The following is a 72,089-nucleotide window of genomic DNA, read 5'->3' as shown; positions in this document are numbered from 1 at the left end:
GGTCACTGCTGGTTTTGCGGTCCTCATCCGCTTCATGAGGGCCATGGTTCGTCCGGAGTTGATGGAGAAGGGGACTTCTCCACGTGTCTTTGTCGGACCGGATTACTTGTTGGAGGTATGAACCTTTAGACCAAAGTAACTTCCTTTCTTTATCAAACTACGAAAGATCGTCATTGATTATTCATTTACGAGGCGTGGGTGTACTCCTACTTTTCGGGCCTCGCGCCCAAGAGGACGGAGCCGTTGGAGAGGGCCTATCCCGTGGTGAGGGATTGGGTCATGTGCCGGACGAAGAGCAAGCGTTCTTCTCACAATGTACCGGCGGGACGTGAACGCTCTTCAGCTGAGCAGCGTGAGTATCCCATCTGTATTCATTTATTCTTCTTATACTTTGCTTTTAATTGATCATAGGGATGATCTTTGCCTTATCTTGTCGCAGTGGGTGCCCGGACCTTGGGCGGAGTACGCCGAGCGCCTCCTTTTCGCCGAGGTCCTTCGACCTAGGAGCCCGAGTCGACCGCCGTTGAGGACGTCGATGGGTCCTGTGTGGTACTTGGGCGAGCGCTTGGCTCGTCGGTGCTCTCGGGGCGTGTTGACGGTTCCGTCGATCCTCCCGGGACGATGTTTGGGGAGCCTTCGAGGCCGAGAGGGAGGCGGACTTGGCCGGTGCCGATGGCGACGACCTTCTTCTCGTCACGCGAGGACTACTCGGCGTTCCTTTACGGGAGGTTGGCGTGCGGCCGGTAGTGGTGAGTATCTTTTACTTTTTTCTTGATTTGATTTCGAGAATTGCCACGAAAGATCATCGATTAATGAGAGCTATTTGTATTTGCAAGAGGTTGAGGCGGCGGGCATCGAGCCCCCAGAGTACCCCGAGACCCTCGAGTACACTGACGCGACCGGAAGGACGACGATCTCCGAGTTGCGTGACTTTGACGTAGCCGTGATTGTGACGGATCTTGGCTTAGATGACCGGCGGCAAGATCCCGATTCGAGGGTAAGCCTCAACTTGTATGACTTTTGTGTAAGAACACATTTGATAGAGTTTGCTCAATTTGCTGAGAATTTCTTTTGATAATGCAGGTCGCGCCGTCCCGGTTCGTGGCGCTATGGAGGGTGGCCAACCGGCTGCGAGCTACTGCCATCGAGGCACTCGTCGGTGGTCAAGGTCGTCAGGTATGAACCTTATTTGACTTTTGATTTTGATTTTTTTGATTTCCAATTTTGCTTGAATCGATTGACATGAGCCAATTTATTGCTGTTTACAGGGTGACCGCGAGCTGGAGCGAGAGTTGACCCAGTCTCGAGAGGAGACGGCTCGCTTGCTGAGGGAGCTCGAGGTTCGGGACGCCGAGATCGCCGTTCTGGTGGCGAGAGTTGCAGAGTTGGAGGGCGCCCAGCAGTAGTTTTGTGTAGTTTTGTAGACTTGTACATTTGGACATTTGATTTTGAAACATTTTTGGACTCTGTTTGGGGCGCAAGCCCCTAGTTTGCTTGGACTTTTGGACTTCGTTCGGGGCGCAAGCCCCCAGTTTGCTTGTACATTTGCTTTGTTTGGTGTATATACGATGGCCTGAGTGCCTTTGCTGCTGGGTTGTGTTGCTTGTACCTGCAGGTTAGTTCTTGAACAGGTTTGGTAGACAACGGTTTACGCCGTCATGCTGCCGAAATTTACATAGAAATCACGCAAAACATACATTTTATATACATATGGCCTTTAATCAGCGCAAAATGAGACGCAAAAGATCACAAAAGTGCAAAAATTTTGCCGGAAATGACCGGACGGTAGGGAGGGTTACCCCCTAAAAAAAAGAAAAAATAGAAATCTATAAGTTTAGAAAATGAAATTAAATAAAAGAAATCAATATACACAAGCCAAAATTAAAGTGAAAATTATGTTTAAAATGGAATATATGATATAATGGCAGAAATGTCGATGTTGCCTTGAAATGCGTGCCCGCGAATCTAGGAAGTCTGAAACATGGTAAACTTCTCGTATTTACCAAAATAAAACCCCGAGAATAGAAATCATGCGTTATAGAATTAGGAAAGATCCAACGCGAAATCACGAAGTGAGGTCTGGGGAAGAGGCGCGGCATGAGTCAATCGTCCTTTTAAGAGGCGCGATGAGGCGCCGCGCCTGTTCCCCAAGCCGGTCCGTTACGCGGATTTTTGGAAACAGCAATTAGTATAAATAGAAGCGTCGACGGAGCTTAAATTCACACAAATCTTTCGTCTCTTCTTCGTCTATTCACATAAAACTCCCAAAATAAATCTTCAAAAAGAGAATTGTCATCATGAATACTTTGGAGATCCGTTTGAAGGAATGGACCAATGAATTTTCAAATATGGAGAAGCACGACATGGGTGCTTATAACCTTGGGTCTTTGTTGAGTTTGAAACTCATTAAGGTAGTAAAACCGTTCTTGGATGCTTGCCTTGACTATTGGGACCCGAATTATCATGTTTTCGCATTCCCGGGAGGTGATATTTGCCCGTTTCCTGAAGAGATTGCTGCTATTGGTGGGTGGGATCCCGAACATTTGCCTGCCATCCCTTCTACTTCACAAGGGTATAAGAGCAAATTCAGAGACTTGCTTGGACTGACTAGACTTGAGGTGGACCGCTTAGTTACCCCGAAAGGCGTGAGAATGTTGGACTTTGTAGACCGATTCATCAACAGGGCCGACCCTACTGTTTCTCATGTTGCTAGGAGGAGGGCATTTGGCTTTTGTTTGCTGCACGTGTATGTCTTCCAAGAAAACGTTGATGAAGATTTGAGAGGTGATCCCGTCTTTTGGGTCTTATTGAGCAAATGGAGCTGCGCAGGAGCCCAGCTTGCTTATGCTTAGGGGAGATTATTTTGGGTTTGGATAATAGGAAATCCAACCGCGATTTGCCGTTCTTGGGGAGTCCCGTCATTTTGCAGGTAAAAGACATCATCTGTTTTTTTCTTTTTTTTTTTTTTGTTTTTTTCGTTTCGTTTTTTTTTTTTTTTTTTTTTTTTTTTTTTGATGTCTAATGCCTGCTCTTGGTAGGTTTGGCTTATGGAACGGCTCCGATTGATCGAGCCCCCAGTTCATGCACTTTCCTATCATGCTCGTTCGATTGCGATGAGGACGCGGTTGTACATGGTGGACTTCACCCGGGTCTGCGATTATTGGAAGAACAAGCTGAAGAATGACGATGGTCCGTTGATTAGGTGGGTTGTACCGTGGTGGCACCTCAAGTCTGTCACTGGAGTATCTTCTTTGGATCCCACTAGGTCCGTGCGCATTCCGGGATTGGAGTTTATGGTATGCATCTTTCCGGAAAGATTGATGAGGCAAGTTGGGCTGAAGCAGATGATCCCTAGGCTTGATACCGTCCCGCAGACTGCTATGGCACTTACTACGGAGAGCCGAAGGGAGTGGGCTATTAAATGGGCCCAAAGAAACATGTGGTTCTTGAGCTTCTCCGCCAATGCTTTGTGGGTGTCGGATTCTTATCTGAGGTGGAGAAAGGCTGCAACTCCGGAAGAGCGCGAGAGACTGAGGAAACGCGAGCCTGTTGACTACAAGGTGCGCGAGGGAGAGAAAGAGAAGGAGAAGCATCTGACAGAGGGAGAAGAAGAAGCCAGGTTTCAAGTCATTCATCCTTCAAAGAAATCAAAGACTACTCTCACGCAGAGAGGTGGTGGTTGGCAAGAACGGAAGAGTCAGGCCTCGAGAAAGACCGTTGGTGATTAGGTCTGAAGTGGTGCAAGAGCGCCCAGCTCGAGGTCGTGACGGGAAATATGACAAGAATGACAAGGGCAAGGGGAAAATGGAGGAATAGCCCAAGTCTCTTTATTATTATTTTATTATTATTATTATTGTTATAATAAAAAGGAGGGATTTTTAGAATCCTAGCCTATTCTATTTTTATTATGTAACGTACTACTATTATTTATGAAACGAATGAAATAAAAAAGGTTAAATGGTTATGAAACCGTTGAGATTTTCCACTTATTATTCTTGTCGAATTTCAAATGCAATGCAAATGTCCTTCTATTTACATTTTAGATATAATGGGTTGAATCCCGTGAAGGATTGCCTACGTATTCACTTGAAAAAGCGAAATCAAACCCTTGCGCGTAGTTCGAGTAAATGTAAAAGAATAATTGTTCGAAGCAAGAGCTTGTAATGAACATAGAAAATAAGCATGAGCTTTTACTTACTCTGGAGGTGCGAATTTAGTTTATTTGATGATATGAGGATGACAAACTTGTCAAAATGCAAGAGCACAGTGACATTTGGGCTTATTTCAGCTTGGCCAGGGGCCGTTTATTTAGTGCCACAAGAGCGACACGTGGGTTTACGCGAGGCGCGTGTTTGTCCTATTCTAGGCATAGTACCGTTTCAATTGGTCAAGGTTTGTGGGGTTTGAAAACTCATTCCCATCTAGGTCTGTAATTCTAACCGCACCCCCCGGGAGTATGGATTTGACTAGAAATGGTCCGGCCCAATTAGGTTTGAATTTTCCCCTTGGGTCGACAGGTAAAAGAGCTCTAACCGATTTGAGTACTAAGTCTCCTTCTTTGATGTTTCTTGGCCTAACCCTTTTGTTGAAAGCTCGTTTGATACGTGCTTGATATGTTTGGACATTATGCAAGGCCCGTAGCCTACGTTCATCCAGGAGGATGAGTTCTTCATACCTATCCCTCTTCCAATCGGCCTCCGGGATTTGACTTTCTAGTAGAATACGCAAGGATGGTATCTCTAGCTCGACTGGTTGTACAGCTTCCATTCCGTAGGTCAAATAGAAAGGAGTAGCCCCAGTGGGCGTCCTGACAGATGTACGGTACCCCCATAAGGCGAAAGGTATCTTGCTTGGCCAATCTCTATAGTTGTCAATCATTTTCTTGAGAATTGTGACAACATTCTTGTTTGCTGCCTCTACCGCGCCGTTAGTCTGTGGTCTATAGGGCGAAGAGTGGTGATGCTTAATCTTGTATTTGGCTAGCAATTGCTCGGTTTCAGCTTGGAAGTGTGACCCATTATCCTAATGATCTCATGTGGGCAACCATATCGACAGATGATGTTATTTTGTATGAATTTGGCCACATTTTTGGCCGTAAGACCAGTGTAGGAAGCCGCTTCTACCCATTTGGTGAAATAGTCAATCGCCACTAGAATGAAACAGTGACCTCCTGTTCCGGCTGGGGTTATTTTCCCGATTATGTCAATTCCCCATGCAGAGAATGGCCAAGGAGATGTCATCGTGTAGAGCAACGAAGGAGGGACATGTTGTACATTCCCGAAGATTTGACAATTGTGGCAGTGTCTCACGTATTTGATGCAATCGGATTCCATTGTGGTCCAATAATATCCCAAACGTGTGATTTTCTTTGCCATCATGGGCCCACTCATGTGAAGACCGCATTCTTCGTCGTGGACTTCTTCCATCACCTTTCGTGCCTGTGAATGATCAAGGCATCGTAGGACTACACCAAGAGGTGTTCTTTTGTATAATTCTCCTTGCATCAGAATGTATTGGGAAGCTAGTAGGCGTATAGCGCGTTGTCCCCTCTTGTCCATATCTGGTGGATAAGTACCATTAAGCTTGAAATTCAGGATTGCTTGGAACCAGGGTTCCTGTGCGATTTCTTCTTCATCGGTGATTTGATGGACATAAGCCGGCTCTGACCGTCGTTCGATACACAAAGGCATTTCCATCATGTGATCTGGCATATTTATCAAAGATGCAAGTTTCGCAAGAGCGTCTGCAAATTGATTTTCCTCCCGAGGCTTTCACTTCGGATTTTCCAAGATCCTGTAACTTGGTTGATGATCAGTGATGAATCCCCATGTACTCGGAGGTTTTTAATGCCTAAGCTTACTACTGCTTGTAGTCCAATGAGGCAAGCTTCGTATTCTGCAGCGTTGTTTGTCACCTCGAAGTCGAGTTTGACAACAATCGGTGTATGCTCACCTTCAGGAGAAATGAGCAACACCCCTATTCCGAACCCTCTTAAGTTTGATGCTCCATCAAAGTATAGGTCCCAAGAGTCTACATCCGTTTGAAGTATATCCTCGTCGGGAAATGACCAAGTATCTATGGTTTGTGCGTCGTTGATAGGATTTTCTGCGAAGAATTCGGCGACGGCGCGACCTTTATAACTTTGGCACATATTTGAGGTCGACCGAGAGCATCAAAGTCCATCTTGCCAGACGTCCGTTGAGGACGGGTTTCTCGAAGAGGTATTTGACTGGATCCATTTTGGAGTATATCTTGACGGAGTAGCTAAGCATGTAGTGACGTAGCTTCTTCGTTGCCCACACAAGAGCGAGGCATGTCTTTTCGAGTTGTGAGTATTTGCACTCATATTCCAAGAATTTCTTACTTAGATAGTAAATAGCTCTTTCTTCGCTTCCTACAGTTTGAGCTAGCATGGCACCCATGGCGGTTTCCGTTACTGTGAGATATAAACCAAGAGGTTGATCTCGTTGCGGTGGCATGAGCACTGGTGGTTTAGCCAATATCTCCTTAATTCGGTCAAACGCCTTTTGACAATCATCATCCCACATGGTATGGTCTGTTTTCTTGAGTTTCTTGAAGATAGGCTCACAAATCATCGTAAGCTTCGATATGAATCGACTTATGTACTGTACTTTTCCCAGGAATCCTCTGACTTCTTTTTCTGTTTGAGGTTGTGGCATTTCGATCAGAGCTTTGATTTTTGAAGGATCTATTTCTATACCGCGTTGGCTAACGACGTATCCCAGGAGTTTCCCAGATGTTACCCCAAATGTGCATTTCTGGGGGTTGAGTCTCATGTTGTACTTTCGTAGCCTTGCGAAGAACTTGCGAAGGTTCGCAATATGTCCTTCTCTTTCCTTGGATTTGACGATCATATCATCTACGTATACCTCAACTTCTCTGTGCATCATGTCATGTAAGAGTGTAGTTGTGGTGCGTTGGTATGTAGCTCCGGCGTTGATCAATCTGAACGGCATTACTGTATAACAATATGTTCCTCATTTGGTGACGAACGCGGTCTTATGCATATCTTCCACGGCCATCTTGATTTGGTTATAACCCGCATATCCATCCATGAAGGATAGTAATGCGCGGTCTGCAGTATTATCTACCAATATGTCAATGTGAGGTAGAGGAAAGTCATCTTTTGGACTCGCTTTGTTCAAGTCCCTAAAGTCAACACAAACACGGATTCTCCCATCCTTTTTGGGCACGGGTACTATGTTAGCTACCCAGTCAGAATACTCGGAAACTTTGATGAACCCGACTTTGCATTGCTTGTCCACTTCTTCCTTAATCTTTAGAGCCCATTCTGTTCTCATTCGTCGAAGCTTCTGTTTCACAGGTTTGAAACCTGGCTTAATCGGAATCCTATGCTCGGCCAATATCCCTGTCGATTTCTGGCATGTCTTTGTAAGACCAAGCGAAAACGTCTTTGAATTCATTTAGGAGGTCTATGAAATCGGCCCTTTCGGTTGAGCTCAAGGTAGTCCCTATCCTAAGTTCTTTGGGTTCTAGTTCGGTTCCTACATTGATGGGTTCTGTGTCCTCTATTACAGGTCCCCCTTCCCCTTCCTGTAGTATTTATTTGGCTACGTAGGGAGGTAGTTCGATTAAGTCTGGGTCTTGGTCATCCTCAGTATCATCGTAAACAGAATTGCACTCAAGATAACGCAAAGAGTAAGCAGAACCTGATTTATTCATATTAAGATTTGAGTAAAGTTGAAACAAAGAAGCCAACTGATTCATGGTCAGTGGCGGCAAAGGGACAGTAATTGGGGCATTTCCCGAACTACTGTGACTACTCGAGGCTAAGCTAGGAGAAACGAAGGGAGTGGGGATGACAACAGGAGTAGACTCTCTAATGACTTCTCTAGACTCCGACTCTGACTTTGACTCCGACTCCGACTCAAACTCGTCGTCTTCTGGTTCTCCTTTGAACATCTCTCCTTCTCCAGTGGTGATCTTGAAGAGTCTTCCTTGGTTGTTGGTCCATTTGATAGATTTTCTCCACCCTTTCTGCTGCTTTGTGTCGATTTCTGCAGTCCCAAGCATGGCAATGATCTCATCTATGATTCTTTCGGCGCTTTTGATTAAGGGAAGATCTTGGAGATAGACGTCCTCCTCACTATCCGTCCATATCCCATTAATGACCTCTTCTTTCGGGGAGATAAGATGCGAGCAATCTAAGGTAGATTCGTCACTTGTAATCACTAGAACTCCAAGAGGATTCTGAGTGTTGTTGGGCTTACCTCCTGGTGGAATTGGAAGTCGACCATATTCAATCATATCTTGAAGCACGTGTTTCAACTTGTAGCATTTTTCTATGTCGTGCCCTTTGCCCCTATGGTATTCACAGTATGAATTTTCATCCCAAAACTTGGACTTCCTTTCGGGTTCGGGAGTAGGTCCAATGGGTTGGAGTTTACCTTGCTTCATTAACCTTTTTAGAGCGTTGGAGTACGTATCCCCAAGGTTCGTGAATTTCCTTGGTGGAGTAGTTTTCTTAGATGGCTCGAGAAGGTTAACTTCGTCGGTCTTGCTAGTAGAGCCGTATGAACGACTTGTGGACCCTTGATATCCTCGACCTACCGTTTTGGACAAGAGTCCTTTGCGGATGTCATCTTCAATTCGTGTCCCTAATACGGTTAAGTCCTTGAAAGTCTTGATGTTTTGATATCTCAAATGGTTGGCATATATGGGCTTGAGATTATCCACAAACTTTTCCACAAGAGTAGCCTCATCCGGGCGTTCAACTAGTTGAGTACTAGTCTTCCTCCACCTACTTAGAAAGTCGGTGAATCCTTCTTTGTCATTTTGGGTAAGAACCTCTAGAGTACGCATGTTGACATGGATCTCGGCATTATCCGCATATTGTTTAGAGAACTCGATTGCGGCGTCTTCCCAAGTAGCGACCTTCTTGTGATCTAGAGTGTAGAACCATTGCTTCGGGATGGTGTCAAGAGATGAAGGAAAGATCCTTAAGAACATCTCGGGTTTGATGCCTTTGATAGACATGTAATCCTTGAAGGCGCGGATGTGATTCAAAGGGTTCTCATGCCCCTTGAACTTAGGGATATCCGTCATGCTAAAGTTGGTTGGCAATTTGGAATTGACGGCTTCATACTTGCGATTGTTTTCCCTATAAATGTCATCCCCCTTAAGGTACATCAACTGCTCCTCTAGGTATTGGAGTCTTTTCTCAGCTGCAGTCGTCCCTATGATAGGATTCTCATCCCTAGACTCATCATCGGAATTACGTAGTACTTCACTTTTAAGGGGAGGCAACCTTCCCTCAACATCATAGATACGGCCTTCGATGAGTTCAAGGCGGTCATAGGTTTGTTCTTGAGTAGATTGCATTTGGGCTAGCGCGGCTAGGATTCGATCATTACTATCTTGAATTTGCTGGAGATTCGTTTCATCACTTGATCCGGGCATCTTGGAAACTGGATAAGAGATCGGCGACGATTCAAAACACGATCGACCATTCTATCACACTTGCTAAAAGAGGAAAAGTTTTGACTCGTGAAGTGGGTGTGTGCCACTTGTGTTGAGTGAGTTTTGAAGAAAGACAAGGTCTTTGAAAATGTGTGTCCTAGTCAACTGTAGTGTAGTTGTAGGAGTGGACTCGAAGTGAGGTTTTGAAATGGGCTTGTGGCCCGAATTTTGACACGACAAACGGACAGAGTTTTGACCGGATTTTGCGCTAATTGAAGGCCTTTTTTCGAAATTTTGTTTTGAAATTGGGTTTTGATTTTTGAAAATTCGTCATGATTTTGTTTAGAAATGGTGATCACGTAAGGTTTACACATTTATACAAGCATTATAACGGGATGCTGAGTGCATTTAAAAGGGTTTTGGTTTAAAGGGTGGGTTGCCATACCGAACCATCAAACCCGAAGTCTGTGGAGAGGCTCGTGCCAAACAAGAGTAAGGCCGATTCCTAGTCCATTTCCTCAAGTAGTGAAGACCCTTGATACAAACAAGAGTAAGCATCATGGTATGGATGACGTCAATCGCTATCCATCCTTAGGCCCAAATAAGAATTAGGACCGTTTAGACGGGACGATTGGTCGAATGGGTTGGGTTGGGCCTAGGAAGGCCGATTTAAACGGTCTAGGAAGACCGAGTTATGAAAACCGACAATTGTCTTGTACAAACTTATTCCCTAACCGTGTTCAAGTTTCACCCTTGGCTACACGTAAGTGTATTTTCCCCAGCGGAGTCGCCAAACTGTGGACAGCGGGCCGCCCACAGAGGCGCTTGGTGAAGGTCGAAACAAGCGTTTGCATTTTGTATGGAGTCGCCACCAATTTTTATGGGAAATTGGAACCGTTCGAATACCTCGTGTCATGTCAAGACACAAAGTAGAGACATGAACACTAAGCAATCGTTACCCTTAGCATTCTATGTCTAGAATGACTCTTGTAGATGCCAATGAACACGGGTGCTCACGGAGATCTGGAGTAAGGGGTGAGGGTACGTATTAGGAAGCTCTTTCGATCGAACACCTAATCCCGCCCGCCTCGATAGCGGCCTCTACTAATGATTAGGGAAGTTATTCGTACTTGATATATCGTCGGCTATAATGCATGCAATGCAACATCCAAGTTTTAATCCTAGCATGTGAGAATTAACTAAGTCGGTTGACAATTAGTTAGCATACAATTGGGTCGAAGTAGGAGTTAATGTTCATTACATGTGAAAACATACAAACAATAAAAGAAATACAATAATGATGAATTACAATAATGAAAATTACATTAACTACAAAGGATTAGGCGATTTATGTCGAAAATACCTTCAAAACGGATAATTTGAGAAAAAGAATAAAAGAAGGAATTACGAACAGAACAGAAGTGATAATACGAATAATAGTTAGTTATACGAACTAATTAAACTAGGTCAAGGCAGAAACGGAGTTCAGGGACATAAATCATCCTGGAACAGGCGCAACAGGACTGTGCCCTCTGGAAGAGGCGCAGCAGTTGCTGCGTCTGTTCCAAGGGTGAGTTCTGGCTGTGAAGTTTTAATCGCAAATCGTTAATTTGAATTGATGAATTTAATGATGGATTAAAATATTTACTCGGATGGAAGTGATTAATAGGTTAATTACATGTGAATGATGGTCATAAAAGCGATAAACGTGGATGGGATGAACCGGAAACGGATTATTTACATGAAATTATGATGAAAATATTAATGAGTCCTCTATTGAAATAAGTCGATTAGGCTAAATACGACGGATATACAACGAATATGTGACGAACATGCGAGTAAACAGATTAAACTATATCAATGACGAATTCCAGAAACTCAATATGAACAAATTGAATCTCTAAAATCCGGGTTTGAAATTAATGACGAAAACCCGTAAATATTGGATTATAAGGGATTTAAGTCGGATTTATGACAATTAAAACATGTGAATGAATGATGATTATAATACCTGTGGAATTAATATGTTACTAAGACGAAGAATTAACAGACGAAAAAAGCAAAAGAAAGATTTTGAACACGGAATACAGAGGACAAACGAAGAAGAAAGGAAGCAGGAACTGCGGCAGCCTCACGAAGAGGCGCAGCAGAATCGCGCTCCTTCAAGAGGCGCGGCGATTCTTTGCGTCCTTTCTCGACTTTTACTTACCGGAAATCCGCAAAAACGAGTTTTAATAAAGGGTTTTAGAAATCGATTTTAACGGTATTTTCGACGTAAACCTTACAATTGATGATACGAAAAGTAAAATACAATAAATAAATAAGGATTATACACCCTCAGACTTACATGTTGACGAAACGAGGACTAAGATATCGATTAGTGATGCTCGACGCGAATGCAAAGAAAGTGCCCTCGTAAGAGGAAAACGATTGATTAATTAAGTTGATTGAGTGTAGTTGGTCAAATTGGTCGGTCATGCAACGGAGAGGCTGGTACCCGGAAAGATCCGAGCTTACGTGGTCGAAAGTTCAAGCACGTAGGCGCCAATAAGTAAGAACACAGTCTAGAATGCAAAGGGAGAAGAGAAGGGCGGACACTCGCGTGAGAAATATGAGGAACGAAGGCTCCTATTTATACTAATCACGTGAAGGAATTAGGGTTTCGGAGACTCTTTGGAAGTGAATCTCGGAAAGATATGAAAAAAGATACGTGAAACATGCAGAAAAGGGCCTGGGAAAAGGCGCAGCAGCCACTGCGTCTCTTGGAAGAGGCGCAGCTGTAATACTCCGTATTTATATGTCTTGGGGGTACTCTATCGAGTAGCCCTTACTCTGTCGAGTATGGGCAAGTTGCGGAATAAAATAGTTTCGACTGTTGGGCACTCGATCGAGTAGTGGGGGGGCACTCGATCGAGTAGGGGGCTACTCGATCGAGTACCTTGGGTACTCGATCGAGTGTCCGGTTTTACGGGGAGTTTTCTCGGGTTTTGTTAATTACGCGATTAAGGTATTTAAACATATTCGTCATTGTTCTAAATCACTTTTTACAAAACCTAAAACCCGTTTAAGAGAGAAAGCAACTAGTCTTCTTCCTAATCGCGTTCTTGACAATTCCGGAGTTCGACGGTCGGTTCGTATCGTAGTTCGTGTCGTTGGATTCCTTGCGTCGAGGGTAAGCTTTTAATATAATTTATATAATGTTTTGTTAAGATTGGTGAAACCCTAATTTAGGAATTGGGGGTTTTTATGAGTAGTATTTGAATGGTGACATCCTTATACCTGAGTGGTCCTGGTAAGGCGCTTGGAGTATGGGGGTGTTACAAATGGTATCAGAGCGACGATCCTGAAACCTGTAACCAATGAATCTAATGAATCTAGGGAGTCAATTAAAATGAACCCGGGGTAAAGGTTGTAGGAGCTAATGCAAAGACTTGGGAGACGTCCTAAAGTCGCGAACTCGCCCTACAATTTTGAACCGGTCACCATGGGATATGTGTCGGGATCGTTATGTGCTTATTGTGTGCTGTGTGTATTTATGTAGTAGTATGTTGTATGAATTGATGGATGAAAGATGATAATGACGTGAATTGTATGTTGGTTGATTGTAAAGCATGAAAGTATAATTATTGATACATGTAATTTGACATGTTATAATTACGCAAGGAAAAGTGTTTTGTCTATATATATATATAAAGCGATGTGTAAGTATACATGTTGTTGTTGTCGTGTTGAGTAAAAGTACAGAAGGTTAGGAGTATGAATTGAACATGTCTTTGGTGAATATGTTGAACGTATATGGTGGATAAATATGTGGTATGATGGATGAATTAGTGGAAAAGATGAATCATCGTGGTAGTAACATTTGAATAGGGGACTTGATGTCATGTATTTGTGATTTTGTTTACGAAAAGTGATAGAATAAAAACATGTGGGTAAGTCATAATTGGCAAGTTAGATAAGCTAAGTGCATGATGAATGTTGTTGTTTGGCTTTTGAAAATAGTAACATATGATTATGAATACTGGTTTTATGAGTTTTGGGTTGTTTTCGTTTAACTTGGTTGTTGTTTAAGTTGTTTGGAAGTAAAAATCAAATAATTATGTCGTCGATTCACAGCAAAGTTGTCTTTAAACTGTTATAACTTGAGATGCGTAAATGATTTTAATGTGATTCCAATTGGAGGTGATAGCTTGTTCTTTTACGATTCTAACGATAGGTCACACGTCCAAAACGACCAAGAAATGAGTGAGTTATGACTGTTTCTAAAAACTGGACAAAGGTCTGAGAATTGGGGTACTCGATCGAGTATCCTTGGTACTCGATCGAGTAAGGGGGCACTCGATCGAGTACCTTAGCTACTCGATCGAGTAGCCCTGGTAATTTGTTTTACGTGCTTCTGATCTTCACCTACTCGATCGAGTAAGTCCCTTACTCGATCGAGTGGCCTATTTCGATCTAGTGACCCCTATTTTGGGTCATATGTTTATCTTTTGACTTCGTTGCATATTATGTTTAATTCAAAGGCGTTATTTTGCTTCTTTATGCATTGTTTTACATGTATGTTGGTCTTGACGCGTAAGTTACCCAATTTTGTGGTGTAAAGAGTGGCACCTATGATGAGTATGAGTTCGGTGGGGAGGACATGATTTATATGTGTTGGGATTAGTAAGACTTAATTGAAGCATAGAGCATGTTGTGTGAGACGAGATGAGTGACATGATTGTATGTTGAGTAATGAAAATGTAAGTGAATGTGGGCAAGGCATGATGTAAGTTTAAGGAACGTGAGAATGAAAAGATTGAAAGAAAGGATGTGGATAGTAGCAACCTGAGATGTATAATAAATTATGGAGGGAGATGGCTAGAAATAGTGTTGAGTAAGAACATATGTAATGAAAGGTCGTTTGGAAATAGTGGTATATAGCGAACTTAATGGGACATGTCGCGACGTGGATTTGCGGTGTAGTGAGTTTGGAAATTTGTGTTATCGAGAGACGAAACTATTGTGTGATTTCCTTGGGTAATTAACGGTATTAAATGAATTATGATTTCTAGAGATGTAAAAAAGGAGATGCAATTGTTTGAACATTAAACGTTGATTCTATGGATAGATTAGTGGCAAGTGTGAGTGATAGCATAATAAGAGAAGATCCATGGTAAGAAAGAGTAGGATGATGTCGGTAGAAAATAATGGAATTTGAGTTTTGGAGCAACGAAAGGGTAACTGGATTTCTAAAGAGTTAGCTAGAAGGAATCAGGAGTTGAACTATTAATTGGTATTATTGAGTTTAAAGAGAAAAGAAGGATAAAAGTAAGCTGAGGAAAATATTCACCGGAGTTATGTGATATAAAGGTAAGGAATCATCGAAATGTGTGATATTATCATGAGGATGTTAGTTAATGGTTATATGGGAGCTTCAGGACAACATGTTTAATAATGAGTTTCGAGAAATTAAGGAAAGTAAGAAGTTAGTAGAATATCTGCATGATATGAGATTTTGGTGGAAAAATGGATGATGATTCAATTAAGGAAAATATTGGGAAGAATGTTGAGGTAATTTTGTTCATGGATTCGATGTTCGTTGTTTGGGATGTTAACCAAAGATAGAAAAGAAATCATGATGTTTAGAGATGAGTGAAGAGGTTTGATGTCCTGGACAAAGGGTAGTGTTATGGTCTTTGACTAGTGGTTAAGGTTAAGGGTATATTAGAAAGGTGGCAATTCTAAAGAGGCTGATTTTGTAAAGACTGAATTGATAAAAGTATGGTTGTCAGGAAGTATAAGACATAGTCTTAGGAGGTGGTTTCTCATAATGAGTGTTAGCTGTATGGTTATGTATGGCGTAAGGTCTTTGGTGATGCGAATGGAAGAATGTGATGAGGGGCATGCGAGTTAAGCTCGGACAACCGGTAACCTTTGTTGAGTGGTAACTTACGTGGTCATGATTGACTAGTTGGTTGTGATTACGGGTCTATGATATGTGTAAATGTTTGTGTGAGGTTCCGACCTCACAAGAAGTGGTATGGTGTGATAATTATAAAGTCATTTTAATGAATGTTACGTAATATATATGTTGGACACGGTAGTTTAATTGAATGATATCCAAAAAGGTAATAATTTGATTAATTTGACATGGCTAGTTATAATTTTATGTGTATTAATAACACATGTGTATTCCATGAAATGGTAGAGATGATGTTCATGAGATGCTTATCTGTTTAATTCATATAATATGTTGCGTTGTGATTGAGTAAAGTGGATTTGAGTAAGTTTTCTTGTCCGAAAGGTTATTTCCGAGTCAGTATTTATGGAATTGTATGTAGCTGTGATGTCTATCGATGTGGTTGTGGTGCCTCCGGTGGTGATCCGGGCACGGTATTTAGTATTGTGATGCGGGTATTTTCGCATTGCGGTGTGGCTGTTGGTGGCGGTGTTGTGATGCCGTCACCGGTTGTGGTGGAGTAGGCGGGATGATTATGATACGAGTTTTCGAAAGTGCATACCAGTTATACATAGATTGTTGTTTTGTTTGTTGTTGTTCTTTGTGAGTTTTGGTTGAACATGTAGACAGTTGTCTTGCTTATTGATGTTTTCTTTACCAGGTTAAGTTAAGAAGGAGGTAGAGTATGATATGAAATAGAGTTGAATATGTTTTCGTTGTTGTCATGGTATAGTGATGTTCTATTGATGGGATACGGTTGTGAGAGGTTGTTACAGTAATTTTGATCTTGTTCTAAATAAGGCTTTAGTAGACATGGTAATGGAAAATGATTCGTGGAACATGTGTTGTAATGATCTGAAAGCGGCAGGTAGTTCATAATCTTTTGTTGGGACAGTGAGTGTAGGGTGTTGAGGGAATTAGTGTCATATTAAGTTATGTATGAGTTTTGCGGTAATGAAGGAAAGAACTTGAGGATCTGGAATGAGTGCACGTAACAAGTGTGGAGCGTGAGTATTGCTTTTGATGATGGGAGTTTCATATAGTTTATATAGAGAGGTATGTCATGTTGCGGTAATGTGGAAAAGTTGAAGTTTTGGGTTAAGATAAGGATTTTGAGGTATAGGTTAGGTGGTGTGATGAGTGAATTGAAGTATGAGAACTGTTTAAGCAAGAAAACCTTGGAAATAGGAACGGTTATAGAAATGAGGTTATAGGCGGTTATCTTTGACATGTGGTGGTGATGAGGATGATGAGATGATTTAATTAAGGATTTAGTATTAGTGGGTTACGAGGACGTAACATGTATCTTAAGAGGAGTAGGATGCGATAAAAGAGATTTTGATGGTTGTTCATATGGTAGTATATTTGGAAGTAGAGTGTTGGTGTAGCATAAGATATGGATTTGTATATGTTGTGGTTGATAGTGTTAAAAGGTCACGGACGTGCTTGTAGTAGTTTGATGTTAGGAATGCGAGAATACTTCGATAGTGTTGACAGTTGGATGATGAGATTATGAGTGTGAGTAAACTTCGAGGACGAAGTTCCTTTTAAGGGGTGGTAGAATGTAACATTCCGTTTGATGTCTATGAGTGTCTTGATTTTGGATTTGATAGTGGATGATATTATGGAGCTAGCAGTGTTAGTGGATGGTGGTTGGTTATGTATGAAGTTGGTGTCGTGAGAGATATATATGTGGTGGATACGATATCGTGAGTCATGTTAAGGAAGTAAACATAGTTGGTGGAGTGGGTGTTAAGAGTTCATGTTTTATGTTAGGTCGAGTTTTTGAGTTCTTAGTTATGTTGTTGTGTCTTGGTCGAGTTAGTATGGTTGTTTTTAGAGTATGGGTTGAACTTCGGGGACGAAGTTCTCTTTAAGGAGGGAAGACTGTAATACTCCGTATTTATATGTCTTGGGGGTACTCTATCGAGTAGCCCTTACTCTGTCGAGTATGGGCAAGTTGCGGAATAAAATAGTTTCTGACCTGTTGGGCACTCGATCGAGTAGTCAGCACTCGATCGAGTAGGGGGTACTCGATCGAGTACCTTGGGTACTCGATCGAGTGTCCGATTTTACGGGGGAGTTTTCTCGGGTTTTGTTAATTACGCGATTAAGGTATTTAAACATATTCGTCATTGTTCTAAATCACTTTTTACAAAACCTAAAACCTGTTTAAGAGAGAAAGCAACTAGTCTTCTTCCTAATCGCGTTCTTGACAATTCCCGGAGTTCAGACGGTCAGTTCGTATCGTAGTTCGTGTCGTTGGATTCCTTGCGTCGAGGGTAAGCTTTTAATATAATTTATATAATGTTTTGTTAAGATTGGTGAAACCCTAATTTAGGAATTGGGGGTTTTTATGAGTAGTATTTGAATGGTGACATCCTTATACATGAGTGGTCCTGGTAAGGCGCTTGGAGTATGGGGGTGTTACAGCAGCAGCCACTGCGTCTCTTGGAAGAGGCGCAGCGCCTGCTGCGTCCATTCGCAGGAGGTTTCCTCCTGCTGAAGAAAGATTTCCGCGTTTGAGTTATGGTAGGACGGAAATAATTCGAATATCTTATGAATATTACGGGATATTATTTGCCAAAAGATAAAATTTATGAAATATGGAATAGAAATATCCGGAACATTCCAGAACATTCGACTCGGGATTTAACGGTTATCGAGAAAATGGAGACGGTTTTTGACCCGGACTCCGAATGTACTCTAATTACTGCCAAAACGACCGTATCGGTGCGTAGATGACATCTAAGAGGTAGACATTTAATATTTGAGCAATCACTTGACGATAATCTTACGAACTGTCACAAATCGTTCCGCGTATCAAACATGCGGCCCAATCATCACCGGGTGGTTTGCGGGAGGTGCAGAAACGAGGTATCTACACCACGCTGTTTCTTGTACTGGTATTGTAGGCATTAAACATCGGCATAACCTCGTCCGTGACACTCTTTTCGACATCTGCTATAGATCTGGTATTTCTGTGGGAAAGGAGGTTGATGTTGGTTTGGTTGACGGGCATGGGGGTTCTCTTCGTCCTGCGGATTTGCTGCTTTATTCTTGGGACAGGGGGCGTGATGTGTGCGTTGACTTGACCGGGTCTTCTCCTTTGACTCAGACTGGGATGACGAATTTTGTGCCTGGCCGGGTTGTTGTTGATGCTGCTCAGCGGAAGTGTGCTAAGTATGGGGATTTGTGTGCGGTAACGGGTTATGGTTTCCTTCCATTCTCTTTCTCATCACTTGGGGAGTTGGGTTCGGATGCTGTTGCCTTGCTCAAGCGGATCTATAAATTCTCGGTATCTCAGGATGCGGGGGCTCGGGTGGCTGCTTACATTTTTACTAGACTTAGCTTTGCTTTTGCTAAGGGTGTGGGAGCCCAGCTTGTTTCTCGGCTCCCCACCAATTTCATGTAAACTTTTGTTTTTCATTTAATGAAAGCTGCGCGCATCCTTATAATAATAATAATAATAATAATAATAATAATAATAATAATAATAATAATAATAATAATAATAATAATAATAATAATAATAATAATAATAATAATAATAATAATAATAATAATAATAATAATAATAATAATAATAATAATAATAATAATAATAATAATAATAATAATAATAATAATAATAATAATAAAATATAACTAAAAACACAAATAAAGATTATAAAATACTTTATTTATATAAGTTAATATTTTCGTACACATTACTTAATACATAAAAATAAAAATTAAATCACATTACTTTTTTTTCTTTCTAATCATCTAGTTCCATATTATCATCTTCCTCGTCACTTTCTTCATCTTCATTTGAGCTCACCCCGTCAAATCCATTGCCTCGCCAAATGTTCTTGACTATGTTATTTCGCACCTTGTACATAGCTTTTTTCCGCTTCCTATCAAACATGCCTAAATCTTTTGTCCCTAGAACGTTCTCATGTTGTATAACAGGTATCCCATGAGTGTGCATCCGTATAAAATTATGAAGTGTGAAATTAGAAACAATAATGGACATTTGATACTTAGGTGACATTTGAGGCATAACTTTTAACACCTTCCACCTTTTTTTTCAATTGACCAAATGCCATTTCAACTTTCATTCTCAATGACGAATATCGGTAATTAAAATGCTCTAACATACCTTCGGGGGATAGGTAAGAATTCGGCTTTAAATAAATGTTTTTTTTTTGAAAAAATTATATAGAATAATAATTAATCTCGGATTGTTTATACAACCGATTTGAACGAAAATTGTATTTATTTTTTAAAACTCGTTAATATTATGAAACTTATTATTCTGCTTAACGTTTCTGAATTTAATTTTGCTGAACCTTTTTGAACTTAATTTTGCTGAACTTAACTTAATTTTGCTGAACTTTTCTGAACTTAACTTAATTTTGCTGAACTTAACTTATAGAGAGTGACTTTAAGTCCAAAAGAAGAGGGCATAAGAGAATAAAAATTCTATTAATTTTTCCTCCAAAATGCATATATCTAAATAAAGATATAAGTAAAACTTTCTTTCCATAAATTATTATCTTTTTAATGTATTTATTCTTATAATTAAACTCTAATCTTTTAATTAAATTCCTAATTATGATTTTTTTATTAAAATAATTAATTTTGAATTTTGAATTTTTCATTAAAATAAAATAAAAGCGAAACTAAATTATAAATTATAAGTTGCTATTTTTTTTTGTAATGCAGTAATTATTACTGTGAAAAATACCTTGACACATACTATTAGTTGACCGGAGTTAACAACTTACTAATCTAGCCCTTAATCTAACCGTTGTTGACCATCAGAGTTGACCTGTGTTAACAACTTAACTACATATGTTAAATTACTAATCTAGTTCTTAATTAATCACTTGAACTTAATTCAAGTTTGCCCGTTTCCCAATATCATTAATTGTGTATGAAATTATCACACACAATATATCCGTAGCCTTTTCGGGAATACATTTCCTACTGCACAAAATAACAAGTTATAGATAGTTCTTACAATTTTACTTGTCTTCAAACAACAGGAGGAAATTAGGCAAACAACACTAGGGTTTCATATTCTCGAATCGCCACAAATTCTTGTTTCAGACGGTCTTAAGTTAAGAGTCTTAAGACGTATTCACAATTGATTTAAATAATGTTAAAATGACAAGGGAATTGTGAGAGGTCTTAACTTGAGATCGTCTTAACCAAGACCTACTAGACAAATGCACATGTTTCCGAACTTTAGACCTAATATGACAGCTAAATGCTCTGTATATAGTGTAACTGTCATATACTCCATTGCAGAGTATATGTAATAGATAGAGGAAAATGCATACGACTACCATAATTCTAAACATACAAATGCAAAGGATTGCAAAGGATAAAAACAGCTAAGGTAATATACTATTAATCGTACGAATTTTCTCTAAGCAAATATCAAAATGAAAGAGTAGCAATTGTTGTAACTTAAGCTCATGTTTGCAGAATTCCAGGGACTGTCGGACAAAAACTAATCAGCTACGACAATATGCTAGGAACAATACGTATCCTCACTGAAGCCAAGGGACTGACAAGAAATAGATAAATTACCTACGATGAAATACTAGAAATAATATGTATCCTCACTAATTCAAAAACAAGAGCAATGAGTAGCCAGCGGCATATCTATGGTTGGTTAAGTAACAGCCGGAGGTTCTTCCCAAAACCATTGGTACGACATACAAACAGAGTCATATTCCCGATCTTATTCATGAGATATCCCTCAAATCATAAGATCTGCATCCTTTGAACAACACCAAGCTTTCTGAATACGTATCCAATTTTACATAGGAGCTCATAGATTTTTTGAGCTCCTGGACTCGGCAACTAGCTATATTATAAGTGTGCTTCCCATAAACAAAATAGCCACCATTCCTCTCGCAATAGAAAATCTTTTGTGCTGAATCCTTGAACAATTGATACCCATCCCGACTTGATTGCCCGGAGAACCATAGAGTCCATGCCCCCTTTTTGTTCTCCTGTTCTAGCACCCATATGCTGGAAGTTACCTCAGAAATACTGAAAACCGCTAGTGATCCCCCAAGAAGAAACACAAACCTCAAGGAGCCTTCTTCGTCCAAACTAAAGGGCAGTTCCAAAAAGTTGACATTTTCCGTATCAAAGTTAAAGGAACCAAGATGCGTTAATTCATACCTTTGGTTATTGTGTTGTCCAAAATCATTTTGTCCAAGCCAGTATGCTGTTCCTCGAAAGAAAACTGCAGTCGGTAGAGAATAAAATGCCATAATCGTATTAGTGTTGTACAAATTGGCGACATTGAGGGGATCTTTTCTAACGGTCCATTGTTGATCACGGAGTGTATAAACTGCATAATACATCTTACTTGGCTCTATACCCTCACTTCTCTCAAATGTGATCGAAACCACTTTATAATCCTGACTATTAGGGGCAAACCCAAACAAATACCTACGACCGAAAAAACCATGGGGAACTGGGCTCCAGGGAAGAACCAATGATTTGCGAATACAAGGATTCCACAATCTTAATCGCGAAGAACGGCCTTTTTCCACTAAAAGCAACCCATTACAGCTACCGAAAATAAGGCACGAGTGATAATCATATTTTGTAATAATACAAGTTTTCCGAAGAGTTTCGGCCTTACGAAGTGTCAACAACCACCCGTTATTTCCATTGGATCCCAAACCCTCGAGCGCTACGAATAATTTTTTATCATTAATTATTCCTTGTGTTTGGTTGAAAAGTCGGAAATGCAAGTGAACGAAATTAGGGTGATCGATAATGGAGCGCCAAAATTTACATACGCACCTGATTTTCAATACGGTTTTAGCCGGCAACAATGCCAAAATATGAGTCCATATATCTAGTGGTAAGTACTTGAATTTGGAAGATGATGATGATGATGATTTCGCTTTGTTTCTTTCGTTCTCCTTCTTCGGCATCTTACGTTGGTGGACCACTCCCTAGACTAAATAGGGTTTTCTTTGGCCAATCAAGTATGGAGTAATTGCTATAAGTATCTTCGTTTAGGTTATCGGGTAGGTCTCTCATAAGATGGAGATGGCCGTAAAATTAAAACGGGTCAAATAGATTTCCAGGAGGTCTGTTACACAGATATACTATTAGGCCCATTTTAAGTTTAAGACGAGTATTGTGTTCGGTTATTTGTTTAGTTTATTTTATGGGATACAGCCATGTTGTCAATCGAAATAGTTATACTCTAAATATGCAAAATAAAATAGGTAAATGAGCAATCATCGGGATGAAGAGAGTATATATATTGTTTTTTTTACTTTTTTTTGTATTTAATTATTTAAGAAGTACTATTTCTGGGTTTTAAATTTATCTCGGAAAATAACAAAAGAATTTAGATGATGTGAAGGTTCAATGGGCTCGTTTGCAGCTTAAGACTTCAGCCTATTTTATGGGTTGATGTCAAATTGTCCAATGGGTTAACCCGAAATTGCTAACCTCTACTTCAAAATTGTCCCTTTAATCTCTCGTGATTTAGGGAGACGACCATGTTTCAATTTATGTGAGGAAAATATTTCAAATTTAAGCAAATTACAAATCAGTATTTTCATATCTCAATGAACTCCCAAACTCGGAAAAGTTGTAATTTTATGTTTAAACTCGTTAATTGCAGAAACTTTTTTGTTCGATCAAGATTTACATAACGAAAATATAAAAGCACATGAAATAAAAGTTGTTCAGTACAAGTATTGAGACGATGACCTCAAATTTAGTAATACTACCGAATACCAACGACAAAGTCTTAATGCTAACAAGTTTACAGTTGATACAATTTTACTTGACATGTCGATTTGCTAAAACTGCTTAGTTACACTTATATGTAGGAACTGAAATGCTAGGTAAACGGCTTTCTTCATTTTAAAGAAACGGAAATTTCTAAATAGCTCCAATTTCCATGAAATGTGTGAACTATTCATATCCAATACGGGCAATACCTATGATGCCTCCAGAAGCTGAGTTTGGATATCAGCAGCAACTTGTTTCATACATGCAGCAGGGATTACAGGGTCAACGACCAGCTGGAAGGCGTGGTTCTGGTCCTGTTCAGCAGAATCAACCACCTTTGCCTATGATGCAGCAACAGATGCTTCCAAGAGGGCGTGTTTACTTTGAGACGGTTTTAACTTTTAAGCAAGACCAGTAGCTTAAGATTTTTATGTTTTTTTTTTCTTTTCTTTTTTTGCCAAGTTGTTATTATATGTATACGTGAATCTAAAACAAAATATGGAAAAAAAAAATCATGTAAATATATAGCTTTCTGATGATATAAACAGCTTTTTAAGTTGGCATATTTTCTGCCATTTTTCTATTTTGTTATCAATTTCCTCATTAAAACGGACATATCCATTTTGAGCAATAAAACGGGCCAATTAAATTGATCAGACAAAATGTAGATGAAAGCGGGTTTATAGGCGATAGTTATCCAACAGTTGACTCATGTCTTCCTGTTCCCCAAAAAGCCCAAACAAGTTTCAAAGTTATATCCAGAACTCCCATGTTACCTTTACCTTTACCTGAGAGATGAAGTAGTAGCAATGCTGTGTCAAGCCAAACAGTTTAGGTAACTACGGAGGCTTCAAAAGCAACTCGACTTTCGCATCCTATCGTTGCAGGTCAACCAATCGGATAATGGATCAATGAAACAGAAGGCAAAACCTTCGGCCGAGTTACAGAACGTCTGAGACATACCAGTTTTCGAGATCATGTTATAAGTTCTATCTATATACGTTTTGATTGCCAATTTATACGGAAATGTAGAATTCACCTGATTTGCACAACGAGTAAAGGAATCACAGTAATGGTTTTAACATCGGTAGTTGTTTAATTTTGAAAAGGGGTGAACAATTGTATTAGAAATCAATAATCAGGGAGGGTGTAGAAATAATTGGAGAAAGAAAGATAAAGAGTACCTACGCAAGGTACGGATACCATACTATAAGACAAACAGATCAGAATTCTCTTATTCACGGAAAGGACCTCAAATCACGAGCTATATATCCTTTGAATAACACCAAGCTCTCCAAATACGTTTCCAGTTTTAAATGAGAGCTCATATATCTTTTAAACGGATGCACTTGGCCACTAGCTATATTATAAGCCTTGTTCCCGCAAACTAAATAGCCGCCATCATTCTCAAAATAGAACACCTTTTCAAAATTACTATAGCACAACTTGAATACTTCATAACCATCCTCACTTGATTTCCCTGAAAACCATAGAGTCCATGGCCCCTTTTGGTTGTCCTGCTCTAGCACCCATATGCTTGAACTTACCTCAGAAATACTGAAAACGGCTAGCGAGCCCCTAAGAAGAAAAAGAAACCTTAAGGAGCCTCTTTCTTCGCAAGTAAATGGCAGTTCCAAAAGGGTTAATATTTCCTGATCAAAGTCGAATGAACCAAGATGAGTAAATGCAAGCCTTTGGTTATCATTATTTCCAAGCCAGTGTGTTGCGCCTCGAAAGAAAACAGCAGTTGATACAGAATTAAACATCCAAAACATACTAACGTTATTGTTCAGAGTAGCGACATTGAGGGGATAATCACTACTACAGAAATCATGAAGGACATCGGACTTCCAGACACATGGACATCGGATTATAGGCCGATGTAGAGTTCAGTCCCGTCCATATGGGGTGTAATGGACATGGGACTTTAAACCGATGTCCATTAATATATGCACATCGGATTTTTAAATATATCCGATGTCCATATGAGTAACGGACGTATGAGTAATAAACATCAGATTTTAACATTAATCCGATGTCCATATGTGTAATGTACATCAGATTTTTATAGAAAGCCCATGTCCTTTGAAGCTAGAATTACATCGAACTTTTATAAATCCGCTGTCCTTTATATTGTTTTTTTTTTTTTAAAATTTGAAAAGAGCAGGCCAATTCATATTGCATTACACCAATTTGAATGCCAAAACATTAATACAAAACATGTCAACTGCCATTCAACCAAAATGATCGATTTCAATTAATAAAAACCGATCCCAATCAACATACAACGCAACCGTCTCCGTCATCCGAATTCAACAACTAACGAACAACAACAAAGGGCATAACAAATCCCAGCCAACATAACATATGGTCTTGCAGATCATGTAATCAGTTTTTCAAAATGCAACTACCTAATACATTACTACGCTAGCTAGCTATCTACTGCTAGATATTGAGAAAATAGTTCGCCCACAAGTCCCGAACCTCATCTAATTCTTCTTGTGAATATGGCGTGGTGTCTTGAAAAACCTGTAATGCATATTAATGACAATGGGGCAGTCAGACATGGCCTCACAAGGGCAGCTTCATATAAGCTAATAATTAAGGGAAGAGGGTGCAGTAGCTAGCTCATTGAATTGGCAGCAGGTTCACCCACAATGCGTATAGGCAGCAGGTCAAAGTAGGATAATTACTTGAAAAAATACCGAGTTTTGCTATAATGTCGAAACTGACATGGAGTATTATATATGATTTTGATACCTTTTCCTTCAACACTTCCTGCACCCTGTTTGCAATTATTTTCATTAAATTGTAGCACATGGCATGGAGTATTATATATGATTTTTACTGAGTAGTGATAAACAGAAATGGAGTACTCACCAGCTCTTCAACTATTTTTTCAGTCTCTTTTTCTTGTTCTTTGATCTTCAATTTTGCTTTCAATTTTTCTTCCAATTTCTGCTTGGCTTTTCGATATCCTCCACGAGACATTCTGTGAGGGTACTTGTTCTTACTCTGCCTCTAGCAACCTTACTTATAGCCTGCAAAAATAAAAGAGAACCTTATTAGCAGAATACGAACTTATTTATTACTCCCAGCATGATACTAAAATATAAACGAATCTGAATCTAAGTACTTACTTTAAATTCTTCTGACAGTCGAGACTCTTTAAACTCCTTCCATACTTCAGATTTGATGTAAGGATACTTCTTTACCGGATCAGTCTCAACATGCAACTTTCGACCTTTAGGGGGTTTTCGATAAACATACACTGCAGTCAATTAGTGACACGATATCAGTCAATTAGTGACACTGCAGTCAATTAGTGACACAACAACAGCCATGGAGCATCGAACATAGTCTCTGTACTCATTCATTTGTATGTGTGACTGCACATAGTACCGTACCTACACAAAAATACGGCAATATAAGACACACAACTACTAGGATATCAGTACCAATTAGTGACACACCTTTACGTACTTAAACATAACCATTCCTAAGCAGGCTTGCACTTCAGTAAGCTAAAACTAAAACAAAAAATATGCAACAAGTAAAAATACATAATATAACACCCACCCGCTTATTACTTTTACTAGGACTATTTCCACCTTTGCTGGGAGAAACCTCATCTGTATAAGGGAGACGCTTACTCACACTTCTTGATTTTCTCACTGGAGCCATAGTGGAGCTTTACCTGGCTGCTAAACACTAAAACAAAACACAAGCAGAACTGAGCATTACTCTCAAACCGAAATCCATAATCACACAAACAGGCTTTAAAACAAAATGACCGATTAAATGAATAATAATTTCAAAAAGCAGCTGAATCAACGTGTTTGACACAGAATACGGTTAAAAAGCGACTAGTACACGAAAAAAATCAGAACTTTCATAAAAAGTAGAGCTCAAACCTGCATTTCCACAATGTGTTAATAACAACAATCACCCTATATCCCCGAAATCAACACCTAATAGAATCATAATATCAATGAAAATTAATGAATCAAATACCTAACTGAACATAACATAACAAAACAAAACAATTAGCAATAGTATCAGTGGTAGTATGAAGTGATTTCAAAAAGCAACTAAATCAATGTGTTTCACACATAATACATTTAAAAACCAGCTTTAAATCGGAAAAAATCGGGACTTTCCTAAACATTAGAGCTCAAACCTGCATTTCCACAATGTATTAGTAACAAAAATCAAATGTACTTCAGTTATTCAACCTATAACTCCGAAATCGACACCGAAACTTTGATGATATCAAAACACCCAATTTCTAACCAGCAAAGCAGTAGCAGTGTAACTCAGTTACCGTCTCAGCCTCAATAATCACAAGCAAAGCAATATAAGCAACTAGCTAAACTCTAAAAAGAAAAAGAATAAAAGGAAGGAGAAGGAAGGGACCAGGCAGTAGCGGCGGCCGAGTTTGAGGCGGACGCGGTGGCGGTGATCACCGGAAGGGAAGGAGGGTGTGGTGATGTCGGGTTTTGGGGGTTAGGGTGAAGGAGAAGAAAAAAATTAGTGAAACCGTAATGTCGGGTTACCTAAACCCTAAAAGGAAAAGGAAGAAAATGAAGGAGAAGGAAGGTACCAGGTAGCAGCGGCGGCGGCGACGAAGTCTGAGACGGACGTGGTGGCGGTGGTCGCCGGAAGGGAAGGAGGGTGGTGAAGTCAGGTTTTGGGGGTTAGGGTGAAGAGAAGAAAAAATCGATTTGGGGAAAGAGTGATAGAGAGCGTTGAGTTTTCAGAATATAGAAAAAAAAAATCTGACGGAAATACCGTCATATGTCTTCAAATTTCTCGAGGGAATTGTTTTCATTTTGCGCCCAAATTGAGCATTATATGGACATGGGTTGTAATTTAATCCGATGTCCATTATAATGGACATGGGTTGAAAATAACAACCGATGTCCATATAATATAATTACATCAGACTTTTATAAAAATCCGATGTGCAAACTTATTACATCTGTTTTTTCAAAAATCCGATGTCCATCCACTGATGTCCTTGATGAATTCTGTAGTAGTGAATTACCGACGGTCCATTGCTGATTACTCGGAGTATAAACTGCGGAATAAATTTTTTCATTCTCTATCCCCTGACTATTATCAAATCCAAACGCAACAACTTTATAATCCTTGTTATCACGGGCAAACCCGAACAAATACCAACTATTGTATAGCAAAGGAGAGGGAAGCGGGCAAGGTGGAAGTATCAACGATTTGCAAATACATGGGTTCCACAATCTTAATTCCTTAAGGCAACCCTGAGGAGCAGATCGTTCGACTAAAAGCAAGCCATTACAGCTACCTATAAGACGATACCTGTACGAATGTATTCTAAAAATGTGATCGATTTTACGAAAATTTTCAGCATCACGAACTGTCAACACACACCCTTGACCTCCAGTGTATCCCATACCCTCGAGGGCTACCAATAATCTATTACTCGTATTATTTTCAGAATTGAATTGGGCATGCACGTGACCGAAATCAGGGTTATCAATAATAGAGCACCAAGATGTACATACTTACGGCTTACCTGAATTTTAATAGTGTTTTCGCAGGTAATGTTGACAAAATATGAGTCCAAACTTCGGGTGGTAAGTACTTGGAATCTGAAGTATAGGGCAATTCCGATGAAGTTGTGGAATTCTTGATGCTCTTCATTATATTGTAAGGTTTGATAAGAGTACCAAATGAATTGCATGCAGTTCAATTGATTTCCAGGTGAAACAATACACTTATTTATACTAGTCGTTGCAAGATCCTAGTGATAAGTAGACTAAAAAATTGGGGGATATGGACTCGCCCCAAGTTTTTGAGATTACTTTTTTTTTTATGTGTTTTCCATGATCATTCGGGTCAGCTTGAAGAAGGGAAGATCAACTAATTGTTTATAAGTTATAACCTAATTTTTACGCAACTGACTCCTCACCGCGCGTAGGACTTTCAAATCCCTAAGCAATTAGCTTTACAAAGGTGATAGATGACTCAAGTTTTTTTTTAAAAAAAAAAATTAATTTACTTGTCTTAAGCAAAAACTCGTGTATGATAAGAAATGTGATTGTTGAGCATTACACCAAAGACCACGCCCAAATCAGTTAGTTACGTTCAGTATAGGTATGTCTTAAAGTACGTTTTAGTGTTGTAACGATAAAATCACTTTTATAAAGCAATCACAATTTAGACCGTTGATTTCATGAAGAGTTTGTAAAGCACCAAATGCCAATCAATATACTTTTTTTTTTCTTTCTTATGTGTAGCAGGCTAGTAGCTTGTCCATTTTCTTAGTATAACTCGATTTCTTATGTGATGGCTTGTCCATTCCATAGGTTCTACCTATGAAATCACTTTCATTAAGCAATCACAATATAGACGGTTGATTTCATTAAGATTTTCTAAAGCTCCAAATGCTACTTGATAATTGATATACCTTTTTTTTTTGTCTGTTCGTTTTTATGTGTGGTTGCTTGTCTATTTTTCATATCATTTGGAAAAATTCCTTTCAGAATTGCTAATGACATCTCACAATTGAGACTTTACAAAGGCAAAGGTGTTAAAATTCGAGTGAGATAGTTCACCGCCTTTGTGTCCTACCCAGCTCAAATCTTGACTATAAATTGATTGTTCAAAACGGAATAATACCCGATAAATGAGGACATGCTTCTCCTGTCAGAACCAGCGTATGTTAATAACCAAATTGTATTGGGTGTCAGGTCGGACAAGGTCTGTTTTGGATTGTTAATTTTCCTCGGGTTTCGGGCAAGTCAAGTCGGATCGGGTGAAGTTTGCCAACACTAGGTATCAAGCATGAATAATTCTGGTAATAAGCTTTGTCCCTACCATAACTCTAAACTCTACCCATCAATCTCACTATATACACATACAAGACCGTCTCTGAGAATTTCGAGGGAAATCACTGAAACATAAACTACAGACAGAGCTTCACAAAATGTTTTGCACTGGTCAATTTTTTGGCTGAACAACAATGAACTATGAGGACGAATAATCTGGCAACTTAGAGCTGTTATGTTCATCAAAATTCAATTATTGCGCATCAAAGGTTAGGAAAATCCCTACTCACCGGAAAAGGCCAGAACATCATAGCAAACGCCCCTCGCAAATGAATCACTCATACGCAAGATGTGAAACTTCAAATCATCTTTTGCAGCATATGTATTATGTAGCAGACGCTCAAAGTGGGAATAAGAAATTAAGCGATTAACAATCTTGAAAATTCTAAATTGATAATTCAAGGGATTATTGGGTTAAAAATAAATTAGCTACGACAATATGCTAGTAATTAATAATACGTATCCTTGCAAAAGCCAAGGGACTGCCAGGAAATAAATAAATTACCTACAACCATATGCTAGTAATAAAAAAGTATCCTTACTAATCAAACACATAAGGGATGAGTAGCCATTGACATAACTATGGTTTTGTAGGTAAGACAAACAGAGAGTCATATTAAACACGGGCTTTCCTCAAAGGAAAATGAAAGGGCGTCACCGGATGACACCCAATTTGGGCGCCATCCTCTCACATGGAGTGAGTGGGGACCCCTTCAATTAAAAATGCATGTGAGGGTGTGACACCCAATTTGAGCGTTATCTGGTGACGTCCTATCACTATCATTCCTCAAATTACGGGCTTTAAATTCTTTGGACAACACCAAGCTCTCCGAATACTCTTCCAGTATTAAACATGAGCTCATAGATTTGTTCAACTCCTGCACTTGACAACTAACTATATTATAAACCTTGTTCCCATAAACAAAGTAGCCACCATCCATTTCACAATAGTAAATCTTTTTTAGTAAACCATTCCTGAACAAGTTATAACCATCGCAACTTGATTTCCCGGAGAACCATAGAGTCCATGGCCCCTTTCTGTTGTCCTGTTCCAGCACCCATATACGGGAAATTACCTTAGAAATTCTGAAAACCGCTAGCGATCCCTCAAGAAGAAAAAGAAACTTCATGGAGTCTGTTTCATCCGGACTAGATGGCAGTTCTAAAAACGTAACATTTTCCTTATCCAAGTCAAAGGAACAAAGATGAGTTAAGAATTCTCTGCTTTGTATAACATTTTGTCCAAACCAATATGATTTCCCTCGAAAGTAAAAAGCAGTTGATAAATATTGAAATGCCACAGCCGTATTAGGAAAGTTCAAATTGGTGACATTGACGGGATCATTTCTGACCGTCCATTGTTGATCACGGAGCGTATAAACTGCAAAACATACTTTTACAGGTTTTGTATCCTCAATTTTGCTATATGTGAACACAACCACTTTATAATCCTGACTATCAGGGGCGAACCCAAACAAATGCCATGTTCTGTTCAAGTAGTTGTGAAATGGGCTCATGGGAAGAACCAATGATTTGCAAATACTAGGGTTCCACAATCTATATTGTGCCGGTTTCTGAAAAGAATCGTCATATTGTACCACTAAAAGCAACCCATTACAGCTACCTATAACATGGTATCTGTCCTTATTAGATAACCCAAAAATATGACCGGTTTTTCGAAGAGTAATAGCTTGACGAACGGTCAACAGCCACCCCTCATATCCATTATGTCCCAAATCCTCGAGGGCTACAAATAATTTTTTATTATTATTCTCTGCATTGACTTTACAAAGTTGGAAATGGAAATGAACGAAGTCAGGATGGAGCGCCAAGTTTCACATACACACCTGAATTTCAAAACGGTTTTAGCCGGCAACGATGATAAAATCTGAGTCCAAATTTCGGGTGGTAAGTAGTTGGATTGTGAAGATGATGATTTCGCCTTCTTTATTCGGTTCTTCATTTTCTTCAGCATCTAATAACGGGGGTTGACTCCCTGAACTGAACGAGGGTTATCACCAATTGTATCTTCGTTTAGGTTATCACTTCGTCTATCTCAAGTCTCAACACGAATATATCCATCTTACGAGACAAGTTTTTGGGCTTTTCGTGCGGACTATTGAAAAGTTAAGAACGATTAATACCTAAGAGGGGGAGGGGGTGAATTAGGTGTACTTTTAAAAATTTTATCCTTAACTTAGTTAATTAATTACTTTAAGCTAAGAATATTGAAGTACAAGACTTGAGAAACTTAATTGAATGTAAGTTCACAAGAAGGTACAGCAGTTCTATGTCACAGTATAGGTGACTGTGACACAGAAACTTGATTAAGTACATGCGAGAAATAGCAAAGTGGAAAAATGTAAAAGTAAATGAACAAACAAACGACATTTTAAAAATTGGTTCAGCCTCTACTCCGAGGCCTACGTCCAACCGTTATTTTATTGCTTGTTTAGAAATTTACTCAAACTTACTAAACCCCTTACAATGAAAATAACTCGCCAACCTACTCCGGTTGCACTCAAACTTAAATCTACCCCGCTTCAAGAGTTTATGGGTTCTATCTCAAGGTGTTACAGAATCTTGAATCTCAAGAGTTCACTAAATGAACATGGAGATCACAATGAAGATCTAACACGAGAATCATGGAACAAACTCATTATGTCACAGTACAACGAACTGATACTTGGAGGTTTTACAGTTTTTTTCGAAAACAATTTGAAGACTTTAAAATCAGAAAAACGTTTTGCAAACACTTGAAGAACAAAGCTTTAAATGCACAAATGATTTGTAAGGTTTTTACAATAAATGCTTTGCAAGTCTTAAGAAATAAATGTGACTAAGACACTCTATTTATAGTGGATTTAGTCTTAGATAAGTACAACTTAGAAAGATTAAATCCAATATTAAAATGATAGCTTTGAGTGATGGTAAGTGTTAGATTATAGGCTTGGGGCTTAAGAAATCAGAAAACTTAAGCTACTACACTCAACATGTGACAATTTACCAAAATGGCAAAAAACTTTTCTTACTTTAGAAGTTTGACAAGTCTTCTTTGCCATTTTAGTAAAAGGTATTTGCACAATTATAGAGGTTTAGTCAAGTGGGTTAGTGACTCCAAAATTTCAGATTATTTTCAAGCTTTTGAAAATTCAAATGTTTAAGGTTTAAAGTTTGCAAAGTTTTGACACTTAAAAACATTTGGTCGAAATTCCTCCTCCGTATGATAGTACTGAAACCACAAGATAAACAGATCTTTGTTGCATGGTTTTGCCATTACTTGACTTAAATGAGAATGTTACACTTACTCTTACATTTTTCGACTAAGGTTTGGAAAATATCATTGTCTTGACTTCCTTGATTAGCTTGATCATCTTGAATCATTGTTGAAAGTCCATTTGATTGCTTCAATCACTAATCATTTCAACTAAGAGCAAATAATCAAATAACAAAGGGACTTGACATCATCAACCCAATGTGTTCTAACAACTATGTTATTAGAACAGTCTTAAGTTTTAAAATGAATATTGTGTTTGGTTATGGGGCCTGATAAACATCGTCGACACATTTATTAAATATCGTTGGTTATTTGTTTGGTTTTATTTACTTTTATGGAATAAGGGAGGGAGTGACAAGTAGTGCATGGTCGAAATAGCCAATCTCTAAATATCCGGGGGAAAAAAAGGCAGTAAGCGGCCAAGACGAAGAGAGTAGTTTTTTTACCTTTTTATTTTACTTAAATACGGAGTACTAAGTCGGTTTTTAAATTTATTGCGGAATATATGACAAAAGAATTTAGACGATTTGAAGCTTTACAATCTAAGACTTTTAACGTATTTTATGGGTTGATGTCGAATGGGTAAGCCCGAAATTGTTAACCACTTACATTAAAATTAGAATTGTATTCTTTCCTGAATTGAGGACGACCATCTTTCAAAATAAGTGATGAAAATATTGAAAATTTGAGCAAATACAAAGAGTAGGACAAATAACAATTTAAGATGCATTGAGACAAAATTAGGGTGGTCGATGATGGAGCACCAAGATTTACATACACATCTAAATCTCAATAGGGTTTTCACAGGCAAATTTTGGAGAATTTGAGTCACCACTTCCGGTGGAATATAACTGATTTCAGACATCAGGGGTGAACTTTTGTCTGCTGTTGCGCTGATCGTTTGCAAAGTTTTTGCAATCTAATGGAACAAAGTTTTGTCTTTTTTCTTTTTTTTTTTTTTTATCAATTATTCATATGAATTACGTGCATGGATACAAATTGATCAAAGAAGTAATGGTAGATTAGGTGGATTGGAAGTAGGGTTTTATTCAGATGGAAGATGGGCTTACCCAAAACGATACGAAACTGGGTTGTTTGCGTAAACCGGATTTATATTTTCATAACCAGCAACTCAACTCTTTTGTAAAACGTCTTATTCAAATAAGAGATTATATTAAAATAGGAAAGTAAATAAAAGATTTTATCAACACTAAAACTTGGGAGAGACGGTCTCTCATTAAGTTATTGAGAGACCAATATTTCGTACCCTTTTATTTGTATTTCGTATCCCTTTTGTTGTTGATCGTAATATAGTAACTTCGTACCTATTTACATAATAAATGTACCCATTTTATCATTAATCATGATTTGTACCTATTTTATTACCTTTAGTACCATTTTTTCTTAAAATTGTACAATGGTCTCTCAATAAAGTTTATTAAGAGACCGTCTCTCCGGAGACCTACTCTTTTATCAAAATAGGAAATGTGTTTTAGGCGGTAAACCCTCGTTCTTGCTCACCATTCCATTAGAGACTCTGGTACTTTATTGGGTTGTTTTGAGTGGGATCTTCCCCCTCCGTTTGTTGTAGATCTTTGCACTTTAGACTTTGTTTTGGCTTGCACGCCTCTTTCCCCGACACCTCCCCCCCCTCCCGTGATGTACTCGTAACTTTTATATAATGCTCCTTTCTTCCAAAAAAAAAAAAAAAAAAATGAAAAAAGGCTCAAAAATAAATCTATAGTACGAATTATTACAAAAATCCCCAATATACTAAAAGAATAGGAAAACGTCAAGTTTTACCGCCTAAAACACATTTCCTATTTTGATAAAATCTTTTATTTACTTTCCTATTTTAATATAATCTCTTATTTAAAATTTGTCTCCAAGATTTTCGTAATAAAAATTTCGTTACTTATATGCTAAATCGTAACTAAAAGATATGCTAATGAAAATTTATAAATAATTTCATTAATTTTGTTTAAAAATATATACATCTCATGATAATACTCAATCCCCTATTTACTAAATGAATAGGCATTCTAAAAAAATTTCCTTCCAAAAAGCATCTTTCTAAATAGGGTAGCTAATAACAATTATGTATACATTAACTAAGTAAGGTAACTAATCATTATAATAATTTATTTCATTAACTTATTATCTTTTCATTTAAATTAATCTCTTCATCAAATTATATTTTTTTGACTAAACTCTAATCTATAATCTTTCAATTAAAATATTTTAATAAAAAAATTGTATCAAACTATGATTTACTAAATATTTTCCTGATTTTATTATTTGAGAATGACTTGATTCACACTATGTATAAAAAAAAATTATAAGCCGTTTTCAATCAATTTCGAGACAAAAAAAATGAGAAAATTTATAAATTGGAATCATTAGTTTTGCGGTATAGAAAAATATTATTTACAAAAATACATTTCAACATGTTACCCAATTCTTTTAATTAATTTTCAGTTTCAACTTTTTATTTTTCAAAACAAAATGCAATGATGAGAAAAATGAACAACAAATGAGATACCACTTAGTAGAAATAAAAAAAAAAAAGATTTATAAGCTGTGCATTTAATGTAATGTACATAACCTAATTGTTTTGATTAATTTTATAGGTCAATTTTTTCTAAAAATAAAGACTCTATAAATACCGCGCATTTCATTGGCGGGATCTAAACTAGTTGTTGAATAAGGCGGTCTCTTAGTATAAGATCAGACGGGCTGACCAGCCCATTAAAGATGGGTTGGCCCAAGAAAATACGTTATGTAAATTGCTGGGTATAGTACTTGGTTTTGTTGATTTGTTTTGTATTAACGACCCGTTCATTTTAACTCCGTATCGGTGTAAATTTTCCTAAAACTCGAAAACGTGTCTACTGATTCAATTAGATTTGAATTTTTCATCTTTGATATTTCGAATTAGTTACGTCAATCTTGCTGAGTACTCCAGGGTCTTAAATACCTTCCAAATTAGAGCCGATAAACTATGATACAACTCGAGAAAACATCAGTCACAATAATGGCACAACATTAACGGATCTAGATTGATGTTTAACTATGAATTGATGTAAAATGGTTCGACACGAACACTATATGAGATTTAATTGGGACGAGTTTGGGTCAAGCACTCTAAACACGAAACCGCTAAGAATAATTTTTTTATTAAAATTATTCTTCAATTATTTTAATTTTTCGTCACATAAATATATTTACACTCCCAAACATTAATATGACACGAAAACACGATATGAACCCGAAACAAAATTAACGGGAATGAGATGAGGCTTAAATGACCGAGACCTATTTATGTATGTAACTGAGTTACCACTAACTGACTAACACAATACTGACACAACAAGGCGAGCGGCATAATGCTCGTACTTTGAGACCGAAACACCAATAACACCAAAAACAACCGAAAAAGATGGAAACTTTGTGACGGAAACACCAATAAAACAGAATGTAAACTCTGAGACGAGGGTTGACATCCTGTTATGGTCAATAAATTGCCCGGTAAGTCGTGTAGTCGGTACTGTAGCCGTTAATATCGAGCTGAAAGCGACATAGAAATAATCTCACCCGAATTCTACTCGCACAGAGTACTGGCATAACATGAGCGAAAGCAAACGCCACACCTATCCGTCGTTCCCTCCCCACTCCATTATAAAAACTCAAAACTATGAAAACAAGCTGCTAAGCTCATAAATTCGTAATAGTTCAACCCAAAATACCAAAGTAGTTTGCAGGAAACGAAGCTAACTATATAGCATAGTAACCAAGTTCAAGGTGTCCGACATAGAAATAGTCGGGGAAAACGCGATATAATCTTGTCTAATCATTTGTTTACCTTTGATTATAATACCTCTTATAAAGAAAATGAAGGTAAACAAATGATGAGATGGAAAGTGTACAATATATTGCAGTCAATTCTCAGAGTTATTTCATCAAACACCTCATATGTCTTCTCTTTTGCAGCAACTAATCGAAGTTGAAAGAATCGAAACAGTTACAACTTACAACAATATGCAAGTGGAAAGAATCGAAATTGCCATATTCATTATCCATCGGCAGGACTTCCGTAAATCATTCATACTATTCTTTTATTCATAGGAAGGACACCAGATCCTTGGTTCCGTATCCCTTGTATAACACCAAGCTCTCTAAATACGTTTCCAATTCTATATACCTGCTCTTCGATTTTACTGACTGTCGGACTTGACAAGTAGCAATGTTGTAGGAATTTTTCCCACAAATAAGACGGCCACCATCACTCTCACAGTAGAACACTTTTTCCTTCGAGTACTTAAAGGGGTAGGAGCTGAATAAGTTATAACCATGGTTACTTGAAGATCCTGAAAACTGCAGAGTCCACACACCGTTTTCTAGCACCCTTATGCTGGAACTTACCGAAGAAATACTGAAAATCGCTAGTGACTCCCCTCGAAGAAACAGAACCCTCGATGAGTCTTCTTCGTATGAAGCAAAGGGCAGTTTCGAAATGGTGAATTTTTCCGTATCAAAGTCAAAGGAAACAAGATGAGTTGATTGATTACTCCGCTTGTTAATATCCCCATATAAATTATTTCCGATCCAATATGCCGCTCCTTGAAAGTAAATTGTATTTGATTTTCTATTGATGTTATTGCCGTTAATCAAAGTCTTAAGATATGAACTGTCAATATTCAATTCATCATTTCTAACCGTCCATTGTTGATCACTAAGTGTATAAACTGCGACATTCATCTTCTTATCTTTATCACTACGTCCAAATGTGATCACAACCACTTTATAATCCTTACTGGCAGGAGCAAATCCAAAAATATACATACCCTTACCGATAAAACCAGGGGGAAGTGGGTTCATGTGGAGAATTAATGATTTGCGAATACAAGGGTTAAACAATCTTAATTCTCTCTTGAAACTAGGAGGACCGTATCGTTGAACTAGGAGTAATCCATCACAAGCCCCTAAAATGGAGTAACCAAATACATCTTTTATCCTAAAAATGCGACTTGTTTTTTTAAGGGTGTCGGTTTGAAGAACTGCCAATGAGCACCCTCTATCTCCGAAGTGTCCATACCTCTCAAGGGCGAACAGTAATTTATCCTTGTCCCGACGAACACGGGTGTATTTAAGATGCATGGAAACAAAATTAGGGTGGTCAGTGATGGAGGACCATAATTTACAGACGCATTTGAATCTTACCAGGGTTTCCACAGGCAAATTTGCGAGAATTTGAGTCACCAATTCGGGTGGAATATAACTGAATTCTGACATCATGTGTCTCCTGGGAATTATGTATATAGATACAATTTTTTTTTTTTTTTTTGGGTAGAGATATATATACAAATTAATCAATGCCCAAATTAAAGGGAGATGATGATGATGGAGAAAAAAATGGGAGATTAGGTTGATTAAAATTAGGGTTTTATTCAAATGGATGTTGGGCTTGCCCAAAACGTTACAAATTGGGTTGTTTGTGTAAACCGGATTTATATTTACATAACTAGCAAGTAGCAACACTCTTGAAAAAAAAAAAACGTCTTATATTATAGGACGGTTCAATAGAATAAGTTATAGTCACCCAAACTGTTTAAGTGAGTAACCACATACGGATCAGAGGAGGATGGTTGTTTATTTCTAGCAAACAAATTGAGGTAAATCATCCTTAAAGAACAAATTAAGCTTCTCCATCCGTCTTCTGCCAACATAACCTAAACGAGACATTGAGCATCCCGCTAATACCTCCAGCTCCTTTGTAATTCCATAGCTGTCGTCAAATTCAACCGATTTCTCCAACTTGTCTAAGGCAAGGCTAGCCGCCTGTCTCTCTTCTTGTCGCCGCCTTTGGTTCTCTAACAATTCTTTGGTTCTTGCTTTCTCTTCACTCTTTTTCAGCATTTCACATGACTTAGCGATGATGTTTGCATATCGACCTCTCAACATTGAGGCACGTAATTCCTTTGGATCTTCTTCGACAATCTTCAACTTCTTCGCCATCTCTTGTTTTTCATGTTCTTCAACTCCGTGGCGGCTCTTAATTCCTGCCGTTAATGTTGTATTTTGTAAAACTAGAGATTAGGATTTTTGTCGTATGTAAGATGAAATTTGTTGCAAGAGAAATAATGGAGTATTGTGCTGGAGTAATGATTCGAGTATGGTGTATATTGTGGGTAATTTATTGAGTGACTGTGTCGGTGTAAAAATTTCCAAAAACTTGAAAACGTGTCTACTTAGTTGGCATTCTATTCACTTGTTGTTTTACCGGCTTAACTATTTGAATTTGAATAACAAATAGATCCGGCGAACAATCATACAACTCGAGAAAACATCACAATACTAACATAAAATTAATGGTCTAGATTGAGGTTTAATGATGTATGCATTGATATAAATGGGTCGCTACGAACACTATATGAGATTTATTTGGGACGGGTTTGGATCGAACTCTCTAAACACGAAACCGACAAATGTAATCTATAAAATATTATTAAAAGGCTAGCCTAAAAAGGCCACGTAGACAATGCCACATGGGATGAAAAAAAAGTCACGTACACAATAACAATATGACTTGACAAACTAATATGACATGGATTATCAATTTATTATTATATTGCATTAATTTAATTCACTTACTTCCTTTAAAAATTCATCAATATTCCATTAGCTTTAAACTTAATTAACTAAAAAAAATTACAATAAGAAAATACGCATTAACTATAAGTTAATAATTTCAAGAAATTTCATATGGATTAGTATTATATGTATTCGAAATAAAAAAAAATGAATACATAAGAAATTAAGAACGAAGAAGAATAAATGAAGTTGAAAACAATTTTTTTTTGTATTGTCAGATTTGCCACTAATTCACTTATTATAACTTTGTGTGTATATAGAAGATGTTTTATAAAACTAATTAATCAACAAATGAGTATTAAATATCATATAAAATATTTTCTTAGAAAAATATAAAATATATGGAAAATTAAATATTTATTTAATTTAAGTAATTTACAAACAAATTCTGTAAATACTTAAATGAAATTAAACACTAATAATAGAATTTTAAATGGGTAGTAATACCGTGTATTTAGTTCATGAAATTATTTTCATAAAGGATAAGGTTTTGGAAAATATAAAATATATGGAAAAGAAAATATTTATTTAATTTAAATAATTTACAAACAAATTCTATAAATACATGAGTAAATTAAACACTAATAATAAAATTTTAAAGGGTAGTAATACCATGTATTTAGTTCATGAAATTATATCACGTAAAGGATAATTTAAATGAGAGCTTCTTCATTCCACTTTTATTGTTTAATTATCCTTTAAAATTTATTCCAAATTAATTATTTTTTCAAAATTTAGTATGATAAATGACTTAACTATTACTATCTACACAATATAATAAAAAGACAAGATGAGTAGTTTATTATTTGACGTGTGTCATGTTAAGCAATTTTAAATGCCACATTTTATGTTATTTTTCTTTACATTTTATCTATCTATACAATATAGTTAAAAGTCTACTTAAAGCATTTAATTTTTAATCCACGTGTATTTTTTCTATTGGTTAATAATAATTCAATTATATTAATTATTTAATTATCTAACTAAAAGTAAGTAATTATCTAACTAAAAGTAATCTCTAAATACCATATGTTACATGCTTATAAAATACAAACAAAATAAAAAATATTAGTGGCAAATACAAAAAATAAATTAGTACAAACTCTTTATTTTTCTCTCATAAATTTAGTATTAACCTACCTATTCATTTAACTTTTTTTTCTTTTTTTTTTTAAATAGATGGTCTTTTGGTTTTCCTCACAATTATTATACTTTGTATTTATTTCACCATAACTTTTTATCTCCCCCATTCTTCTTCTCTCAAATAAATTATTGAAATTAATTACAAAAATTTTCTTATATAAATATCACAACAATCCTATTTTTTATTTTTATCCAAAAAGTTTGTAGGTAAAGTATGCATATATAAGCAATTGAATTATTTAACTTTTTTATTCTTATTATGTTTTGAATTAATTAATATTTAGAATCTTATTTAATTATTATTTTTGTGTTTGTATTAAAATTGCAGGAGGATGACATACTCACATATAAAAAACATTGCATGAAATTGGAAATAATGGTTATGAAACGTCTTTGCAATTATCTTTCTACTTGAATATATTTTTCATTTTCATTGAGTTTTCCTTTTTTTATTATTATTATTATGATGTATGCGCAATATCAAATTGAGTATGAATCTCTAATTATTGGTGACATGTTACATTATATATTCCAACCCTTGGAATATTAATTGACAAATTTGTAAATTGTACTACAATGTCTTATACCCTTTCGTGCACTTTATTAGTTTTTCGTGTACTCTTCAACTTGTATTTTGTCAATCAGGTTATAAATCAAATATTAGTGGACAAACAGATTATAAATCAAATCTCTCAATGGAAGTGTTGAAGTTATATGCTCCAAGGATATAAATCGGATCTTTTAATGCGGATCAAGGTAAATATTTTGCATGTTTTTGAGTGAAATCCGATGATCATTCTCCAATCCATTGTTCCATTTTAAATGCTTTCAAACATTTAAATCATTTTTCTGTTTTCCATCAAATACTTTATTCTAACATTCTCAATCTTTTTTCGAGAAATGTTTACTTTTTTTGTTTGTATATATTTTTGTTATCTCATAATCATTTGTTACGAATATTTTTTAATTATCATTCCACTTCTCTTTTTTTTGTCCATTTTTATATTATCACCCTTTTTCTTTAATTTCTACTTTTGGACGTACATTTTTATTAAATGTTTCTTATAACTTTTTTTTTTTTAAAATTACAAAATAATGTCATCGTTTAAGGTTAAAATTCTCACATTACTCCACCAATTGCAAACTTTTTCCTTTTATTTTCAATTGATTTTTATGTTTTCTTAATCTTAATTATTTCACACAAGCAAATGAGATGATAATTAAAAAAAAAGTATAATAATACAAATTGTGTATCATTATTTCTTTGAAATTCATTGAGATAGGCATTAAAGCTCCTCACATAAAAGTTCACCAACAACAAAAGATATAGAGATGACTCTAACTAACAAGAGATATAGAAATAAAACTAGAATGATGTCCATTGTTTAACAAATACATTTTCTCGTGTATCCTCTCAAAAATTGCTCACATAAAATTTATTTTTAAAATTATCGAATGCGTATTTAGTCTAAAATTTTATTTGTATAAGTCACATGTCATCAACTCCTTGCTAATAGTTTAAGTATATCACTTAGGTCTTTCGTTATACAAAAATCATTTCAATAATATTTCTCCCAATACGTTGGAAATCAATTGAATTTACAAGGACGATGTTGCAAGACTGATGAGTCGACAAGAATTATTAATGTATTATTTGTTAAAAGTTTAACACACTCCATTGCATTTAAAAAAATAAACTTTTAAATTTAGCCTAATTAGTAAGATAAACATAAGTTGTATTTTAACATAGTGCTTTTTGCGCATTATTCATATCGTCTCTAATTGGCTAAAGGCAATATGTAAAATTCAGTTATAAAATATCATTACCATCCATTCATTTATATATTTTACATATTTACTTTATTTTACATTTCTTTTTTCACTAGAATACGTTAAGTAATAAGGAATAGAATTAGATGTCCAAGTGTCCAACATTTTGTTTCTTTGTCGGATAAAAATAGGACCAAGGTTTTTCGAACGTACCAAAATAACACTAAAAACAATATATCAAGTACTAGAATACCAAAAGCCGTCAATGTTGAGTAAACTGAATAACCACCGTGACAAAGCCAAGCGCCCTCGAAATCCAGAGACAATCTAAACACCGTAAAAAAAAGCAGAGAACAAAAACAGAAAGGGGACCGACAATAATTAACACAACAAGACAACAATCAGTAAAAGGACAAAGACAATGAGGACCGAAGCAAAATAAGAGTAGTTTTCAAAGTTAATATTCCACTGTTTGAATGCAATTTTACATTTTCCCATAATTTGTGTTGACTTTGCTTATAGTCTTAGAGAATAAGTTGTTTAAAGTGCCTTGATGAAACACGAGACAATACAATTTCCCATTTAATTTATATGCAATACCAGCCTTCGAAATCAGATAATGGACATTCGTATGTTCTTTAAAATGAGGGATTCATGGGTTTTGGTGCTATAATATATTTTACCCTCATGAACTGTGACAGGACCCTTATTGCCTTGCTTAGGTATCCTGCCAACATATCTCCAAGATAATAAGTAAGAAGACAAACAAGCTGAATAACGCATTCATGAACGATACCGCAAAAATAAAAGAACAAAAAACAATCAAACCCGTGATTCTCACGGGTCACAAAACTAGTTTCTTTATTAAAATTATCCTTCAAATGAAAGATCCCAACTGATCTGAACCAGAAATGAAAAAAACACGACATGAACCCGAAACAAAATTAACAGGAATGGGATGAGACTTAGATGACTAACCTATTTATGTAGTTAAATCAACACAAACACGAACATAATTTATTTGAGTGAGTTTTTTTTTTTGGTAAAAAGGAGAACGATTAGATTAAAAAAAATGGGCATGAAGGAATTGTGACCCATCCCCCATACTACTAAGAGAATAAAAATTCTCTTTGTTTTCCCTTCAAAAGACATCTAGCTAAATAAGATAACAAGTAAAAAAAAATTCATTACATTATTATCTTTTCAATTAATATATTCTTATAATTAAACTCTAATCTTTTTAATTAAAATTCATATTTATGACTTTTTCATTAAAATCCATAATTTATTATGCAATAATTTCCATTTCCATAGATATTATTCTTCATCAGTTTCACTCTAAAATTACGCAAACCTGCTTCTTATGTAATCTTTAACATAATTATTGACATAAAATACACCCTAAAATTAAGTAAATTTGTTTCTTATATTATGCTCATCAGTTACACTCTAAATATGATGTATATTTTAAAGGACATAGCCATTTTTATGTATTTTTTAATTAAAAATAAAAAAATATTAGTCTAATTATTCGTAAATCGTCTTTTTAAGTGTGTGCTATACTGTATTTACCTGTTTTTGTTATAAGGTTTGTACGCGTTTTAATTAGATTTTACATTTTACATCACTTAATTGTAATTTAATGTCATAAATTAGTTTCATGCAATGATATAACATTATAGAGTTAATTTTTATACTAAAGTAAAAATGGTTTAAGACAAAAATAACTTAACTTAAAGTGTCTTTTGTTGGTAATAAACTTTCCTTTTCTACCTCTTACTAAGATTATATTAGTACATTATAACATTAAATGTACAGTTAATTTATGCAATTAATTTAATGAGAATGTCTCTTTGTAAACAAAATTAAAAAATATCGTGTTGTAGCACGGGGATCTACACTAGTTTACAAATAAGAAGAATACGAACCTAAAACGATTTGGTCTATTTGTCACGTCTATTCCATATATTTCATATGATGATCCTTAGTCTTCATGATTCACTTATATAAATGATAAAATAGTTTAGGAATTGGTAAATAATATAAGAAAACATAAAGGTGATTTTTGAAAAAAAAAAAACGCCTAAATTAGTCAGCTTATAAAGGAAAAACAAAATAAATGTTTTTCTCGTTTGTTTATGTATGTCTTTCGTTTTCTCACTTGTAAAAGCAACCCGACCTAAAAAAGACTGATCCGAGACCTGAAATTAACTCGAATTATATCACCCGAAACCCGAACTGGCCTGACCCGACCCGACCCAAACCGAACATGATCCGAGGTTTATTGGGCCGTAACCAGTTACACAACCACCCAACCCGAAAATAACCCCACAAAACCTAACTCTAATTGAACCAGAAAAACTTGAAATGTTTTTTTCTATCTTATTCATTGATCCGAAAATGACCCGACCTGATCCGAATTAACCCGAAATAAATGAAAGATCCCAACTGATCCGACCTGACCCGAATTAGCTCGAAATAAATGAAAGACTCGAATTGACTGTTTGCTAGGTCTACTTTGTACCCCTACCTTGGTGTCGAAAGGTGTAAATGTGTACCCCTAAACTCAAGACCCGAACCTTAATTGATCCATCATGAATATTTTATTATTTCACACCGATTATTACTGATAAGTAACTTGATAATAGGTGACCTAAAAATAATCCAATCTGAAAATTTGCAAACCTGAGATTGATCCGAGCCAAACTCAATCTCGATCCGGTTGACCCGTTAACTCCAGGAGAGAAAATTGATCGGGAATTGCTGGATAAGATAAAAATTGAAAGGCAATTTCTGGAAAACGCCTAAATTGACAGAAAAAACAAATTAAAAAATAAGTGACATTTAATTGCCATCCTCTGCCATGTTTTTACTTCTCCGCTTCTCTGTTGCAAATTAATCAGCATTTGGTATTACTGTTCTTTCTCCGTTACAAATTAATTGTTCTTCAAAAATCACAGGTTTTCTCAAAACCCTTAAACACCTTTTTTTTTTGGTTTATTTGGCGTTGCAGTTGTTTATTTAGTTCATCTTTTAATAATTTCCAGTGTGAATAATCAAGAACCCACCATTTCTATCCTGTTTTGATCGATTCTCCAAGAAATTCAGAAAATGAAAAGCAAAAAGAAGACCAAATCTTCGTTAGATTCGACCTGTATTTCCGAATTCATGTACATACCACCTGAAGTTTGCACCCAAATTCTCGCTAATTTACCACCCAAAACCTTGGTAAAATTCCGGTGTGTATGTAAATCTTGGCGCGATATCATTGATCGCCCTGATTTCGTAATCCTGCATCGTAAACTTTGCAAAATCAATTCCGTTAGTAGTAAATTACTACTATCCCTCGAGGGGTCGGGTCGGTATGGGATGCACGGATGCTTGTTGACAGTTCGTCGCGCTGATACTCTTCGAAAAACTGATCACATCTTTAAGAGTTCGCAAAGGTATCATATATTAGGGAGCTGTAATGAGTTGCTGTTAATTCACCCCTTAATTAGTTCTGGTCGTCAAGAACCGTTGATGTTATGGAACCCTTGTATTAGAAAGTCGTTGCGAATTCCCCTTTCTCCATTGTCCTCCTTTGGGACGCTCAGTTATACATTTGGGTTTGCGCCTGGCTGTAACGATTATAAAGTCGTCGTTATGACAATTCTACGGAGTCAGGATACAAATGTCAGGAATATGTGTGTTGCAGTTTATACGCTCAGTGATCAACAATGGTCTCTCAGAAACGATGGCCTCAATATGTCTTTATCTTACTTTATGCGATTGTTTTGGCGATATGATTATCCCAAACCGGGTTTTTTCTTTCAAGGAGCAGCACATTGGATTGGTGATAACCCAAATGGGGATAATTCGCAAAGTTACTTGATACTGCCTTCTGCTTCTGATAGTTCAACTCATTTAGTTTCTCTTGACTTTGATTCTGAAAAATTTACCTACTTGGAACTGCCTTTTGCTTCAGACGATAGGGGAGCCGTAAGATTTCCGTTTCTTCTTAGGGAGTCTCTAGCGGTCTTCAGTATTTCTTCTGTGAAATCCAGCATATGGTCGCTGGAAGGGGAGAGGGGGAACCGGGAGTGGACCCAACGTTTTTCAGGACTTTCAAGTTCTGACGGTTTTATGTTGTTCCGTTCTAGCCCACGTTTGCCGCTATTTTACTGTGAGAGTGATGATGGTAGCTGTTTTGTTTACGGAAAGAAGTCCTACAACATTGGTAGCCGTCAAGTGCAGGAGCTTGGAAAATGTATGTCTCGTTATGTGGATATGGAAATGTATAGAGAGGGCTTGGTGTTGTGGACTGGATACGGAGCTGAAGATCTACAGTCACTTGCTCAAGAACAAGAGAATGCTTCTCATGGATGATTTTGTTACGAGCAATTGTTGTACTTTGAATGTGGATATGTCAGTTGCTGTATGTTCTCCTGATCCCTGCCTAATGCCTAGTTAGTACTTTAAATAGCATTCTTGATATTGTTTATATTTCAAAGATAATAGTAGTGATGTTCTCAATCTTGTTGATATTGATCTTAATTGCTCTGATATAGTAGTGATGACCGATGTTGGAGGCCGTGGGTTCTGCAGTTTGTAATGCTTAGTAGTATTCTGCTTCCTATGGTTTTGTTTGTTTCGATATGCTGGGTTGTATCATGTTTCATTGATTTAATTGCCTGGAAACATTTGATCTGGATATGTGTTGTAAGCCTCAAACAAGGTTCTCGATCTTCTTTATACTTGAAAAATAATGTTCTGCAGTTTATATGATTAACAGAGAAACTATAGAATGCGCTAGCTGGCCGCTAGTAAATGATCAACCAATATGAATGCTTTATTTTCAATGGAGCCAACTTTTTGTTGCTTAGTTTTCGTCATGATTCAATCAAATTGAATGATTGACGAAATTGTGTCTGTCTTATAATGAGAATTAGCAACCAGAGCAATTCAATTCTAGAAGGCAGAGGATTAATATTGGTGTGATGGGAACATAGGATGTTTCATGCCCAATCTTCCGATTACTGTTTTGTTTCTACCACCTCCGGAACCAAGCAATGTCGCATCTGTGCCATTACCCGTCATACAACACCCGCCTCATCATGGAGCACCATCAACAGCCCACTTGCCTTACCTCCAAACACTGCCCAATCTTTTGATTACTGTTATGTTTCTACATCATGGAGCACCATCAACAGTGTCAGTCCGTGGAGACGACAGCCAGAAGGTGGGAGACACCATAGTCCAGGGATCATTCCAAAAATAAATGCTTCTGTTTTGATTACTGTTATGTTTATAATTAACATTGTACTCCGTAAGTAGTATTCCTTCATTACAATTAAAAAACAGTAAGAACTAATTAACGGAGTTCAAACAATGTATGTTTGCTACGACAAATTACTGAATCTTGTTTACAACAACTTCAAAATTACTGCAATATTCAATTACAATTACATAATTAATACGGAGTAACCACATACGCTCGGATCAGAGGACGATGCTTGTTTCTAACAAACAAATTGTGGTAAATCATCCTTAAAGAACAAACCAAGCTTCTCCATCCGTCTTCTGCCCACATAACCTAAACGAGACATAGAGCATCCCGTTAATACTTCCAGCTCCTTTGTAATTCCATAGTTGTCGTCAAATTGAACCGATTTCTCTAACTTGTCTAGGGCAAGGCGAGCCGCCTGTCTCTCTTCTTGTCGCCGCCTTTGGTTCTCTAATAATTCGTTAGTTCTTGCTTTCTCTTCACTCTTTTTCATCACTTCACATGACTTAGCGATGATGTTTGCATATCGAGCTCTCAACATTGAGGCGCGTAATTCCTTTGCATCTTCTTCGACAATCTTCAACTTCTTCGTCATCTGTTGGTTTTCATGGTCTTAAACTCCACGGCTCCTCTTAATTCCTACCATTATTGTGATTCATTTCCTTATGTTGTAATTTATAAAACTAGAGAGTTTTTTTGTAAGATTGAAATTTGTTGCAAGAGAATTAATTAATGGAGGAGAATTGTGTTGGAGTAAATAAAGTGATAACGGTAATTAGAAGAAGTTATGTGGGCAATTGTGTATTTGTGTTAGTGTGTCGGTGTAAAAGTTTCCTAAAACTCGAAAACGTGTCTAGTTATTAGTTGGCATTCTATTTACTTGTCGTTTTACCGACTTAACTATTTGAATTTGAATTTGATTGTAATTTTTCATCTTTGATATTTTAAACTAGTATAATTTCTGTGCTAAAGTACATCATCTTTTAATTTAACGTTATAATCTACTAAATATAATAATACTAATACGAGGTAGAAAAAAAAGTTTAATATAGGGTACTTGTAAGTTATTTTATAATAACCAAAATAATACTATATCATTACATACAACTAATTTATAATATTAATAATACCAGTAAATTAGTTGTATATAATTTAATTAAAACGCGTATTGATCTTAAAACAAAAATCGGTAAAAAAATAGTAGGTTAATTCAAAATGGGGCTATTAATAGCTTTTACTTTTATGGTAGGATAGAAAAAGGTGGGCTACTTATAGTGGGTGCACAATTTACAATTTATCCAATCTTATGGTTTGATTATCCAGAAAAACAGGTCTAACCGAGTAAAAGTTCTTTAGGCGGAAAAAGTAAGAGAATTTTTATTCTCTTAGTAGTAATAAAGGGGATTAGTTAGGTCAATCTTGCTCAATACTCATGTGTCGTAAATACCTTCCAAATTAGAGCCGGCAAACTATGATCAACTCGAGAAAACATCACATCACAATATTGACATGAAATTAACAGGTCTAGATTGAGATTTAACGATGCATGCATTGATGTAAATGAGGTCAACACGAACACTATATGAGATTTGATTGGGACGGGTTTAGGTCGAGATCTCTAAACGCGAAACCGCTAAGAATAACTTATTTATTTTAATTTTCGTCACATAATTATATTTACACTCCCAAACGTTAATATGACACGAAAACACAACATGAACCCGAAACAAAATTAATCGGAATGAGGCGAGGATTAGATGACCGACCTATTTATATAATTGAGTCAATACAAACAGGATACAAAAAATGTTCATTCAGCTATCGAGTGTACTATAAAAACTCAACTTCCCCCAACTAGACTGGCCATTAACACGGGTTGACCAAACCCGTCCTTGGCCCGTTATTTTAGGCGATTTGGCATGACCTGGGTCTTAAAATTTTCAGTCTAACACGCCTTAGCCTGCCATTTTAATAATTAAAAAAATTATACATAAGCCCGCAAGCCCATCCTCCCCTCAGCCCACCATCCACCATCACGGGTCTGGCCTGGGTCAAACATACTCTGATCCCGGCCTGACCAAGTGCCTGCCCAGTGCCCCCTCCCCCTGGCCGGTTCTGACCAGAAGAGTCCGCACTGCCCACTAGCCAGCCCGGGATGAAAAAGAATTAAGGGGTCGTTCCATTCCAAACCCCTCAACCAAACACCCCCTAAATAATCAAGTGACAAAAAGAATATGAATTGGGTTGAGAAATTGATGATAATGATTTTTAGAATTACCCATGTCAAATCAACAATTTGTGAGTTAATTGGGAACTGGGGATACATATGATATGAATTTGAAGGATGAAAAAGAGAGAATATTCATGTACATTGTATGTATATAAAATGTTATTTTCCTTGTTAGATGTGATGGGTTGATTTAAGGAAGTCCTTCTGGTGTTTTAAAGGTAAAAAATTCATGCTTAGGTCAATTAACGAGTTAACGGTGCAATTGTGAATTGGTGATGTCTCGTTATTACAAGACACTTTGGTTTTAGGCATGGGTTTTCTGGCCGCTGTATGGCTGGGTAAAGAAGGGTAATTGTAATTCTTGTGTGAAACCTTATGTTTTTAGAATACTGGCGAGGATTCTAGGTGTATGTACTGAATTATATTATCTGAATGGGGTGATTTTGGAAGAGTACGATTACCACGCAATGAATCTGATGATTCACCCTTGCTTTCACAGTGCTATTTGTTCATCCATTGAATTTGCAGATGAGTTGCAGCAAACGATTAGGCGAGAGATGGAAACTAACAAGGGGTGTCAGTACAAACAACAGATTCGTTACTTAGTAAGTGAACTGTTCGAGAGAGTAAAAGGTCAGGGTACACCGTATAATATCCCTATGTTATTTTATCCTTATGAAGCCATCCTACAGTAGTACAGTGCAAGAATTTGTTTTGTCAATTTGCTGCGATATTGATCGATTTTTTCCCAATCATCTTAGTCACAATGTTAACTAGTTTCCTCTAATCACCCAGAAGTATGATGTTGTACTCCGCAAGTTTATCAAGGGTGAAGCCTACCTGCACAAAATCAGCTCTAATTAATAAGTTCGGCTTAACACCTTGTTCTATTCGATTCTCACAACTACCTCGAAATTTCATCTCCATTATATTATCGAGTCTTGCTTATAACCGTCCTATGTTACGACATAGGTATAAAATATGGAAAACATTATTGTTGAAGATACCCTTAGTCATCTTTTAGGCAAATAATTATACCATAAAACCGTGTATAATGTGTAATCAAATAAAAAGTGACCAGTTTTTTTAACATAAAATAAAGTCTTTTTTTCCGCACCCTATAAATACTACCTTTTCAATTTCGTAAACAACATTGTACGAAAAAAATTCATAAAGAAACCCTACTGTCCAAAGATAAAACCTTACACAAGTCGGTAAAACTAGGGTTTTATTTCATCAGTTCATTAATCCCGGGTGAGAAATCCCTCTTTCAATTGGTCCATCATCTATCAACCGGAGAAAAATAATGAAGAGCAAGCAATCATCTTCAAATGAATACATACCCCCTAAAGTGTTCACTCAAATCCTCGTAAATTTGCGGGTTAAAACCCTATTAAGATTCAGGTGCGTATGCAAATCTTGGTGCTCCATTATCGATGATCCTAATTTCGTTGACATGCATATTCAATTTTACAACAACCACAAGAAGATTAATTCGGATACAATATTATCCCTCGAGGGTTTGGGACTCTATGGACGAGGTGGATGCTTGTTGACACTTCGTAAGGCCGACACTCTTTGTAAAACCGGCCAAATTTTCAAGTGCCCTGATAGCTACTATCTTCATGGAAGTTGTAATTCTTTACTTTTAATAAGCCGCCCTCTAAACTTCTTGTATGAAGGAATGAGATTGTATAACCCTAGTATTAGAAAATCATTGCTACTTCCCCGTTGTCCTCTTTTACCACGTTACGAATGCCATACTACATATGTACTTGGATTCGTACCTTGCACTAAGGATTTTAAAGTCATTGCAATCTCATTAAAGCGTCCAGGTGTAGTCATTCCAGAGATGCGTCTTGCAGTTTACACACTTTGTGATCAAAGATGGGTTGTTAGAGATAATAGCTTCAACTTTGATTGTTTGTCCAATACACGTATGTTTGGGCCCTATTATTTCTGTGAAGGCGCAACTCACTGGCTTGGAAATGATCCATGTGAGAATATTAGTAATCGAGATTGGAAACCGACTCATCTTGTTTCCCTTGATTTTGATACAGAAAGTTTCACCTTTTTGAAACTACCACATGCCTCGCCTGAAGCACAAAGGCGTTTGTTTCTACTTGGGGAGTCACTAGCGTTTTTCTGCATTTCTCCTGTTAGTCTCAAAATATGGGTGTTGAAATACGAGAGTGGAATGAGAGAGTGGACTCTATGGTTTTCAGGTCCTTCGAGTAGCGATGGATTTAATATGTTCTTTCATTGGGGTTGTAGAACAAGGCTGTTGTATTACAAGGGTGATGGTGAGCATGGTGGCACTCTTGTTTATGAGAACAAATCCTATAATATTGCTACTTGCGAAGTACAGTCAACTGCAAAATCTAGCTTTTATGTAGAATTGGAAACATATTCCGAGAGCTTGATTTTGTGCAAAGGATACAAAGTCGAGGATATCGCAGGTTCCCCTTTTTTGTTGGATAAATAACCGGCCTAAATACAAATATATGCTATCGAGAAGACTGAGTGTGGGTATCGCGTATGAATTAGTTTGGGAAGACCCTCCGCTCCTAAATAAAGAATAATAAGTCCATCTCTACTTACTGCTCTTCGCATATGAGTGAATTGTCATCGACTAAAAAAACTAGGATATTACAAGGAAGATATGGTGAGTTGGTGAGGGATGCTTAGATTAACATCAATAAAAAGCTAGGGATGCTTAGATTAACATCAATAGAAAGGTGTAGAACTTTAGTTATATGATATGTCAATTGCTTCTCTTGGTATCGCTTTGCTTTTGAGTGCTATTTTGGTGCAGACTTGTAGCTCTTTGGCTTCAATACTCTCCATCCTGTTGCTTTTCTTCACAACTGCCTGAAGTTTGTTATATAGCATCTGTTGGCTTATTATACTCGTAATTATTTAGCGTTGCTTTCTCACTTTTAATTTAGTTTGTTCCGATAATTAACCCTTTTATCATCACATTCGTATTAAGATTCCAAGTGCAGAGATTGCTTTTAAAAACCACAAGTGATTTGACTCAAATAATATTGGAATTTGTTTTTCATGAGAGATTGCGGAATGATGTTGTACAGGCATGCAATAAGAACTAAGTAGTGCAGGACAACTCCCTTGCCAATATCATCCTAGAGATATCTGTTTCTTTCGGGTTGATTTCGATTTCTATTTTGATTTTGGTTTCGTCTGTCTAAAGTTGGCGGAGTCGTTGCATTCAGGAAGGTTGAATTTAAATTGATGCTAACAGGTCATTAAGAGTATAGGTCATTTCAGATGCAATTTTATCTCGTCATTTGTTATAAGTCAGTTAGTATCCGGGGGTAATAATACAATGAACTCATAAGATCGAGTCATAATCTTGAGATTAACTTAGTTCTTAACAAGCAAAGACAGAGCATTTAATAGCACATACGCCGGTGGGCAGTCCATCATTAACTTCCGTGCATTCCATCGGCGAGGCAAGGACATCCGCTTATCTTGGATAGAGTAGACTTAGAAGTTCATTCTAACACAAGTACACAGTAGAGAATAATCATATTTTTGAGTTTTATAATTTCAGTCATTCTAAATTTCTAGCCTAATTTACAAACAAATATGAAGACAGTTAAATGTTGGAAAGTAATTTAACTCAATGTACCTGATGGAAAGAGCTCATTACCATTGCAAGTTACGATGTGCGAGTGTCCATGTTTGATGACGATGATGGTTTTTTTTTTGCTTCCTCTTTGCGTTCGCCTTAGAATTTCAGACACGAATTTAATCAATTAATCAATCATCAAGATTAATAAGTTCTAAAATAGGTTAGTTAAGACTCCAAGCTAAGTTAGACCTACAGTTCTAGCCCAACTTGGATTTTCTTTTCCTTATCCCATAAGTAATACTACTGTAATAGTACAAATTCCAACATTATTATAATAATGAATTATTTTGTTAGGCACGGCTGTTTTCATAATAACGCCCAAATTTAGCACAAATTCTTTTGTAAGGACGTTTTATATATTCGCACTATTTTTAGAAACCGCTATGTGATTTGGCTCAAAATATTGGATGATTATGTTTTTCAGGCGAGATTGCTGAAGCTGTACAGACGTGCAAGGCAAAACCCCTTGCCACTCAAGAGTTATCTGTTTCTTTTCTTCTCGCTGTGCAGTCGATTTGGATTTGGATTTTTATTTAATTTCTTCTTGTCTAGATTTGGGTAGATTGAAAATTTAACCATCAAAACGCCGCATTATGATTAATTTTTATTTCTTTGCCATTCTAGACACGACAAACAATTCACTACAGGTAGATGTGAAGCATACAAGATTCTACCGCACCACGATCCTGTCGTTGTATATCCCCCCTCAAGTGTGGTCTAGGGACACCTGTGAGAAAATCGCTAGTAAATTTGGTAGTTTGGTGTGCTGGGATTCTGACTCTGAGAATCCGACTAGTTTTGTCACATGCCGCATGATGATAGACACAAACATTTTTTCCTATATTGCGGAACTGATGTATGTGTGCATTGAGGAACATAGCATTGGGAAGTCTATCTATGTTCGTGAGGGGTCAAATTTGACCACATGTTTTGTCAAGCAGTCTGTCCCCAACCCTGTGACTTCCTCGTATCAGTGGGATGATAAACTATCATCCGGAAACCATGTTCAAGCCGGGGGTGAGTCTGAGGATGTAGGGAACTCAAAGGTTTATTCGATTGTAGCTGAGACCCCCGTGGAAGTTGGAGGGACGGATACTGATGGTAGGACTGTCACTCTTACTGGTAATATTAATTACGATTTTAATGAGGAAATGGAACTACTTTCGAGGAATAGCAAACAGAAAAATAAATTACGGGATGATGTTTCATGCTCCGAGGAGGACTGTCCACCCGGATTTCAGAGAGTATTAAACAAACAGAAATTTAAGAGGAATTCCAGAGGGCATCGTTCAAAAAATACCAGTGCTAATTACTCAGTTACCTGCTCGGCTGTGAAACATAAAGAATCAAAAAAGGGGAAGAGTCTGAATTATGCGTTAGATTGTGCTGAGGGGGTGCAATTAAGTCGTGGAGATAACATCGAGGAGTGCTCCGAGGATGATTTTGATGAGGATAATAATATTGAGGAGCAAAAGTCGAAGGAGTTAGGAAAGTTACTGGGACTGGGTGTTGGTGGTAGTTTGGATATCTATGAGCTTCTGAATTAGGATACGTCTGAACTGAGGCAACTCTCTATATGTCAAAGCATGCCACATTCCTGGATACAAAAGGTACTGTTACTTTGTCATCTCCTCCATGATTTAGTATAAAAGGTTATGATTTAATCATCAAATTCAAGCTATAAAATAAGACATTTGGATGCTGAATTGGTTTTGAGACAAAAAAAAATGTAAATGTTGAACGGAAGCAGTGGTTAAACTCATTTGTACTAAAGGCCGGATTATGAGGTGGAAGGAATTGTCGTGGGTCGTTTCATGATGCCTTTTTTGTCATTAAGAGCTTGTGACCTTTGACCGTCTATTATTGTTCTGTTAATTCACATGGAAATTTTAATTTGGACGAAGATTTGCAACTCTTGGGATATGACTTGGAGTTACCCCTTGAAGGCGTGACCTCATTTTGGAAGGAAGGAATGAAATTATCTTTGAAAATAAAGGGTTGAATTGGAACTTCATGAAGGATTTGAGAATGGGAGTGTGGTGTAAAGCATGAAATGTGAACTTACCGCATACCTAGGAGATTGGTTGATTATTTGGAAGGTACTAAGTTTGTGGAAATGTCAAATGTAGCTTGGTTGAGGACCGATTGGATGAGAGGATTGCCGTGATTTTGTGTTTGTTATGGTTAGGTTGATATTAATGGGTGTAAAAGGTGTAGTCTCTTTGCTGATTGTATTGTTGTTTTCTGTGTCTCTTGGGACCCTACTCGCTGTAGGTCTCTGGGTGTAACCCGTTTCTTATAATCAAAAAAAAAACAAGAGAAAACTCATCTTTTTTTTATTAACTGATGTCAAGCATAAAACAAATTCACTAGAAGAGGCAGCCCCTTACGTCACAATTCACGGAGCCTTTGAGGGATGTGGTCCTGTTGTTGTAAAGAACATCAAAATTCCCAAAACTAGTCGTTCAATAAAAAAACAATCAAATTTCAAAAGACGAAGATAGCTCATTCAACTCTGCGTGCAGAGAAATTTACTCACATCAAGACGAAGATCATCAAGAAGCTTTGCAATGTAATCAATTACGGAGATCAAAGTTATTTTGCAAATCACACCCACAATTTCTAACTAAACAAATAACAATAAAAAAACTCTGTAACTTCAAATACTTAATTGTTCAAAAATTTTAAAAATGAAAGAAGTAAATAAATTACAGCCAATTCTTGAAGAAGGTTTTGAGGCAGGTTGATTTCCTTGACACTAGAGAGTGGACAGCAAGGATCAACACCACCAAAGAAGCCGATAGTGTTGTGTGCTGGAACTGCATTCGAAATCCATTACCATACTTTGAGCTTAGAGTCGTAATTTTAATTTTCAAGCCGATTAAAGTATCACGCATCAGTTAAGAAAAAAGTAGCTCAGAAGTAGCAGAAGACCTAATACGTGTCTTGCCAGCATCATCCATAACAGTTAGTTCGCGTTTACTTTGATTAGTATCGTATTTATTGCACAATGCCAAGCTCTCAAAATACGTTGCGACATCTACATCATGATGGCTCATAGATTTTCCAATCTCCCGTACTTGGCAAGTAGCAATATTATAGGACTTCGTCTCATAAACTAGATAGCCACCATCACCCTCACAATATAAAACCCTTTGGCTTATATAGTAGAACAAATTAAAACCAGCACTACTGGAACGACCTGAAAACCATAGCGTCCACTCCCTCTTTCCACTCTCCTGTTTCAAAACCCATATTTTCAAACGTATAGGAGAAATACAGAAAAACGCTAGTGACTCTCCCAGAAGAAATAGAGACCCTGAAGTAGTATAAATATTATCCAACACAACCGGCAATTCCAAAAAGGTGAAATTTTCGGAATCAAAATCAAGGGAAACAAGATGAGTCAGATTATCAAATTGATTACTAGAATCCCCAAATGGAGCATTTCCAAGCCAGTGAGCTGACCCCTCACAGAAATAATACGGCCCAAACAAATTCTCAAAAGACGAACGGTCGATATTGAGGACATTATCCCTGACAATCCATTGTTGATCACTAAGTGTGTAAACTGCAACACACAACTCTCCAACCGCTAAACTGATAATGTGTTTAATTGCGATTGTGATGATTTTATAATCCTGACTATGAAGCGCAAATCCAAGCACAAATTCCGGCAAGTACTCGTCAGGCGGAAGTAGGGGACAAGGAGGAACTCGCAATGATTTTCTAATACTCGGATTGCATAATTTCATTCCTTTAGACATGTAGTCTGGAGAGAGGTTTATTAAAATCAAAGAATGACATGTTCCATAAATATCGTACTCTTCAGAACTCTTAAAAATCAAATCGATGTTCTTAAGATTGTCAGTCTCACAAAGTGTCAACGAGCATCCTCCGTTTTGCGTGCCTCCCAATCTCTCAAGGAATAATAACTTACCCGACGATTTGTTATTGTTGCAAAATTGCAAGTAGATGAAATTAGGATGATCGATAATGGAACACCAAGATTTGCATACGCACCTGGATTTTAATAAGGTTTTAACCGGCAATTTTGCGAGAATAAGAAACAATACATCGGAGGGTATGTATTCATTTAAAGATATCTTCGCCAAGTTGATGTTGCTGCCACTCATTTTTTCTATGATTGATTGATGGAATTCTAGTGTTTTTTGCGAAATAAGCTGTTGCCTTTGGGATTAGAGATTATTTATATACTCCTTTTTTTAAGATATATAACAAATATTATTATACAATTAGTTGTATAATAAGCATTGTACAACTCTATACATTAATCCGAGCTTATGTGCAATTTCTTCGAGTTTGTAAGAGTTTATTTTTTTTTAAATGTTTAAGGGTGCGAGTTCAAAAACTTTAAAACATAAACAAAACTCGAAAACTTTAACACACTGATCGGATTCTACATCATACAACTGTATACAATTGGTTGTATAATCTACTAATTAGTACAGTCCTACCGATTATATACTCCTTTTTTTTCCATTATAAAAGGCCGTCGACGTTTTATAGCGAATCATCAATGTTTTTTTAAAAAAGACCAAGACTACCCTTTTATCCTCTCTCTTTCACCCCCAAATTCCCCCAAAGCAATTAAAAAAAAAAAAAAAGAATACAACAGCTTGACTATCGAAATCAGATATTATAACGGAAATTTTTCATGGTACCCTCGAGTTTTGGTAGATTACACATAATACCCCTAATTTTAAGTTTCTACATATAGTACCCTTGTGTTTACTCTTTTTTCATAACGCCGTTACTCCTATGAGTAAATAGATCAGTAATTAAGCATTTCATGCTATTTGTGTTTTGTTATTTAGGTATTAATTGTTAGTTTATTAAATAAAAAATGGATTTGGGAATTAGATGACGAAGTGTTTGTGTAATAGACTAATAAATAACAAAAGAAAAGGGCGTCACAAGTCATATGAGTAATGGCGTTATGACGGAAGTTGTCAAATGGTATTCTAGGAAAGAAAAAGGTGAACACATGTGTACCATTTGTAGAAACTTAAAATTATGGCGTCCACATCATCAAAAATTAATTTAGGAAAGTATCATAAATAATAATTTTTGATGTAAAAAATAAAGTGGAGAATCTTTTAGTTATTATATATTTCCTAAATTATATTCAAGTGATATTTCCAATTTTTATATCAAACTTTTACACTTCATTTAGCAAAAAAGTATCGTTAAAAAATATTAAAATAATATAATTAGTTTCGTGGTTAAAAAATGCTATCATTAGAGTATAGATTTCATATTATTTGCACACATTAAAACTTCTTATTATGTAAAATTGTGTAATTTTTTTAGTATGTTTTGTCCTACGTTGGAAAATAGCGTAGGTGTGGTGAATATATTACATATAAATAGAAGAATTGTCCCACATCGAAAGATTCGTATAAGGTGATATGATCCTATGATTATAAATAGGAGGCATATTTGGAACTTATGTGTCCGCCCAAAACTTTTTGAGGCTCATAAATATTATTTTAAAGATCTCTTAAGATTTTGTATCATTATGTATGATATGATATAAAAAAATAAAGTGGAAATCGTTTGGACCTACCCAAAAAAGAGTTAAGAACATGAACAAGAAAATCAAAAAATACAAAACTAAAAGTTTTACTAATGGCAGTCTCCTGACACAGTACAAAACTAAAAATTTTACTAATGGTTGTCTTCTGAATGCAGTAATAGAGCGTTAATGAGTCGTTATATGTACCATATAGAGATCCCTATCTAATGATCGAGACTAAGTGGTTTTACCCCAAAGAAAAATAATATGTATAAATTAGTAGTTTTTTAAAGAAGAGACATGTCGTTCTTGGTATGTTATATCTTTCACATTGAAAAATAATATAGGCATGATGAACATACTAAGTTTTAATAATTAAATTATGTATCTCACATCGAAAGAATAGTATATGGTAGGGTGATTCTATAAATATAAATAAGAGGCATCTTTGAAACTTAGGTATTAACCCAAAATATTTTGATAAAAAAGATATGTACTTTTTAGTATGTTATATGTCCCACATTAAAAAATAATGTAGGTGCACTGTGGTGAATATATTATGTATAAATAATAGAACTGTCCCATATATATACATTGGTTATATTATATTAAAGTGATGTTTATAATTTTGATATAAAAATTTTATATTTCATTTGACAAAAAATTATTGTACGAAAATTATATAATTAGATTGTGACAAAAAAATGTTATCATTAGAGTGTAGATTGTATTGTATTTTCTCATTATTAAATCGGATTGATGTCAAAGTAGGTGCGGAAAAAAATGATGTACTTAGTATGTTATTTGTCCTACATTGAAAAGTAATGTAAGTGTGGTGAATATACTATGATTAAATATTCTTATGATTATAAATAGAAGTCAAAACACAAAATCTTTTGATTCTCTTAAGTATTGTCAGAGAGAGTTCTTAAAAGAGTTTGTATTACTGTCTCTACAATAATAATTTCTAACCTAAGTTAATCTTTGGAAAATCTTTTAGTTATTATAATATATATACTCTGTATTTCTTATTTTATATTCAAGTGATATTTCTAATTTTTATATAAAAACTTTTACATTTCATTTGGCAAAATAATGTCGGTAATAAAATTATGAAAATAATATTATAAGATTCATGGTAAGAAATGCTATCATTAGAGTTTATATAGATTTCATATGATTTTTACATATTAAAGATAGTGTATTTCATAGTATGTTATATGTCCCACATTGAAAAATAATATAGGTGTAACAAATATACTACATATAAAAAATATAATTTTCCCACATCTAAATATAGCATAAGGTGGGTGATTCTATGATTATAAATAATAAGCATCCTTGGAACTTAGACATCAACCTAAAATCTTTTGAGTCTCTTAAATATTGTCTTGGAGAGCTCTTAAAAGTTTATATCACTATATTTTCTACCTGTAGATTTTATATGACCCACATTGAAAAATAATGTATGTGTGGTAAATATACTACGTTTAAATAATATAATTAAAATTGTGTTAAAAAAATTCTATCATTAGAGTATATGTTTATGTCATTTGCACATATTTTAATTATGATAAAAAAAAAATAGAAAACAAACGTATGAATATTAATAGATAATATAGTATTTGCTTATTATTAAATCAGGTTTGATGTCGAATTAGGTTCAAAAAATACGGTGTCCTTTTAAATATGTTATTCTTCTCATATTGAAAAATAATGTAGGTGTGATAAATATATAGTACGTATAAATAGTTGAATTGTACCACATCAGACGATTATCATAAGGTGGGGTGATCCCGTGATTATAAATATGATTTATCCTTAGAATTTAGGTATCATCCCAAATATATTGAATATCTCAAAGTATACTTATTATATAATAGACTTTAAATATAATTTTGAATTAAATGTTAAAGTTTTAAAGTTGTAACATTTTTTTAGATGGGATAAAGAGCGATAAAATGGTCAATATTATAACGGAAATTTTTCATGGTACCCTCGAATTTTGGTAAATTACACATAATACCCCAATTTAAAGTTTCTACATGTAATACCTTGGTGTTTACTTTTTTCATAACGCGGTTACTCCTATGAGTAGCTAGATGAGTAATTGAGCATGTCATGCTATTTGTGTTTAGTTATTTAGGTATTAAATGTTAGTTTATTAAATAAAATATGGATTTAGGAATTAGATGATGAAGTGTTTGTGTAATAGATAACAAAAGAAAAAGGCGTCACAAGTCATATGAGTAATGACGTTATGACGAAAGTTGTCAAATGGTATTCTGGGGAAGAAAACGCTGAACACAGGGGTAGCATTTGTAGAAACTTAAAATTAGGGGTACCATGTGTAATCTATCAAAGTTCAAAGTTACCATGAGAAATTTCCAATACTATAATGACATAGTTAATTAAATTTTCATTTAAAAGAGAGATATTCGTACCAATAAAACAATAAAGGGGGTATTATTTTTTAATTGTTATTTTATTGCCAAGCCGTCAAACTTAACGTCCATTTAACATCCTTTACATTAGGGGTACTACAGGCAAAAAAAATGGAACCTCAAGGGTACCATAGGCAGATTCTTAAAAGTAGGGGTAACATGGAAAATCTTACAAAATTAAGGGGTACCACGGGAAATTTCCGTATCTCAATTATGATTAAAAAAAAATTGAACAAAAACATACAAATATTAATGGAGAGTACTTGATCATATTATTAAATTTAAATATAACTGTTAGATATAATGAGTCCTAATTGTCCGTATTCGGTATTTGGGATTTGATTGGATGTCGAACTAAGTGCAAAAAAGATGGTGTAATTCTGAGTATGTTATTTGTCCCACGTTGAAAAACAAAGCAGGTTTGATAAATATATACTACGTATAAATAATAGAATTGTTCCACATCAGAAAAATAATCTAAGTTTGGTGAATATATTACTTATAAATAGTAGTGATAAATTAACTAACTTATAATAAAAAAACGTTATAACGCATAAACGAAGTCAGGGTGATCAATAATTTTACACGTATTCGAATTTATTTTGGGTCGTTTAAGCGCATAAACGAAGTCAGGGTGATCAATAATGGAGCACCAAGATTTACAGACGCACCTGAATCTTATTAGGGTTTTCACCGGTAAGTTTGAGAGAATATGTCTCCAAATTTCCGGAGGCAAGTACTTGAAGTCGAAACGATGACGATGAGGATTCTTTGCTTTTTCCAGCTCTTTGCATTCGCCTTAGAAGTTCAGTTAACATATAAGAAATTGATGAGTAGAGCCGCACGAGGGTTTTCATTTGGACTTTGGTGAAACGGATTTAATGAATTATCAAGATAAATCAATATCAATAACAATCAATCATCATCCATATAAATAAAAGCTTTTTTTTGGAGAGACTTGATAGTCTCCCACTGTTGCAAAACACTCTTATTTATAGATGATTATTTAATTTTCCTATTAGAATAAGGAAATAATTAATTACTTACCAATTTTCTCGTAGAATAAGGAAATAGTTAATTATTTACAATTTTCTATTAGAACTCGGAAAGTACATCTTGGCGCTTCATAACCATTGTAAGATTTCTGGAGACTGAAATCAAATTGCTAAATTTGCTATAACAAATTGGAGAAATTGATCCTATTAATAAGTTAACAGCATCAGATATGAACTCAACAAACTAACCTCATTAAGCACTGTTTCATTTGAAAGGTCGATCGCTGCATCATTGACAAGCAACAAACAAATGACTCCCTATAAAAAAAAGCAAAATGACTCACTAAAATGATTGCCCTTCTTTTTATTGTGAAATATCTGACATTCGATGCAATTCTTCACGGACAACAACAGCAACATCACTGAAGAAGTCTTAGCTAACGGTAAAGACAGGGAACCTAGGTACGATAGGCTGCAGGTTGGAAATCTCACCTCAATAGTATTATATGGCATGTACCTCCTCTCGAACTAGAAAAATAGAATCAATCAATCGACAACAAAATGGACAATAAAACTAAAGAAGAGCAACAATATGCAACAAATAGTAGTACATCTGGCAAATCTAACAGCACCAGAAAGAAGGAGCGATTCATTACATATCAGCGTTTCACTAAGACAGGATCTCGTACTCATGGCAAAGACTCTCTATCCTTTGCCGAATAATATCCTAATTTTATAATAGGATACAAGAAGGAAAAACACTTTCCAAGCCAAAACAGAAATAATTATAACAAAGCAAAACACTGCTACACTCATGTTATAACATACAAATAACAAAAGTAGATTCATATGTCACTAATGTTCAGTGAATTTCCTTGTCAATCATAGTTGATAACAATAGACAGTAGAAGGAACAAGGGAGTGCTGGAAACAGCATTCAAAATCCATCATCATACTTTAAACCTAAAGAGTCCTAATTTTGAAGACGATAAGTATCACGCATCAGTCAAGCAAAATCAGGTCGGAACCAGTGAGGGTCTTCTCATAATCATCCATAACACTTAGCTCACATTTACTTTGATTGATTCCATATCCATTGCACAATACCAAGCTCTCCAAATATGTCGTCATGTCTACATCATGGCTCATAGATTGTCCAAGCTCCCGTACTTGGCAAGTATGAATATTATATGACTTCTTCCAATAAATGAGATAGCCACCATCACCCTCACAATACAGTACCCTTTGTGTTATTGTTGATCCCACACAGTCGAACAAATCAAAACCATCACTACTCGAACGACCTGAAAACCATAGAGTCCACTCTCTGCATCCACTCTCCTGTTTCAACACCCATATTCTGAAACTAACCGGAGAAATGCAGAAAAATGCTAGCGAATCCCCAAGAAGAAACAAAGACCCTGAATTAGTATCTATATCATACAACGAAGTGGGCAATTCCAAAAAGGTGAAACTTTCTGAATCAAAATCAAGGGAAACAAGATGAGTCGGATAATCAAATTGACTACTAGTATCTCCATATAGAGCATTTCCAAGCCAGTGAGCTGCCCCCTCACAGAAATAATACGGCCCAAACAAATGCTTGAAGGACGAATAGTCGATATTGAGGCCATTATCCCTAACAGCCCATTGTGGATCACTAAGTGTGAAAACTACAACACGCATTTCTGGAACCTCATTAACTTGAGGTTGTTTAAATGCAATTGCGATGATTTTATAATCCTCACTACGAGTCGCAAAACCAAGAGCAAAGGTAGGCGTGTAGCCGTCACTGGGACGTAGGGGACAAGGAGGAAGTCGCAATGATTTTCTAATACTCGGATTACATAACCTCATTCCTTTAGACAAGAAATTTTGAAAACGGTTTATTAAAAGCAAAGAATGACACGTTCCATAAAGATCGTACTTTTCAGTAGTTTTAAAAATTTGATCGATATTTCGAAGAGTGTCAGCTTCACGAAGTGTCAACAAGCATCCTCCATATCGTGTGAACCCCAATCTCTCGAGGGATAATAACTTACCCGAATTCGATTTATTATTGTTGTAAACTTTACGATGCAAGTTAACGAAATCAGGGTTATCTATAAGGGAGCACCAAAATTTGCATACGCACCTGAATCTTAATAGGGATTTCACCGGGAGTATTACAAAAATTAGAGACAATATTTCTAGGGGTATGTATACTTTTGAAGACATTTTTGCCATCTTTATGTTGCTGCAATTCATTTTTTTTTTCTTCTCCAATTGATCGTTGATGGACTTTAGTGACAAGGGAAAAGTGAAAACTGAAAAGGGCTTTTTGAGATGTTAATATGTGATGAAAGAAGTCGTAGGGTTTATTATGCCATCTCTATGGTTTTGAGATGATTATATACAGTGTATATAACTGTAACTGTGGTGACATTTTTTCCTTGAGTTTTTCAACAAGTCTTTTCAAATTACTTCCACATTTAACTTCACTCAACCATAATTCAAAATGCACAAATATTAAGATACAATAATTCAATAAATAAGTAATTAGGGTGTTGTTTGATATTAATTTGTAGTGGAATAAGACTGGTAAAAGTTGTAAATACGAGGTTTTCATTAGGATAAATGGGTCATTTTATATAATTTTTAGTAAAGTGGTCGAGTGTAGTTGCATGGATGAAAAATAAAAGAGTAAATTATCAATTACACTCACGCTTAATCACTTTTTTACACCTACTTCCATATCAGTTTTTTTAAATTATACACAAATTAATAGTTCAGGTTATAATTTGTACCCAAAAACAATTTTAGACCAATTTTCCGTCAAAATTCAAAAGTTTTGGGTTAGAAAATTGATTTTAGGACATTTTTGCCTTTCCTTCCTTCCTTCTTCTTACTTGTCACTTGTCAGTTTATTTTTTCTCCTCATTCTCATTCATTGTAAGGATGATCAGAAGAATCAATCACGGTATCAAATTGTTGGAAATACATTAACTTTCTCAAAACATCATCCATGGTTTCCTCCTTGACGATCTTCAAACTTGACTCAGCTTTCAAACTCCTAACACCAATATTTCACCCTCATCTTCCCCAATTTAATTTCTCCCTCATCTTCCCCAAATTCCCAATTTAATTTCTCCCTCATCTTCCTCCTTTATGATCTTCGAACTTGACTAAGGTCGCAATGTCAACTGGTGTAGCGGTTACTATCGGTAGCACCAATATTGCTCCCTCATCTTCCTCATCCTCAAGGTAAGTCTTCCTATTGTTTAATGCCAAGAAATTATAAACGTTACAAATCAATCCACTTAATGCCAAGCAATTATAAAACCCGGAAATTAGGTTAACAATCAATTTGAAAACATTACAAATCAATTTGACAATATTAGCACTCAATTCAAAAATATAAACTACAAACAAATTCGAGTACTTTAGGAGAGCAATTAGTTCGAAATAGAGAAAGTATACACGGAAGAAGATTTATGTGAGCAATGTATCGGCGGAATTGGACCCGGAGAAGTTACCGAGTACTTTGCGAAATTTGGGGAGATTGAGAAGACCACTTGGGATTGATAAGGGGATGGGGAAGTTTAAAGGGTTTTGTTTGTTTGTAGCTCGGTTGAGGCTGCTCTTGTGGTAGTGATGTGGTGGTCAGACGATGTTCGAAGTGGGCTCAGGTTGTAATGGTGAATTGGGCTTGTGGTGGCAGAAGATGGTGAAAAGCCGTGCTTGGTGCTTCTGGTGTTGATGGTTGTCCTAGACCGACTTAAACTAGGGTTTCATTCCGAGCTCGCTTGGTTAAGTGCAGGTGGTGTGCGAGCCATATTAGCAGCTAATTGGAGGTTTCACCATGGTGATGTAGAGGGAGTAATGAAATGATGGTGGTTATTGAGAAGATGAGAGGGAAGCAGGAAAAAGAGAATAGATGTAGGGGCAAAATTGTCATTTTATTATTTTTTTTCACTTGGAAATACCATTGGGTGCAAATTATAACTTGAACTATTAATTTGGGTGTAATTTAAAAAAAAATGACGTAGGAGTAAGTGTGTTGAGTTTATGGATTCAAGTACCTAAGAGGGGGAGGGGGTGAATTAGGTACTCTTTTAAAAATTTTAACTTCAACTTTATTGGATTAAAGTAAGTTAAGTGAACAAAAGAGATTAAAGGATACTTTGAATAATATTGAAAGATTGAACAAGTATCACGATGAATGTTTGCTGAAGTATGAAAGCAACAATCGTTAATCGTATCTATTTGTCTCGGTTGTGGAATATTATCGCAGACCAAATGCGACAAGATATGATGAACTGTTACTTCTAAGGTTTAAGCGAAACAATACAAACAAACAAAGTAAAAAGCAGCGGAAATAAAGTAAGAACAATGAACACGAGATTTTTGAATTGGTTCGGCAAATACTCAAGTGCCTACGTCCAATCTACCTTTTTATTACTTTCCTTTAGTGATCTACTCCGACAACTAAAAGACCCTTGTAATAAAAGACGCCAACCTACTCCGGTTGCAAAGCTAGTACAAGAACTACTCCGTTCTTATGACAAGCTAACTCGCAATCTACTCCGATTGCCAAGAGTTAAAGGACTACTCCGTCCTAGAACTCAACAACTCACAACCTACTCCGGTTGTCAAGAGTTAAAGACTACTCCGTCCTAAACTCTACTAACACACTTAGAATGTTATAGGATCAAGTTTCCACTAACATATTCTTAGCAAAGAATAGAGATGGACAACTTTTACAAGATCAACAATTCTTAAGCAAGAGAGTTTAGTATTATAAAGCAACAGTAGCCACGACTGTAGTAACTTGAAGACACTTGAAGACTTTTAAAGGTTTTTGCAAATAAACACAATTTTTAAGCTTTAAAAACAATTTGCAAAGTTGAAAGAATTATTTCAGAAAAGTCTTGGAGATTTATGGAGAGGATGCACGGTTTATATAGAGGAGGTGAGTGAAGGGGTTGCTAGGGTTTTGAAGGGTCAAAGACCTCACATGTGAAGGGCAATAGCAACCACCCAAAACTTGCACCAAAAAGGCCTCTTTTGCAAAGGTAAGAATAGGGAAAGATGGTTTGAAAAATAACCTTAAAAGCTCATGCAAATTCTGAAAACAAAGAGAGAAAAGACAAGTCACATGATGACAAGTTGACACTAAAATGGCAAAAAGCATTCTTTGTTTTCTTAAAGACTCAAAGGATTGAATTTGCATAAAGAGGAAACATTTTGAAAATAATTCAAACCACTCTTTATTGAATACCATCTCCTTAATAAAAATCTGATTTTTTATCTTTGAAAATAAGAGTCACGTGAAAGCATTTGAAAGATAAAAAGGGAGCTTCAAGTTTTTACGAGTTGTGGCATAATCCAAACAGCTGTTTGCGTGTGAAAGCAACAGTCGTCTGGACTGTTTCTATTACTCTAATATACTCTACTTTCTTGCTTGTACATTAGATGACACTTGACTAAATACAATGGGATTAATAACAACTTCAACACTTCTTAATCCATGCTTGATATGATCATATATCCTGAAAAGGTAAACTAAGATGACACAAATCAAATGGGCATGTTATCATCAACATAAGGAACCCAACAAATTCCCCCTTTGATGATGACAAGCCCCAAACGAATGTATAAGCAATGTAAACACCTTAATTCAAGATTTTAAGCAAGCAAGATCAAATGATAGAGAAGGGACAATATTACCTTACCTAAGACAAAAGCTAGAATCAAACTACTATGACAATTTTACATTGCCCCAAAACAAGAATCAAGCTAAGAAGGTTAGACAAGCCATTAGTTTAATCAATAAGCAAAGAGATTCAAAGCATGAGTTTACCTTTTCCCCCTCTTGACATCATCAAACGGATAGGGATGTCAAAAGTATTAGAGTGCAAATAGTCATAAGAAAACACAAAAAGACACATGTAGTCGTGACAAGGTAACAAAGTCAACATAAACAAGGATTAAACATAAGTTAATCAAAGTTCAACATGGCTAAATAGAGTTTAGAATACACCACCAAGCATTAACATAACAAGTAAGGAAAATAATGTCTTAGAAGGGCACAAACAAGGTGGGACAAAAGATGTAAGGCAAAAGACAAGTTTGATTATGGGCAATTTTAGGGTGCGGAAGTTTGGTCATCATTTTTGAGGATAATGAAGAGGATTGGAAAAGGTTGAGGTTTGACAATGAAGGTCTGAGTCACAGTCATCTCTACTGTTGCATTAGACTTTGTATATTGAAACCACCAAGGTATGCACCGATATAAGTTCTCAACATGTGATGAAGGAATATCAACTTCTTGTATTTTGCTTTCATATCATGAAATTTTTGACAAGTTTGATCTTAACCTCTGAGCGTAGCAACAATTGCATACACTGTTGCTTTCCTTTCTACTTTGACCTTTGAGCATAGCAACAAATGATCGCACACGTGACTTCCTTTCAATTTCTTCCAAAATTTTTGCTTTACTTCTTTTCTCAAGACCGTCGCAATTTTCAATTTCATCTATCTCGTTTCCAATAATCACTTTGACATTTCGCATATTGCCTTCCCGTTTTTTTTTTTTTTTTTTTTTTTTTTTTTTTTTCCACCAATTTTCCAATCAACTTCAATTTTCAATTTCATCTATCTCCGTTTTTCTAACCAACTTCCCAATCATCTCTTGATGCATATGTAGAACATGTAGTTGTTTGGTTCTTTGTTTCACATAGACCTTTGCAACATAAGTGGATTGAATGTGAAGGGGTGATGTCTTTGGGTATTGAAAAATGAAGGATTTTGAGCAATTTGAAGAGTATAAGAGACATCCATTTGAAGGTGGTTGAAAGGGTTGGTATTCGTATTGAAGGACGTTTTGACCATGGTGGGTAATTGTTGAGTTTAATGGGTAGGTGAGATGGTAGGATTTGGGAGATGAAGAGATGGATGTTGTGGGTTAGTAAGTTTGGACGGGTGGTTAGGGATAGAAGGTGGGTTGAAGGGAGTAAATGGCCAAATAAATGAGGGAGGTGAGGTAGTTGGCCCAACTTAAACACATTTAATCACTCGAAATAAAAACGCAAGGTAGCATATAATAAACGTAAATTTAGATATGAGGTTGAGTGATTACCGACTCACAAATACGGTGTCAATTTTTGGTCTAAACATGATGTCAATGCACTTAGAACACTTAATAACATATATCCAATTTTAATTTAATCAATTAAGGAATTTTGTAAAACTCACACTAAACATCACGAGCTATTAATTAACCCAATTTCTAGCCTAAATTTCTCAAAATGTTCTCTTGCAAGTGGCTTAGTGAAAATATCGGCAATTTGATTTTCGGTTTTGCAAAAGATGAGTTTAATATGTCCTTTTTCCACATGATCTCGAATAAAATGGTGACGAATATCAATATGTTTGGTTTTAGAGTGTTGAATAGGATTTTTGGAAATATTTATTGCACTCGTATTATCACACATTAAAGGAATGGAGTAAAAAATAATACCAAAATCCAAGAGTTGTTGTTTTACCCAAAGGAGTTGAGAACAACAATGTGCCGCACTAACGTACTCCCTTTCGGCCGTAGAAAGAGCTACCGTGTTTTGTTTCTTTGAGGCCCAAGAGGTCAAGCAAGGACCCAAGAACGTTGCAATTCCGGAGGTACTCTTTCTATCCACCGTGCACCCCGCATAGTCCGCGTCCGAAAAGCCTATAAGATCAAAAGGACAATGTAAAGGGTACCATAGGTAAAGATTTTGTGTTCCTATCAAATACCGAAGAATTCGTTTAACGGCTTTGAAATGTGATTCTTTCGGATTTGCTTGGAACCTAGCACATAAACAAACGCTAAAGAGAATGTCGGGACGACTTGCGGTCAAGTAAAGAAGTGAGCCTATCATACCTCTATACACCTTATCACTAACATTCTTACCGAGTTCATCCTTGTCCAATTTGGACCCGGCTACCATAGGTGTATCATGAGGCTTACCATTAGTCATCCCAAATTTCTTAAGCATTTCTTTGATATACTTTTGTTGATGGATCATGATTCCATCCTTTGATTGCTTAATTTGGAGCCCAAGGAAGAATCCTAGCTCACCCATCATGCTCATTTCAAACTCCGATTTCATTAGTTCCGAAAAATATAAGTAAAGGAGTTCATTTGTTGCACCAAATATAATGTCATCAACATATACTTGTACAACCAACAGTTCACACGGATCATTGCTTCAAGAACAATGTTTTGTCAACAGAGCCTCTTTTAAAACCATTTTCAATAAGAAATTTAGACAATCTATCATACCAACATCTTGGTGCTTGTTTTAAACCATAAAGAGCTTTGTCTAATTTGAAAACATGGTTAGGCAAATCATTGTTCTCAAAACCCGGTGGTTGCTCTACAAAGACATCTTCTTCCAAATATCCATTTAAGAAAGCGGTTTTGACATCCATTTGGAAGAGTTTAATGCCTTTGTGAGCCGCAAAAGCTATAAGCAATCGTATGGCCTCAAGTCTAGCTACCGGTGCATAGGTTTCATCGTAATCAATACCCTCTTGTTGGTTATAACCTTGCACCACTAGTCTAGCCTTGTTCCTTACGATTTCTCCCGAGTCATCAAGCTTGTTGCGAAAGACCCACCTAGTACCAATGACGGTACGATTAGGCGGTCTAGGGACTAAGTGCCATACCTCATTCCTTTTGAATTGATTGAGCTCTTCTTGCATGGCAAGCAACCAATCCGCATCAGTCAAGGCGACTGTTACATTTGAAGGTTCAATTTGAGAAAGGAATGCATTGTGGGCACAATACTCATTGAGATGAGCGAGATTGTTGAGGGATGATCTTGTTCGAATTCCCGAGTTGAGATCACTTGTGAGATTAGTAAGTGGATGAGACCTTTGATGTTTCCACTTCTTTGGAACAATAGTTTCTTGTTCCCCCTCACCGCATCGATCCACGGATCGTTTTCTATTGGCCTGGAAGGTTCTTCATCCTCACTTTGTTTTGGGTTACTTGATTCAGAGGTGGAGGCAACGATCGTTGGGTCTTTGCTTCCGAGGAGGAATCGAAGTACTACGTGTTCCCCCGAGTTCTTTGCTCT

The 72,089-nt window shown here is 36.4% G+C and overlaps 4 protein-coding genes across 4 annotated transcripts; 1 reads left to right on the top strand and 3 right to left on the bottom strand.

Moving 5' to 3' along the window:
* Window positions 1-21,123: 21,123 nt before the first annotated feature.
* Window positions 21,124-22,335, bottom strand: LOC141587868 (uncharacterized). Its single transcript, XM_074409336.1, has 2 exons — window positions 22,202-22,335; window positions 21,124-21,964 (listed from the first exon to the last, which is right to left on the bottom strand). Exons 1-2 carry the CDS (start codon window positions 22,333-22,335, stop codon window positions 21,124-21,126), a joined length of 975 nt encoding a protein of 324 aa, XP_074265437.1.
* A 23,638-nt stretch (window positions 22,336-45,973) lies between these two features.
* LOC141587867 (putative F-box protein At5g50220) lies at window positions 45,974-47,230 on the top strand. The gene has a single exon (XM_074409335.1). It carries the CDS (start codon window positions 45,974-45,976, stop codon window positions 47,228-47,230), a length of 1,257 nt encoding a protein of 418 aa, XP_074265436.1.
* Window positions 47,231-56,522: 9,292 nt separating this feature from the next.
* LOC141587866 (putative F-box protein At5g52610) lies at window positions 56,523-58,149 on the bottom strand. The gene is made up of 3 exons (XM_074409334.1): window positions 56,964-58,149; window positions 56,726-56,832; window positions 56,523-56,639 (listed from the first exon to the last, which is right to left on the bottom strand). Exons 1-3 carry the CDS (start codon window positions 58,147-58,149, stop codon window positions 56,523-56,525), a joined length of 1,410 nt encoding a protein of 469 aa, XP_074265435.1.
* A 5,844-nt stretch (window positions 58,150-63,993) lies between these two features.
* On the bottom strand, window positions 63,994-64,848 carry LOC141587865 (F-box/kelch-repeat protein At3g06240-like). The gene has a single exon (XM_074409333.1). It carries the CDS (start codon window positions 64,846-64,848, stop codon window positions 63,994-63,996), a length of 855 nt encoding a protein of 284 aa, XP_074265434.1.
* Between the last annotated feature and the right edge of the window lie 7,241 nt (window positions 64,849-72,089).

Source organism: Silene latifolia, chromosome 6, assembly GCF_048544455.1.
Source record: "Silene latifolia isolate original U9 population chromosome 6, ASM4854445v1, whole genome shotgun sequence".
Lineage (NCBI taxonomy): Eukaryota > Viridiplantae > Streptophyta > Magnoliopsida > Caryophyllales > Caryophyllaceae > Silene > Silene latifolia.
The sequence above is the reverse complement of the archived record's forward strand: the minus strand, read 5'-3'. Positions and strand labels throughout refer to the sequence as shown.

Bases quoted from the DNA above. Each gene is read 5' to 3' on its own strand.
- LOC141587866 (XM_074409334.1), bottom strand. From the start codon at position 58,149: ATGAGTGGCAGCAACATCAACTTGGCGAAGATATCTTTAAATGAATAC. The intron at 56,833-56,963 runs GCAAGACACGTA...TTTCGAATGCAG, and splicing joins AACTGTTATGGATGATGCTG to TTCCAGCACACAACACTATC. The intron at 56,640-56,725 runs GTAATTTATTTA...TTATTTGTTTAG, and splicing joins ACCTTCTTCAAGAATTGGCT to TTAGAAATTGTGGGTGTGAT.
- LOC141587868 (XM_074409336.1), bottom strand. From the start codon at position 22,335: ATGCCGAAGAAGGAGAACGAAAGAAACAAAGCGAAATCATCATCATCA. The intron at 21,965-22,201 runs GTGCGTATGTAA...TATTTTCGGTAG, and splicing joins AAAACCGTATTGAAAATCAG to CTGTAATGGGTTGCTTTTAG.
- LOC141587865 (XM_074409333.1), bottom strand. From the start codon at position 64,848: ATGAGGTTATGTAATCCGAGTATTAGAAAATCATTGCGACTTCCTCCT.
- LOC141587867 (XM_074409335.1), top strand. From the start codon at position 45,974: ATGAAAAGCAAAAAGAAGACCAAATCTTCGTTAGATTCGACCTGTATT.